This window comes from Phoenix dactylifera, chromosome 3 (assembly GCF_009389715.1).
Source record: "Phoenix dactylifera cultivar Barhee BC4 chromosome 3, palm_55x_up_171113_PBpolish2nd_filt_p, whole genome shotgun sequence".
Classification (NCBI taxonomy): Eukaryota; Viridiplantae; Streptophyta; class Magnoliopsida; order Arecales; family Arecaceae; genus Phoenix; species Phoenix dactylifera.
The window spans coordinates 9,317,893-9,389,981 of record NC_052394.1 but is presented as its reverse complement, the minus strand read 5'-3'; the positions used below and the strand labels follow the sequence as shown (position 1 = coordinate 9,389,981).

At 39.9% G+C, this 72,089-nt stretch overlaps 4 protein-coding genes across 7 annotated transcripts; all 4 read left to right on the top strand.

The window, feature by feature from the left end:
- Positions 1 to 13,684: 13,684 nt before the first annotated feature.
- LOC103703610 lies at positions 13,685 to 23,777 on the top strand. The gene is made up of 2 exons (XM_008786518.4): positions 13,685 to 14,566; positions 23,383 to 23,777. Exons 1-2 carry the CDS (start codon positions 13,867 to 13,869, stop codon positions 23,484 to 23,486), a joined length of 804 nt encoding a protein of 267 aa, XP_008784740.1. The 5' UTR covers positions 13,685 to 13,866; the 3' UTR covers positions 23,487 to 23,777.
- Positions 23,778 to 26,455: 2,678 nt separating this feature from the next.
- On the top strand, positions 26,456 to 34,964 carry LOC103703611 (mitochondrial zinc maintenance protein 1, mitochondrial-like). The gene is made up of 2 exons (XM_008786520.3): positions 26,456 to 26,807; positions 34,374 to 34,964. The coding sequence occupies exons 1-2, from the start codon at positions 26,561 to 26,563 to the stop codon at positions 34,448 to 34,450; spliced, it is 324 nt and encodes a 107-aa protein (XP_008784742.2). The 5' UTR covers positions 26,456 to 26,560; the 3' UTR covers positions 34,451 to 34,964.
- Positions 34,965 to 41,527: 6,563 nt separating this feature from the next.
- On the top strand, positions 41,528 to 54,950 carry LOC120110213 (putative E3 ubiquitin-protein ligase LIN-1). Of its 4 annotated transcripts, none has more exons than XM_039124556.1 (17): positions 41,528 to 43,422; positions 44,134 to 44,206; positions 45,261 to 45,521; positions 46,159 to 46,226; positions 46,334 to 47,509; positions 48,240 to 48,381; positions 48,957 to 49,202; positions 49,905 to 50,202; positions 50,668 to 50,789; positions 52,565 to 52,684; positions 53,088 to 53,219; positions 53,310 to 53,432; positions 53,659 to 53,769; positions 53,904 to 54,050; positions 54,129 to 54,254; positions 54,353 to 54,469; positions 54,562 to 54,950. In XM_039124556.1, the coding sequence occupies exons 1-17, from the start codon at positions 42,716 to 42,718 to the stop codon at positions 54,577 to 54,579; spliced, it is 3,987 nt and encodes a 1,328-aa protein (XP_038980484.1). In that variant the 5' UTR covers positions 41,528 to 42,715; the 3' UTR covers positions 54,580 to 54,950. The 4 variants fall into 4 exon arrangements, with proteins under 4 accessions (XP_038980484.1, XP_038980483.1, XP_038980486.1 ...); XM_039124555.1 differs by having other exon boundaries at positions 46,147 to 46,226; XM_039124558.1 differs by lacking the exon at positions 45,261 to 45,521 and having other exon boundaries at positions 41,898 to 43,422.
- A 3,509-nt stretch (positions 54,951 to 58,459) lies between these two features.
- LOC120110067 (pectinesterase inhibitor 10-like) lies at positions 58,460 to 59,047 on the top strand. Its single transcript, XM_039124011.1, has one exon. It carries the CDS (start codon positions 58,460 to 58,462, stop codon positions 59,045 to 59,047), a length of 588 nt encoding a protein of 195 aa, XP_038979939.1.
- Positions 59,048 to 72,089: the final 13,042 nt, after the last annotated feature.

Sequence of the window (72,089 nt, the reverse complement as noted above, 5' to 3'; positions counted from 1 at the left end):
ATGCTCAAACCGTCATACCCAACCTTTGCAAAGCTCTGCTTTATTTTTTATGAGAAGCTCTGTTTTAACCTTCTTTCCTATTCTATATGCCACAAGGTTTAAGTTGTTCACTACAAAAAAAAGTGGTTCATAAATCATATATGTTTTAGTATGAATTCTGGCACTTGAGGCTTAAACTCTCATGTAAGCTTTATATACCAAAATTCAAACATATCATATTGACCATAAAGTATCATAATAACCTTATAATAACCTTATAAGGTTATTATAGTGATGTATATTTCTAGGAAAATTCAGTTTGACCACCTAGTTCAAAACTAATTATAATAACCTTATAATTAACCAATCATTCATGAATCATTGTTTACAGTGTCTTTGTATTGGTTAATGCTCTTCCTTTAGTTTTTATAGCATAAGATGAAAGGGAAAATATTAATTAAATATTAAGCATAGCATATAAGTAGATAACAATCAACCAGTTCCACAAAAGCAAAGAATTCATTGGACAGGATTGGTCATAAGAAGCTTATAAGGTGAATCATAGGAAAAATGCTAGGAGGCAAAAAAAAATAATTACCTGCAAACTTGATACTGCAAGCTCTGAGGCTTTGTCCAGATTGTCTGGATATTTCTGAACAGCATAATGCAAAATAAATCACTGCTACTTTCTAAAATATGAATAGATGTCACAATATGGCGCTATTGAGCTGAAAATGGTAAGTAAAACCCTTACATTGCTCCATCCCAGCAAAAGTGCAGTCATCAAATCCCCAGTGCCCTGCAAGTTATATATCAGTAAATTTAATAGAAGCCAGATTAAATAGCATGATTGATAAACAAACAATAACAACAGGAGAAACCACTAGCAAAAACTAGGACACAACAACTACTTCTGCCAGCTGAAGTGCATGCAACACAGAAATATTGCAAGAAATGTGGTTACTTGGAACAATGATTCAGTGCAGTAAACAAAGATGTGGAGTGACAGAACAAACAGCATCCTAGATGGAACCATAAATAAAAGTCATGGGCATCCAATCATTCATAAAGCATGTGTTGAATGGACACTAACTTCTCAGTACCAATTTTCATACCTTGGCTATACAAGCAATTTCTTAAAAAAGCTTATATCTAACTGGTCAACCTTCTACCTAGAAGAATATAGGATATGACCCACTTACAGAAAAATACCTTGACCAAAAGAACCAGAAGGGACTATTAATAATAAAAACATCCCAAGTGGAATTCTGTATAGCCCACAAAATAGCAGTAAGATAAAGGATATGACCATCATCGTGACATTACACTCAAGATACTCGGGAAAGGATAATAAAATACTTATGAATCTAATATATGAAACCCAGATCATGAAATTACACTCATACTTGAAGGAAAACGAGAACAAAAGCTTTGCAAATCTACCATATGAAACCCAGATCAGACGAGATTCATTTAACTAAATTCCAAGAAAGAATGCAGCATTACAGTTCAGATCACCAAATCCCGCAAAAAGACCACCAAATAAGGCAAAAGATAGAACCATTATCACATAGAGATCTAAGGAAACTATCTCAGCAAGAATCCACAGTTCAGATGAGCAAATCGGCCAAAATAACCACCAAACGAATGGAGAAAAGAGAGAGAATCACAAGAAAGAAAGCCAACAAAAGTATCTACTCCGTACCTGCCCTGACCCCGGACGCGCCGGCCTTCTTCAAACCCTTCTTCTTGACGATGAAGCTGGCGCCGATGAATAAGCTCGAGGACAGCGCGAGGATGAGGCCCTTGATGTTGTCGGCGGACATCCCGGTGTAGGACTCCACCCAGCTCCTCCCCGACGCCGCCCCCGGCGCCATCGCGGAGAAACCCTATCGATCCGGACGCTACCTCGAGATCCCCACCGCCCGTCCCACGGCGTCGCCCATGGCGGCGGCAGCGGCAGCGGCTTGTCAGCGGGAAGGGAAAGCACCCGCGCCGCTAGATTTCGGGACGTAGGGGACGGCGCACGCGGCGGAGAGTCGGCGGCGGGGTGGATCCGTGGTTGCGGTGGGTCGTCGCCGTCGGTCGCCTCGGTCTTGTCGGAGATCTAGCGGCAGTGGGCGAAGAACTCGCGGAGAGAAGCGAGAAGACGCACAATGAGGAGGTAAGCGGAGAAAGAAAGTAGAAGGTTTGCCGGGGGGTGAATGGAAATATGATAGGGGAAGGAGAGGGGAAGAAGATCCCAAACCTGGCCAACGGAGAGGGGGAGAAGGGGAAGGAGATGCGGCGGAGGAACACGATTTGGGATCGTTCGTCGGAGGAGATTGGCTGAGATCGGTGAAAAGGGCTGAGGACGGAGAGGGTCGGTCGCCGTGAGTTAGGGATTTAGGGCTGTGGGCTATGGAGGGAGGGGGTCGATGGGGTTTTGTGGAGGGGAGTGAAGTCCGACGACGCTTATAAGCGTCGTCGTATTTTTTTCCTACACCGACGCTTAAAAGCGTCGGCGGAACCCTTTTTTACCGACGCTTTTATCAAGCGTCGGCGGTTACCGTTGCAAGAAAAAAATTTGCCGACACTTTTTTGTAGCGTCGGCAATATAGAGTCGCCAAAACCCTTTATTGTTGTAGTGATTTTCTTAGATTTTCATGATTATATGCAAAATTACCTAAAAGTGATCCTCCTTGTATATTAAGGGTACTTTGAAGACGGGAATCATGCATCCTATGACTCTCTTGATGTCTTTTTAAATGGTTTGTTCCCCCACTACTACTACAACTATAAAGTTTGGCACATTTTTTATATTTTGCTTTCGAGACTCCATCAACTATAATTCTATCAAATTCATTCCATACAGCACTAGTCCTCTTACGAGAAGAGGTTTGATCTTCACTCGGTTCACTGGTTCTAGAGGAACTAGGAACATGGGGTTAGGGATTAGTTTCTTCTCCCTCAGAAATAGGAGGAATGCCAAAATGACTTTCATCAAAAGATGACATATCTAAATTGATGAATTCAAAAAATAAAAACTAACCACAAGGAGGAATTGAGTAGAGGACCAGAGGTAGAGCCGAGATTTGTGAGCTTTCTCTTGTCCTCTCAACAAGGAGTGACCTTCTCTTTCTTTTGTACTTCTAACTTTTCAACAAGAATCTCTTCTTGTGTAGCACTTGAACACTTGTTAAATGAAAACTAAAAATTAAATTGCTAGAAGCCTAGAGCACTTGCTAAATATTGCTAGAAGAGAGAAATAGTAGTAGTAGAGAAGGAGAGAAGAGTTGGTTTGGTGTGGTGAGAATGAGGAAGGAAAGGGGTATTTATAGGACTCCAAATTCTTTTTTCCCCAAAATACCCCTCAAATTAGCCGTTTTATGACTGTTGGGAGGGGTATTTTGGGTAAAAACCAAAAATAGCCGTTATGGGTAACGGCTATTTTTTTTTTGCCAGACGGGCCGTGCCAGGCTTAGCCTGAGCGAGGTGGTTTTGGCGAATATCGATCTGAGCTCGGCGTGCCCTCAGGGTAAGAAAGGTTATGTTGCTCTGTTCTGTCGTCTCTTGTCTTATTTGTTTTGCTTCTTCTCTTCTTCTCTCTTTTTTTTATCATCACTCTTTGGTGATGACCTGACATTCGGGCTTCTCTTTTTTTCGTATTTTTAGATATTCTAGGAATGGTGACCAGTAACGCAGCTCTTTACGCTTGGTACAAGAAGAGGGCAGCCGAGGCCGGCGGGGTTCCAACCGAGCCCCAGAAGAAGGCTAGGTCCTCGACGGCCGCAGCTGCCGAAGCGAGTGCCCTCGGGACCGAAACTTTCGACCCCATCTGGAAGGAGGTTCCGCCCACTGAGCATGTGGGCTCAAGTTCTGCGAGGGCTCCTGCGGCCCTCGCTTGCCCAGTCCCTATTTCTTAGCGACCCGGTCGCCAAGTCATCCGGCTGCGGTGCACGGGCCCTGAGCCAGGCAACGGTCTCGGGGTCCCGAGCTCATCTCTACCGAGCTCGGCGAGACCCAATCTTCCGGATCCTTCGAGGGTCGAGACCCGTTTGGAAAGGAGGCCCTACTGCTCGGAGTGGGCCGTCTTCGAGGGTGACTCGGCCCTCCACGACGGCCAGATCACGCGTCAAGTATTCCGTGTCGTGCTATTTTCGGCCGATCGAGCCGAGTTTGAGGCTGCAGACTTGAACAGCCTTATTGATGGAACCTACTGCTCCGCCGTTTGGGTAAGTTAGCTTCTTGCTTTAACTTCTATATTCTTTTGGATCCTTGATCTCGATTCATTCCTTTATTTTTTCTTTACAACATCTTCATGAGATCGACATGTTGATCTTTATGGTGGCCGATTATCAAGATAAGGCTCGGAGGAGCGAAAGGGCACAGGAGGAGGCCGAGAGAAGGCTTGGCAAAGCTGAGGCCTCGCGGAGGGAGGCCCTTGCAAGGACGGAGGCCGCCGAGGTCGAGCTGCGATCGGCGATTGCGGAGCTCGAGGAGGAGAAGGCCGCGCATGCTTTGGCCAGGTCAGAGCTGCGCGCCTCTGAGGCGCATCTGGTCGAAGCCCATTTTGCGGTCGCTGGCCATCAACATGAGGCGGGGGTCGTCCGGCTGAAGATCGAGCAGCTCAAGGCTCGAGAAAAGAGGTCTTTGGAGCAAGCCCAAAATGCGGTGCAACTCTTCCGAGAGTCAGAAGAGTTCCGCGACTTGATGGAAGAAGAGGCCGTGGACGGGCTTATCCGCGGCTTCGAGGACTTCCGGTGGCAGATGCGGCAGATTTGCCCTCAATACGATCTCAGTGGTCTTCAGCCTGGCGGGGGGATCGTCGAGGGCGAGGGCGAGCCCGAGGGTCCGGCAGTGCAGCTAGAGGGACGCCTGCGAGCCCTGAGGCTGAGCAGGAAACCGTCGAGGCCGAAGCGGTCGAGCAGATCGCTTAGGGGGCTTCCCCCGGGGAAGTTGCCGGAGGCACCTCTGAAGGAGCGTCTGAAGCTGCTTTCGAGGCCGCCAACGGAGCCCTGTCCGAGGCTTGCGAAAACGGAGCGACGGAGCAACTTGTAGCGGCTCCTGCCGATCCCAGCATGATCGTCATGGTCGACCTGGAGCCCGACGCCGCGACCACCGCTGCTCTCGAGATGCCCTAGGCTTTAGCTCTTTCCTTTTTCTTTTTCTTTCCCTTTTTGTAAATGAGGTCGGCCATCACGGCCATTGTATGACCGGGCAGGTCGGCCTCTTCGTCATGTTTTGTAATTGGCCTTAGGGCTCTTATCAATGAAAAACTTTCTTTTTCATCTTCTATTGTGTGCTTGCACTTGTGCAACCAATAAGCTATTATCTTTGATCGCTTGTGTTGAGTTCCTGTTTAGTAAATTTCTCTAAGTCTTCAAGCTCGGCTAAGTCTTTAGACCTAGGTTCCGATAGAATTCGCTAAGTCGTTAGGCTCAACTCTAAGAGGGATTATGTTAAGGCTCTAGGCCTAGACTTTAGGAAAAGTCACCAAGTCCTTGAGCTCGAGCTCCGAAGAAATCCCGCTAAATCTTTTGGCTTATCCTCTGGAAAAAATTTCGCTAAGTCCTTGGGCTCGGCTTCCGAAAGATCCTTGCTGAAACTTCGAGCTCGGGCTCAATGACAGCGTAGGCCGAGACTGGGCTACCGTTGGAGCTTTCATGCTCTTTGATCTTGAACTCGGTTGAGGCGTCATCAGGCAGAACTTGAGTTCACGGCCAGTGACTTGGCATTCCCGAGCCCGGCCGGGACATCATCAGGCAGAGCTCGAGGTTGTCGTTGTGGGCCATCTCGGCCTAAGTTGGCGTTCGGACTTGGCCGGGCCTTTGTTTGGAGAAGTCTAAAGCAGGTGAAGATCGAGCTGAAGATTGGTGGTACGGAGCATTCCGAGCTTGGTCGGAAGATCGCGCGTGAGGTTGAGGGAGCTCGGGCTCGCTGTCGACCCCGCGACACTTTCCGAGGTCGAGGAAGCTTGGGCTCGCTGTCGACTCAGCGGGGCATCCCAACCTTAGTCGGAGGACCGTGCACGAGGTTGAGGGAGCTCGGGCTCGCTGTCGACCCCGCAACGCTTCCCAAGGTAGAGGAAGCTTGGGCTCACTGTCGACTCAGCGGGGCATCCCGATCTTAGTCGAGGGACCGTGCACGAGGTCGAGGGAGCTCGGGCTCGCTGTCAATTCGGCGACGTTTTTTGAGGTCGAGAGAGCTTGGGCTTGCTGTCGACTTAGCAGGGCATCCCGACCTTAGTCAGGGGACCGTGCACGAGGTCAAGGAAGCTCGGGCTTGCTGTCGACCCCGCGACGCTTCTCGAGGTTGAGGGAGCTTGGGCTCGCTGTCGACTCAACGGGGCATCCCGAGCTTGGTCGGGGTCTTTGATGGAGATCGAGATCGAGATCGATGTTAGCATGATGAAGCGTCCCAAACTGGGCTAGGGCATCCGAGCCTGGTCGGGCATCCGAGCTTGATCGGGCATCCTGAAGTCCACAAGTGGATCAACATCAGGAAGAGTATTGACTAGTTAAAGAAGAGCTGCAAATAAATTAACATAAGGGGGGAGCGTCAGCTGTATTTCCAAACATCGAAGACCCGTGGGGGCTTTATTGATAGTACATCGGAAGATTTTCGGAGTTCCAACTTCGAGGAATGAGGGTTCTTTCAAGAGACTCCAATTTGTATGCTCTGGATCGTTGGACTCGAGCAATCTGGTATGGCCCCTCCCAGTTTGGGGCAAGCTTCCCTTGCTCGGTAGGCTGAGAAGCTTCAGCTTTCCTGAGGACGAGGTCTCCCACTTTGAAGAGCTTGGTACGAAAAACTTTCTTTGCTCGGTAGCTACGAAAAACGGTCCCAAGATGTCGATCCTCCATTGGGCAAACGGCCAGGGAGCGCTGATTGAGGTCAGCGGGGCTGAGGATCAGTGCTAAATGTTGGTGTTCCGCTGACACCGATTGTACTTTTGGACGAAATCTAATGCGTCCTTTTAAAGTGTGGGCCAATAATATCCTTGGCACAAAACTTTGTGGGCCAGTGCTCGTCCTCCGAAATGGTTCCCGCAGATCCCTTCATGAACCTCCCGCATGGCATAATTTGCCTCTGACAGGCAGAGACATCTGAGGAGGGGAGAAGCGAACGACCTGCGGTAAAGCTTGCCTTCATATAGGATGTATCGGGAAGCTTGACGCTTGATTCAGCAGGCGAGCTCATCATTGGGAAGGACTTCGTTCTGCAGATAGCCGACGAATGCGTCCATCCAGCTCGGCTCGGACTCGATGTGGAGAGCCGGCTCGGGCTCCTCGATGCTGGGCACTTGGAGATACTCAAGTGCTGTGGTCTTCGGAAGATCGCTCATGCGAGAAGTCGCTAGCTTTGATAATTGGTTCACCCTTGTATTTTCTGCACTGGGTATGTGCTGGATGTTGAAGGAGCCCAATGCGGACGTAATGTCTCGCACCTTTTGGAGATATCTCTGTATTGATGGTTCTCTTGCTTCAAAGTCTCCCAGAATCTGGATCACAACCAGTTGGGAGTCGCTGAAGACCTTGAGGTTCTCGACTTTCAGCTCCCTCGCCAGCTTGAGCCCGGTGATGAGTGCTTCGTACTCCGCTTCATTGTTCGAGGTGGGAAACTTGAAGTGTAGGGCCTGCTCTACGACTACCTCATCCGGGCTAGTGAGAATGAGGCCTGCTCCACTACCCCCCGAGGTCGAGGAGCCGTCAACATGCAGGGCCTATGGTTGTCCCGTGGTTTCCTTCGTTGGCGTGAGCTCGGGATCATCCGGCAGAGTGCATTCCACAATAAAATCGGCGAGCACTTAGGCCTTGACTGCCGGCCTTGGGCGATACTCAAGGTCGAATTCTCCGAGCTCAACCGTCCACTTTGCGATCCTCCCGGTGCGATCCAACCGCTACACAATTTGTTTTATGGGCTGGTCGGTCAGTATGGCCACGGTGTGAGACTGAAAATATGGTCAGATCCATTGGGCTGAGATGACCAGCGCGTAGATTGTCTTCTCCAGCTTAAAATATCGGGTCTCAGCATCCCTAAGGACCCGGCTGGTGTAGTATATCGGTCTCTGAAGCTTATCTTCTTCTCGGACCAGGACCAAGCTTACCGCCACCGGGAAGACGGCCAGGTACAAATAGAGGGGCTCGCCTTGCTGGGGCTTTGTGAGTAATGGAGGGGAGGTAAGAAGGCATCTGAGATCTTCGAAGGCTCGCTGGCATTCCTCCGACTATAGAAAGTTCTTCGGTCGCTTAAGGACCTTAAAGAATGGAAGACACCGTTCGGCCGACTTGGAGACAAACCTTCTTAGAGCCGCGACTCGCCCCGTGAGTCGTTGTACCTCCTTGACCGTCTTTGGCGGCGTCATCTCTTGCAGTGCTCGGATCTTGTCGAGGTTCGCCTCGATTCCGCGTTGGGTTAGCATGAAACCGAGGAACTTGCCCGAGGTAACTCCGGAGGCACACTGGGCAGGGTTGAGCTTCATTTAATACTTTCTAAGGGTGGAGAATGCTTCATCGAGGTCAGCTATGTGATGCTCGGCCACCCGGCTTTTCACCAGCATGTCGTCTACATAGACTTTCGTGTTGCGGCCTATCTGATATTTAAAGACTTGGTTTACCAGCCTTTGATATGTTACTCCGGCATTCTTCAACCCGAACAACATCACTTTGTAGCAATAGAGGCCTTTGTCGGTGATGAAAGGCTGTCTTCTCCTCATTCTCGGGCGCCATTCAAATTTGATTATACCCCGAGAAGGCATCCATGAAGGTCAGCAGTTGATGTCCCGAGGTGGAGTCGACAAGCTGGTCGATACTGGGAAGAGGAAAGCTGGTCGGTGTAGTCCACGCACATACACCATTTTCCGTTAGTTTTCTTCATGATGACTACGTTGGCGAGCCAATCTGGGTAGAAGACCTCCCGGATAAAGCCGGTCTCGAGAAGTTTGTCCACCTCCTCGGCCGCTGCTTGTTGTCGCTCTGGCACAGAGCTCTGTTTTTTCTGCCTCACAGGCTTGCAAGTTGGTTTCACCTGGAGTCGGTGAACTATGACCTCGGGGTCTATCCCTGGCATGTCCGTGGGCGACCAGGTGAAGACATCCATGTTGGACTAGAGGAACTCGATTAGGTGATCTCGTTCGTGAGAGCTCAGGTCGGAGCCGACCTGCACGGTTAGCTTTGGGCAATTTTCTCTTAAGGGGATTTGGATGAGGAGCTCACCAGGTTCTACTCGTTCTTTCTGGTGCTCGTCCCGCACTTCCAGGGTTTCAATAGGCAGCGCCTGGTCCGCAACTTGGGCATGCGTCTCACTTGTCTGCTCTGCTCGGCTTGGTGCTTCAGCCGATTGCTTTGCTTTGAGGGCGGCCGTGTAGCATTGCTTGGCCGCTATCTGATCCCCACGAACCTCACCTACTCCTTGTTCAGTAGGGAACCGCACGAGCAGGTGGCATGTCAAGACTACGGCTCGAAGAGCGTTGAGTCCCGGTCGCCCGAGGATGGCGTTGTAGACTGAAGGGAGGCGGACTACAAGGAAGTCCGTCTTCACGGTGCGCTCTCGAGGGGCAAGCCTAACCGTGACAAGTAGGCTAACTACATATTCAACCGGGACTGAGTCTCTGGTGAACCCGACCAGTGGAGCATTCATTCTCCAGAGTTGGTCTTCCGTCATCCCCATTTTTTGGAAGGCATCGTAATACAAAATATTTGTTGAGCTTCCATTATCAACCAGGACACGCTTTACATTAAACTTATTTATAATCATGGAGATGACCACAGCGTCATCGTGAGCAGTCTCAACTCATTCTAGGTCCTTGTCCGAGAATGAGATAGCTTCAGAAGTGCGTGGATGCTTTAAAGGGGACCCTCTCCCGGTTGGTTCCTCAGCCAAGCTCCCTTCGGCTGGGCCTCTCCCGATGGTGTTGATGGTGCCGGCGATGGGCATGTTGTCATTTAGATTCTCGAGCGGCGCATTATTCTCTGCCGGCCTCCTTTTCTCACGCCGGTTCCGCACTAATCGGTTCCCAGGTTGCGGCGGTGAAGCGGTCAAGGTAGTCTTTAAGGGACTCTCCCTCCTTTTGCTTGATATCAAGGAGGGAGTCTGACGTTCGCCGCTGACGTCGACTGGCAGCAAAGTTGGTGGCGAACTGCCTGCCGAGCTGCTCGAAATAGAACACAGTGTTTGGCTTCAGTCTGGAGAGCCAAAGCCGAGCCATTTCTCGGAGAGTTGCTGGGAAGGCCTCGCACAACACGGCCTCCGAGGACCCTTGCAGTGCCATGAGGGACCAATAGTTTTTCAAGTGGTCGAGGGGGTCGGTAGTTCCATTGTAAGGCTCCACTTGGGGCATTTTGAACCTTGGTGGGACCGGTTCATCCTCAATCTGGCGGAAGAAAGGTGACTTGGTGGTGAACTCCAAGTCACCCTCGTGTTTTGTTTTCCGGCTGTGGAGCCTCTCAATCTGGTGCTCAAGCTTCTCGACTTTCTTGTCGAGTTCCCGGCCTTGGGGGATTGCCACGGTAGTCTGCTCCGGTGCGGGTTGACCCGGGGCTGACTCAACTTCCGAAAGTTGCGGCCTTCGATCTAGGCTCTTCCCTAGCGGTTCTCTCCGGGGAGACGCTTGGGTTGAGCTTTGGTAGCAGCATCGTTCTCCATTGTTGGCCCTCGAGGAGCCATGGAGATTTTGACCTTGGGGCGTCGATCCGTCTAGAGGGAGGACTGACTGGGCTTGAACTTGTGGAGGCGGCATAAGGAGAGCCTCCACACGCTGTAGGCCTTGGACTATTGTGGCCAAAGCTTGAATTTGCTGTACCACAACGTTGAATTGTTCCAGCTGGACTTGGGGGACTGGGTCCGCTGGAGGTCTTGGCAGCGAGTTCTAGACTGATTGTCCAGGACTTAGTGCGGGACGCTGGAAGACGTTCGAGGCTCCTTTGCTCCTTAGCTTCATGGCCGCAACTTGGGCTCTTCCTCTAGCGCCAACTGTTATTGGAAATTGGACCCGGGGGCGACCATTAGCTAAAAAGGGGAGCTCCGGCGGGCGGCGCGTCGGCGGGTTGCATCCTCCGGGGGACCTGCAAAAAGCCGGTGGTCGGGGTTTCCGGCGCCGGCCCTCCGATGCTTAAGGCCCTATTTGGGGAAGCTTTTGTAAGGCCAAAAAGCACTTTCTGGCTCTCCAAAAGTACTTTTAGATAAAAATGGTGTTTGATAAAATTTTCTGAAAGCTGTTTCAGTTTTTACGGGAAGCTGAAAACAGCTTTTGGGGAGAAGCTCCAATTTGGAGCTTTTCGAAAACGTTGTTTTCAGCTTTGTTGGGAAGCTGTTTTTTGGACCAAAATATCCTTATTTAAATCACACTTTTTTTCTCCAAAATCCTCATCTCGTCTTTTCCTCTCTCACCTATCCTCTCCCTCCCCTCTCTATCTTCTTCTTCCTCTCAACGCCACCGCCTCTGTTCCTTCTTCTTCTTCATTTTTTTTTCTTTTTTTTTGTTTTGGGAGCTCGTGGCTGCCCATGGTGGCAGCCACCATGCCGGCCACCACCCATGGCCGGCGACCCCTCTATATTTAAATAAAATAAAATAATAAATAAATAAATAAATAAAAATATTAGTAATTAGTTAACCAATTTTATCACCTAGTTAGAAAATTTGTTAGAGAGATAAATAGTCATTAGAAGAATGAAAAATTAATTTACACTAATAATTATAATATTTTATATATTTATTATTGTATTATACTATAAATATAATATTATCATAATACATTGATATGTTATGTTAAATAATTTAATATTATATTAAATTATTATTCTATAATACATAATGTTATAGTACTATATTATAATAATATTATATTACATTATATTAATATTATACTATATCATATATTTATGTATTAATACATATTATATTCTATTATGCTCTATTGTATAATCCTGGTAATATCCTTTATGGTCATTTTGTCACACAAAAGTACTTTCTCGGTTTATTTACCAAACATATGTTAAAGTGTCACAGCACTTCAGAAATATAGTTACCAAACAACAAACAGATTTTTATAAACGCTCTGCTTCAGACAGCTCTACTTCCAACAGCTCTATTTCCAAAAGTTCTACTACCAACAGCTCCCCCAAACAGGGCCTAAGTCAGAGGGGGGGCTTTTTGGAGAAAGAGAGAGAGGTTGTCTGTAAAAAAAATAATTCATATCCTTCCTGAGGGAAGAAGTTCTCCCCTTTTATAAGAGGGGTACAGAGTTACCTGAGATGTGACTGAGCGAATTAATAATTACCGTCATAATTGGGCATGATCGTGCGCATGAATGAGCTACCGTAGATGACCGAACGGGGAGGAGTGAGTCAGCGAGTTGCCGTGGATGGTCTGAGATTTTGAGTAAGCCGGAGATCCGTAAAGAGCCTGCACATTTATTGTTGAGTAAGCCGGAGATCTGCGGAGACCACGCGCATTAATTGCTGACAGTCGTTCAGGCGGAGATCACGGGATTAGATCTCGAATGAGGAGAGGAGGAGCTTGATTTCCGATGGAGTGGAGAGGTCTGCTTCAGCCTTTGATCAGGTCTCTTTTGAACTAGAGATCGGGCTCAGTTTGGCTGAAATCAGGGTCGCTAGGCTGCGCGTCTCGAGGTCGGTCGCCTTGATGTCAGGCGCCTTGAGGTCGCTGCCGCTTTGAGGTCAGGCGCGCCTTGGAGTCGGGCGCCTGTCGTCACGTGCCAGCGGTGTGCTCACGTGTTTCGGAGCGATCCATTTTTCCCCCAACATGCCCTATTAAATATCCGACCCAACCAACCCTAATAGTGCTAGTTTTATCCATCCCATTTAGAGTTAATGGCAAATATAGATCTTCATTCTAAAATCGGCAGTGGATTAGCGGTGGGTAGATGCAATCGCAATGTCTCCCTGAATCTAATATGATTCTATATGACTCTTGATGATTATGATGATAATGGACAATGAAGCATTATGGTCGATCATAAAAAGGAAACTAATAATACGGCAGACCGCGGGATACATGCTTAGTTATCTGTTTTTTTAGTTAATTGGTTTTTTAGTTTAAGAGGTATTTAAGTTTCTAAAGAATAAATTTTTTTTTTATCCTACAGTTCTTAGGTCATATATTTGTATATTTAGTGGTCTAGTGAAGGCCCGCGTAGATTATCTGAAAGCCAAGTTTCCCGTGTTGCCCCACAGGCGCCATCCAGTGAGGCACATTTATCCTGTCGGGCTGAATCATTCCATCAAACACGTCACACGTGTCTAACGCAACCCCCACACTGAGACTTATATACCACAAATACCCTTACATTTTACAAATTAGTCCATCACATCCACCGTCCTGACCCACGTCGATCTATGCCCATAAGAAGATCGAACGGATCCAACACGTCGCGCGGTCTCCTAAATTATAAAAACTTATGACTAAATAAACTGACAAATGAGAAACCCATTTACGAAGACACCACAAGTACCGTTGGGTCCCATACTTTTCATATCCGAGTTACTGTCTCAAGACCAGTTTCTTGGTCCCATCAGTTTTCTGTGAAAATCGCCGGCTCTCCTGCTGAGCAGACAACGACTCAAATATGAACTGTACGTACAAAACATGTCCGGTCAAGATTTTCCTAGGCATCGAAACCAACGGTGGATCCTTCCTATCCTTATACGAAATATAAGCGGAAACCCGTACATCGAGATATAATGAACCCGTCCTGTTCTCCTTGTCTGGTCCTTGCGGAAAACGAAAGGCTCAACCCCTCTTCCTCCTCTCCTCGCCGGATTCGTTGCAAACCTCTCCAAAACCCACCCCTATCTCTCCCCTCCTCCTTAAAAACCCTAACCCTAACCGTAACTGCTTCTTCAAGATTGCAGGGATAGAGAGAGAATGCCCGATTGTCGCCGGCGATGACGCCCCGGGCGGTGAATTCCCGGCACGCCGTGGAGTCGTGCGCCCTCCAGCTCCACGCCTGGAAGCCCTTCCAGCTCCAAAGCCGCGGCGTTGATCCCTCCTCCTCCAAGCCCTACCCCTTCCACGCCAAGAAACCCTGCCGCCCCGATCGCTCCACCGCTCCTATCCCCTCCACCGCCGCCGACTCCATTGACCTCTCCCGTCTCAGCCTCTTCGACGACCCTCCGCCCCGCCCTCGGGAGGAGAGCTTCCGGTGGCTCGCCCGGAAGCGCCGCCGCAGGGGGTCCCGGTCGGTGTCCGGTCGGAGCAGCGACCGGAGCGGCACCCGCCGACGGGGCAGCGCATCGGCGGCATACGCCACCTGCTCTGATTTTCCACTCGCGGCCGGGGGCACGGACTCCAGCGGGGAGCTGTTCTTGAACGGGGATGGGAGCTGGGGGTCGGACGTCAGCGAGGCGCGGATCTCGAGGAAGGAGAGCAGGGAGGTCGCGGGGGGAGGTGGGTTGGAGAGGGAGAGCTCCGGATTCGGATCGTTTCAGGGCGGAGGAGGGGCTGGGGCTCTGGAATCGCAGGGGAATGAGTCCGGGTATGGCAGTGAACCGGGGTACAGGGGCGATGGCGAGCTTGGCTATGACGATGAGTTTGATGAGGAGGATGAGGATGGGCGGCAGTTATTTTGGGGCGAAATGTCTGGAGGTAAGGCCTTTTGACCCATTCTCTGCTGCTTTGATTAAATTGTGACAAATTAGAGATAACTGGGTATTGTAATCTTTGAAGGAATGATTTTTTATGTTATCAAATATATTTATTGCTAGAAGATTTAAACAATCTGTTGTTTAAACCAGCAAAGATGTAAAGATCTTTTGTTTATTGTATATTCCAGAAGCTTTACAATTTTATTGCTCGGATCTTTGCATTTCTTTGGTTGATTTTAAAGCTGTTGTAGATTTCATGTGACTGATGACGAACAGTGATGTCTGCGGCGTCTGCCCAAAGCTACATGTACAAGAATCTATGATTGGAACATGCGTGATGAGCTCTTAGTAAAGAACAGTAGTGGAAAGAAGAAAGAGAAGTTAGAATTTATAAAGTTTGCCCAAAAAGATTAATACAAGAGGAGATCATCTCTTTTATTTTTAAACGTATTAACTATATCTGGTTGCCATATCAATGGGTTCACAGTTACTAGTGCAAGTGAATGCTAGGAAATCTAACACATATTCTAACCATGAGCTTACATTATGTCTCATGGGCGTGAAAAGAAGGAGATCCATTGAAACTCAAAAAAAGAGAAGGGTGCCATACTGCTATATGTACTCCCATAGTGGTCTTTAAGGCCAATCATGTTGTTTACAGTGATATATCCCATGAAAGTTCATTAAGAAAATCTATCTGGTCGAAAATCAGCATGAAAAATTCTTGCTTGACCAAAAAGAAATGATTTCTTGAATTCATCAGCTTATGCTGACTGATTTATCTTGCACAGATGTTTACATTTTCTTTTGAACCAAATTATTAATGATTGATTACTGGCATTGAGCTGCTTCAGACTTAAACGATGACTCCATGTGTCACATACACTCCTTATTTGATTTACACTCCTATCCTGGCTCAGGGCAGACACCTAAGACTAAGAATAAGTTTCAAGTGATTAAGAAATTGGGAGTATGTTGTCCTTAATTGCAGGATCTGATAAGAGTGAATTGATCTATTATGTGGCCTTCCATATGGTATGTGTCTGTTACATTGAACTAGCCATGAAATCTCTTTTTTATTATGTCTTCACACAGACCTGTTGAATTGTTAGCTTTTATGATTCACAAGCCCAATTAAAATTCTGTTTTTGTTATGTATGAAGGTCCTTAGCTTTCAGGAAGAGTCTTCGTGGACTTTGTCGAAAGTTTGAATTAATTTGATGGTCTATTTGTGACCTCCATCTATTGCATTGTTTATTAAGAAATTATTGAGGAATTTTTTCATGGTTCAATATAGCAATTGATTCCCTATTGCTTATCGCATTTTCCTATTAGACATCTTTCTAAGGAATAATGGGAGTTGAGCTCATACTATTCAATTGATTGATAATTTTTGGATATTTCAACAAAGTAGATGAAGAGGAAGAAGATGATGAATTTGCCTGATGCACATGATCTCCTGACATTAAGCCTAAATATTTTCTTTTATAAATGAATTTCTGCAAGAATTTAAGCTGTATACTTAATAAGAAGTCTTATAACCAAGTAATAGTCTTAGTTTGGCGCTTAGAAAAGAAACTAGAAAATAGAGTATTCTATCCCAATAAGAAGAAGCTTGAATAATGAATTCTTTTTAAAAAAACTACACCATTTTGATTCAGTTTTAGTTTTCATGGGGTTGGTCTTATGATACTATCCCTGCATATTTAGTTAATAGATACATTGTCACTTAAAACTTTGAACCCATGCTAATCATTAATTCATTTTCACATCTACCCTAGCCATTGATAAGCATAAAAGTTACATATTAACATAAAACTGAAAAGGTCATAGATACAACTCGAACAAAACATTGCACTAAATCACAAGCAAAATTCTAAGTTTTTGTACAAAATTTGTAAACAAGATTGTAGACTTCAAAATTGGTTTTGAAATGAGTTGTTCATGACTGAATGTACACAGAAATATGCCTTTATAAAAGCTTGCCTGTTTTAAACTTTACCTTCGATTCAAACTTTTTTTATTGCTCGCATGGATGTTGGCATTGACTGGAATCGGTGTACCATGTGGTTTTCAATTTTGCTTGCAATGGGGATGCATCTAGGTATGAATTGCAAGAATGAAAGTGATAAATGGAGTACTCGTTGTATTTCATGTTGTTGAACTAGTGAGTCACTCTATAAAAGTGACAATGCATAGTTAGGAACAGAGAACTAAGGATATTTTCTTTGTGATAGAAAGTTAAGATGGGGGGCATTTTGTTTCTTAGGTATCTATGAAGCATGGGCACATATATGACATAATAATTACATGCTGGTAAAATGGATATTGGTAAGATAGGATGCCAATGTGGTGCAGACATTACAGTAATTAATTATATATTTTTTTATATAAATATATCTACTTTATATATGACAAGTTTATTAGAAAAAAATATAGCTGTAACTGATGATGATTAGTAATGCAAAAATTGATGATCTATTTGTGTCAATAACGAAGTTATCATTCAAAACGAAAAGTACAAAAAATGCATAAAATATATAAGAAATAAGATGCAAGAAGAGATAAGCTGAAACGTATCTAAATTGTCTCCATCCTTATGCAGTCATGCAGCCAGCCTCTATCCAGTGTTAAAACAGTTTTTTTAAAGATAAAATGATACTTATGTAGTGTGTCAAACATATATTAGGTGGTAATTAAGGTGTATCCATATGGTATTGTCATTTCTCCTCTAGGGAGAACTTTTTTTGCTTTGGAGCCAGGTAAAAAAGAATTCTGATCAAGAAGAGTAATCTTTAGTTAGTAAGAAAAATGTGCTCCAAACAGTTATATTGACAGCCTCAAAGACACAGATAATATTACATTGAGAGATAAGAAATTAGAGAAGTAATTATGATGAGATGGGTGAGGCTCTAGGTGTTTGGATATGCTTGTCCCAATTAGTTTTTTGCAGGTTGTTGCTAAGGGTTGTAATAATAATTAGAGTAGATAAATCACTACGATTTTCGGTTTTGGTGTGTTGCATGATTTGCCATTACCAAGGAGACTTTAGACAATGTAGAGGTCATCAATGCTAGTGAAGATGGAATGTTGGGTGTTAAAGAGATGATAGAAATGGATGAATTTAAAGAAGCTCTCATAGACTTGAACTAGTCTCTGATAAAATTTGGAAGGACAAAAGTCTGAAGACGCCCCTGAGAAAACACATTTGTTATGATCAAGGTATTTTCCTTTATATGCTAGGTTCTCTTGCACCCAAATCTGCTCCCTATACCATGCATATTAAAGCTACTGATTCAGGAATATGAAGGTAAGAAGATGATTGTTTTTATTTGTAAAATAGAGCTGTAAGTCTGTATCTATCACGAGCCTAGTTCCACATATTGGGTGCTCTAATCTACACTTGAGGTTCATTACAGGTTTTCATTTTCTATAAAGGTGGCTTTCTACCTTACACTGAGCATCTGACCTCTTTGTTTCCATTTAGTCCAACTTTATGTCAAAGTACAATGACCATTCATAAGTTGCATTAAAGCAAATTGAAGTAGATATTATTGTGGTGTAAAATCCAATGTTATTTATGTGGTTCAAGGAAGATATGGTTTTTCTTTTTGTTCTGAAAGTAACATGCAACATAACCTGTCGTATTTATTGTCAAAGGAGATTGGAAGATCTCTCTATATATATGATGAAGTATCAAGGATCCTCTTTATTTTTGTAGCTTCTCAAGGATTTTGTTCCCATGGTAGAACAGGTGTAGCAAAAGCAGTTCGGAGTTTAACCTTACATCGCTTTTTGGCTTTCTTGATTGACCATAGCTTGGATTCTTCTCAAGTCTCAATCCCAGTGATCCAGTCTAGTTAATTGTTTAATTCCTTTTGACCATTGAGTATTTTATGGGAGTTTCTACACAAATAGCTTCAGGGTAAGCCCACCTATACATGGTTGGCCAGTTCTTGGCTGAGTTTCAAGCAGCATAAGATATCTGTATCCAGTATTTCTTTTTATTTTATTTTTGGAAACTTATGTTGAAGGTCCTGCATTTTCAGATCGCTCTGACGAGTCTCTTTCCAAAGTATGTTACTGTGGTTCTGTTTTAAACAATCTTCAGATCTTTCTTCATGATTGAAAATAATATGTTTCCATGTTGTGAGCATGTGTAAGAGATTAGGGGAGTAAGTTTCCTGAACATCATCGGTGTGTTGCCTGTACATGTACATCCAACATGCTTAAACAAGCTTTTGAACAAGAAAAGCATCATCTTAATTGGCAACAAATTTTATTTACTAAATTAACTGTTGTATCAGATTGTCCAGAAATAATAATTCCCCTGTATGACTTTGCTGAAGTGGGCCCAGTGTTTTAAGGATTGGATGGAGAATTAGCCACACAAATATCTAGGACCTGAAAAAAAAGAGGCTAGAAACTAAAATGAAAAGTAGTGACGCATAATATTATAATCTTGCCATGGTATTTGGAGGAATGAACAAGATTCTTTATTATGATGTAATCGTTAAAGATACTAAAATTCTAAAACTTCTGCAATGTGGATTTTAAAAGGACTGTGATAATTTAATGCAAAGATTTGATTTAAATGGAGCTGTCAAAGTGACCAGTTAATCACTAGCTGATGGAGAACCTTGACCATTTTGTTGGTGCTTAGATGGATTGGGTGGACGATCGGTGTGTTGGTTGGGATACATGGAAAAAGAAGAATGATGAACTCAACCCGTCCCTGGTCCCCCTCCAAAAAAAATTCCTCGTCCAAATAAAGGGAAAAGAAACAACATAAAAGAAGGAATGAGTGGAAGATATGGCAACGGGAGAAGAAACTAATATATGGCAGCCTATTTACTTCTAAATCTTTGGTTAGTATTTGCAAATATATATATATAGTAGTCTATTTACTCATCTAAACAGTCGTGGTCTTATAGACTCTACCAATAGTCTGGACGAATCTGTTGCTTCATCCAAATGTGTAAAAGATCATAGTCGCACTTAAAAGCCGAGTACTTTGAGTTAGCAACCCGAAAATTCTCACGGCCGAGGATCCTACCCCACAAATTTTGCTGGTTAATTTGATCTAAGCATCCATTAAGTGTTGTCCTTTTTCTTGAAATAGACAAGTGTATTGCATGCGCTATGTACTATTTGGACTTGAGTTGACAGATTGTTTACTAGTCATTATATTAAGTAGTCTATGATCGTTGGATTAGAGTTAGAACTTGGAAGGATGGAAGTGGAGTTTATAGTGTCACACTGCTGCTGTATAGGAACCCATAGGAACCCAAAGTCTTATATTGTTGTATGAGTTCGTCTACTTTCTGTTCAAAAGGGTTGAGGCTTCAATCATACCAATCCGAAATCAACGATGGACATTCAAAATTGAGAATTAATACCTTTGGTGATGATTTACATGATGAAAACTATTAATAAACAAAAAATCTTGAGGTTCTGAGGCCTCCTATGCATGTATGTGGTCATAACTTTAGCGTGCTAAACTATGTGAAAGGGCACAAATTGAAATCCACACCTTGATCTTGATCCACATATCATAAAGCTTGTATATACCAAAATTCACTTGATTTGAGAGGGCTTCCAGACCCTAAATCATGCAAAACATCATATCAAACCATTAAAGCAATATTTTTTTTTGAAACTTGATGCATAGGTAACTGATCTCTAAAACACATGAATTTGATATCATAATACTTTTTATGATGTAGATCATAATTAATAGCGTGAATCAAAAACTACCAAACTGTCTTGAATTAGGCGGTTCAGAATATACCGAATTAGACTGGTGGGGAATGGGGATCGTTCAGTTAGTCAATCTGGTTCGACTAGGGTTTTTATAAAGCCCTCTCCTCTCCCCTCTCTGAATCCTCACCTTTCCTCTCTCTCCCTATCTTTTGATCCTCCTCTTCATTCTCTCCTCTCCCCCTCTGTCCCAATTTTCGTCTCCCCTCTTCTCTCTTGATCCCTAGCAACTCCTTTTGCATGATGATGTTGATGATGCCAATGCCAACAGTTAGGGTTCCACGACAATGACTTCACCGCTAGGGTTAAGGTTCCATCGCTATCGATGATGTTAGAGGGAGGTACTCTTGTCCCTTTCTCTCTCTCTCTCTCTCTCTCTCTCTCTCTTGCCCCCCTCTCCTCTCTCTCCTGCCCCCTCCTCCCTCTTCCTCCTAGTTCCAGTATGCCTCAAGTTGATATGGTATGTACCGGTAGCGTATCAAACTAGTAGCCAGCTGGTATGACTTTCGGTACCAGTTCAATGAACCTTGATGTGAATCCTTCATATAACATCTCCATAATAAGATTGAGACCACAATCTTTCCAGGAGAGTAGACCAACTCCTGCTATACTATGATATTGGGTCACTTCTCCTTGCACTGACATCCAAAGTTTTTTGATGCATCAAACTTTAAGTATGCATTTGGTTCAGAACAAGAAAAGTGAACGCGAATGATTATCACTATGAGGATAGTTATTTGACCAGTAATTCCTATTTCTGTATGGCTACAATTTTAAATAACTCTAGGCTGAGTATGTTTTGTAAAAGCAAGGTCACCTTGCTTCCTTGAACTAATAACCATGCTAACCTAGCCTCCTCCATCCCTTGGGACTAACAAGGGTAGTACAAGAATATTCATCTATTGTCCACTCCCCACACCCGACGCCCACCCACCCCACCTCTTCCCCTGCCCCCACGAAAAAAAAGAAGAATGAACAGAGGAGTGGATGAGGAAATAGCTTATGACATCTCTTCTTTGGAATTGCTATGCTTGCATTAAGTTTGATCGAAATAACTAGTCCTTGCAACTCTTTTCTAAAAATTGTTTGGCAGGCATATGGCTTAATCTAAGCCTTATGGCTTTTTTTTAAAAAAAAAACAAATGCTGTCTACATCTCTCTCCCTCTCTATTTAATTGTGCCTTGAGCCCAAGTGTGACAATAGGAAAAAGAAATGTAAAGCCACCAATATTCGCTGGTGGGGGGCTCAACAATCCAGTTTGGAGAGGAACAAGAGAAGTGCACGAGCCAAAAGAGGTAGTGCGTTTATGAAGTTAAATAAATAAAAGGGACGGGTTTGAGAAACCTTGTTTTCACAGGTGCTCTCTCTCTCTCTCTCTCTGCCGTCCTCTCCATTTTCCACGTGCCTATAGATACACCAATGTTTTAGGAGTGTAACTCTTGTTGCTCAACTTTTTTCTCTGTGAGAGAGAGAGAGAGAGAGAGAGAGAGAGAGAGAGAGATGCATCTCTTGAAAATATAGATATTTATTTGGTTTTAAGTAATAGGACACTCTGTTTCTCATCTTATGTGCATTTTGCATGCTAAATACTAGTATGAGAGAAGGATCATTTAGTTATCTAAAATGCTATGCATACCTGCTGCATATGCACCGCATGTGCATCCCGCATTTCCTATATGCCCTTCTCTCCATGTAGCATTTCACAGCCACACGTGGTTTGTTTTGTATCATACAACTATGTTTAGCATTCTGGAGCTACATGTACAATCCACTCATATCACTCATATATGGGCCCATGTAGGTGAAGTGGGTTCAAGGTGATTGTTAAGTTTGATATAGGTTTCAAGTGGGCTTAATATGGTTATGCGAGTATTAATGGTGCTAAAATGTTAATTATGCTATAATTACTGCTGTCAGGTATTAGATACTAAATAAAAAGCACTAATTATTAGTTATTATTGTTATTAATATTGTTATTATCCATCCATGAAAAAATGTTACCATTATTGTTATGTTTGTTGTACCTGATGTATTAGATTTATTTTTAAATAGTTCAAAGATAGTAACCACATATTCACTTGCATATGCAGCATGCATATCGAATGCGCACCATGTGATCTCTTGACTGCATGTATACTGTAGCTGCTTTCTATTGTTGGATCATATACATGTGTATGTTCATGTGAGAAGAGGTTGGCGGGCATAAACCATGTATAAATCAAGTGTTCCCTTACATGCAACACATAGACCTGAGCGAGTCTTGAGTTTATATACCATACTAGTATACGTTGGACATGCAAAAATATACTTGATGCGTTTAATCTATTGCGCTTAAAATGACTATTAAGCGAATATCGATGTTAACATACAGATACACATTGATTAAGAAATAAGGTTATTTTTAGCATGTAAACTAATATAACATTTATATATTAATGCAACACAATTAACTGAATTGATGGATTTGTCCTAAGTAGTAGACCTACCTACATGCTTGGTGGACCGCCTTAAAAAATACTGTGACTACTGAGTCATTCATGTGATTTTGATGCCATATCTGACTAGAGCAACTACTTTGACTGTAGATGGTTTGCCTGTGAGTAGATGGGATTTTCCTATGTATGCAGGACTTCATCTTCTGTGGATATGTGTGTAGTAATGTGCTTGAATGGATAAAAAAATTATTGTTTATGAATAGACGGAAGTGATAGTGCAATGTGAACATGTTGGACCATAAAACACAGTGAGATTTGCAATATCTGCTTCTAAGATATTGTAATTGTTGTCCATCAATTTGTTAGTATGCCCAAGAAATGAACTGTAATCTTTTATGAACCCTGTATGCAAGATGGTTTCTTTCCTAGCAGATTTATATTTCCATATAAACAGGATGTAGTTTGATGTGTGGCGTAGAAAATCATGTACATGCATAGTACAATGATTGATTCTATGCTTTACAAGGCATTCTAGTTCGGTATTGCTTTCTCATCATGCAATGTTATTGCTCTGTTATTTTTTTTGAAACTTTCATTGAGTTGTCCTGCAAATTTTATCAGATACCAATCAGATGGGAATTGTAGGTGAGAATAAATTTTCAGAGCAGAAGACTCACCACAGAGGCAGGCGGAAGAAGCATGATTGGAGATCAATGGCTCCATAGAGATAATAACGAAGCATCTTATTATAATTTGCTGCATGAAATGATTAAATCGTGATTAATGTAACAGAAGTTAGTTATAGTTACCCAATGCCAAATGCAGTCATGCTGATTGTTTGGATGTAATTAAAGAACATTGTGTTTTTTTTTCATTATAATATTAGAACCCATCAGTTGCAATGCTAGTTTTAATTCAGACTCTGAAATAGTTGATATAAATGGATATTATTGCATCAATTGGTGGTGTACCTGGAATATTTTGATCAAGCAAATTCTTATCTGTGGTTTCCCTCATACTTGTGTTTCTCCTTGTTCTTGTTTCCTTCCTTGAGTACACAAATATTTGAAAAAACAGAAAAGAAAAAAAAAGGATGTGTTTTTTGCATTTTTTTTCTTCCAAATTTGACAAATGCTGACATGGTGTTTGATGGATGCAAAGAGGACGTTGTACTGTTGTTTGTATAAATATCGTGCAGAGATGCTATTTTCAAAGTTGCATCATGGCTTGTGCTCTCTCAACATACCTTGTGAGAATTCTTTTGTTCTGGTTTTGATAACCTGCTGCAGGTAACAAGGCTGTCCGCAATTTACCATGGTACTCTTATTGGTGGTTTTAGTTGTTTACCTGCCTTAATCTCTCATGTATTACACAAACTTTTATTAAATATATGTGATGTTAGATTACGGAAGGTTTATTTGCTCCTATGTAATGATTTCATACGCTCTGTCACATTGTCTAATATTATCTTGTTTCTCTGTTATGGGACGTACATCAGTGAAAAGCTGACCGATACTCGTACTTGATAAGAGGTGGTCATCCTATTTTTGAGGAAACCAAGCAATTGTTGAACGTGCAAAGTGAGATTAAGGGTGGGATTACGTTTCAAATATGAATCCTAGCCGACCTTAACAGATGCCAAGCTGGTATCCTTTATATTTCAGTACTTGAATAATATGAAATTGATTTTCCTTTTGTGATATGTATGTATGTCAATCCAATCTATCACATGTTTTTTATAATGTTTACACTTTGCATACTATTATTTTATTTCCTAATATGCTTACGAGATAAATAAGTAAATATGTACATATTTATTATGATTTGTCTGGGAACTATTATTAACCTGTATTGACCCAAAAAAATCCGTTGGATTTGCCAAAATCAATATTATGCCTGATGTGGGCCAACCCTTGTAGAATAGGATTGGGTTTGGGGTCTTTTTTTTTTGACCCAGTTCAAATATGGATTGAATTTTGGTTGTGCCTATTCCTGATCCATCGTAACCTTGCATCCCAGAGAGTATGAATTGGATCTTCGTTAGTTCGTATGATTTAATTGATCTTGATGGCTAATAATAATTGACTACTGGACCTTTGGACATGCTATACATGTGATTATGGGCTACTCCTGGAAGATAACTGCATAAAATTAATATTAGTTTAAGGGTGCAATCATATTGCAAGGAGACTCGAGAAGTGTCATCTCTAGGATCTCAGCAAAAACTCAGCATGAGAAGCCTAATCATCCACCATTGATGGATATTTGGAGATTTAAATTGATTGATGCGTAATTAATCATATGAAAAGCTAATCAGATGGCCGATTAGATGGCTTTTTATGTAGCTGATCATAGTGGACCGGAGATTTGAGATACCTTCTTTATATTTACTATGTTATCTCCAATACATTTTAGTGACAGATGCTACTAGGTGTATTTATTTAAAGGCTCTATGAAACAACCGGATTGACAGAAAAAGAAGAAGAAGAAGGGTAGATGATAGGCCCTTCATATTGATAAGTCAAATATAGAGTGGAATCAGAAGAGTTTTAATTATAATAGTACTAAAATACATGTTTCCCATATAAGAAAATCAAGTGAGGCGATTTTGAGAATCTGGAGTTCAGTCATGCTGGACTTCCCACCGAGACATTTAAGCGCACATAAATAGTATCAGAGAAAAATAACAAAAAGAGTGTGTGTACACACACACACACACATACACATTTATATATTCTATTTCTAAATTGCTTATATATAAAAAATTATATAATTTAGATATTTTTAGCCTACGTATTAAGTAGTAAAAAATTGAATGTAATATGGTATATCACTTGCAGGCATCCATGCAGAGACCAGGGATGATGGAGTGGGATATCACCTGTGCTTATCTGACTTATCATATTTGGTTAGACAAGAATGTCTGTATCTTCGAGGGAAGGAGGTCTCATCTGCTAGCTGTGGTGGACAGAGCTACTCATCATGCGACCGAGATCATCGACACTATCTTGGCAATTTCACCTAGGGAGATTAGGGACACCTGGGGTTCTTATATCACTGTCACAACGCTCAGAGTCACTTTTGTCACTTGGGAATTGCTACTCCCTCGTCACCTCAAGGTGAACTTCGATGATAGTGTGCTAGCAAGAGGAGATAGAGGTGGGATGGGATTCGTAATCCGAGGTCACAATTCTTGTTTGATTACTGTAGGAGGGCAATGCATTAGTGATACGACAGTCATAGAAGTGGAGCTCAGGGCGGCATGGGAGGGCATCACTTATGCGAGATCTGTTCTAGGGGCTAGTGAGATCACTCTGGAAGGAGATTCTGCCATGGTGATTAATTGGATTCGGGATGCTACGCAACAGGTTGCCGATCATCCTTTCTTTAGCGATATACATCAGATGGTGCGAGACTGTAACTTCTTTTAGGTTGCTTATGTATACCAGAAGGCAAACAGGGCGGCTAACTGGATGGCTTCCTTTGCTGCCCATCACTCCGGAGAGGACTTCTGGATATGGGCAGATGTTGTACTCTCTTTTTTAGGCCACATTTTGTATTTTGATTCGGTTGTATTCATATTACATTAATGTGAGCGTCTGTTTTACCCAAAAAAAAAAAAAAAAAAAATCAACAACAACAACAATACATTAGCTAAACGGGTGCAATCGGGTCAGCGCCAAGCGACTACCGGATCGGATTCATTCTCTTGTTCTGTGTCCGCACGTGAAACGGGAGATATCCCATAAGCTTTTGGGGATATGCGCTCAGGGAGTGGGCGAGGCAGCGAAAGAAAGAGATGGGTGGAGGAGTGGAGGCGCTGGGGGCGTACCGGGCGCTGCTGCGGGCGACACGGAAGACGTTCGCCGGCGACACGCTGATGCTGTCGGAGTCGGCTGTGGAGATTCGGCGGAGATTCGAGGAGAACCGCGGCGTGACGGCGGAGGCCGAGGTCAAGCGACTCCTCGACGAGGCGCGTCAGGCCTCCCACTTCATCACCCACATGATCGTCCAAGCCAAGCACAGCTCCACTACTGGAGGTTATGGTAAAATATCGAGTTTTCTTCTCGTTGCTCGTGCTTTGAAGCTGCTAGCTCTGATTTCAGGCTATTTTTTTTTCAAACGTTTGCAACTATTCCTTCCATCGAATTGGATATGGTGGTTAAAAAAATCGTATTTTTAGAGCTGGAGCCTGGATGGATTTCAAGCTGAGAAGATTGGGTCTAGGGCTAGGAGAGAATTCTCAAATTATTCATTATTTTCCTGGTGGCTGCTTAAATGTTCCAACTGTTCGACAATTGTCAAAATATTCATCAATTATGTATGAACTTATGAGTTTTAAGAACTTGTTGCCACAGAAGTTTAACATTGATACTGGATATGATAGTCAACCATTTATCTTACCATGCTTTGTGACATTGTGACGGGTTAAACGTTTTAAGATGCATAGGTTTTTGGAGTTTAAAAGAAAATTCAGCTGGCAAAAGCGAATAAGATTCTTAAGATGTAAGGGATTTCAATATTATAGCTGAATATTTTAGGATGCAATGATTCTAAAGATGGTACTTTGATGCCCTATCGTTGTTCCACAATTTTGATGTTTGTAGAGGATCATGGCTGTTATTGGCATAACAATCAGAATGGCTATTCTTTACTGAATTATATGCTTGTTAAGCATTTGGGATGAGAAGGGCCAAGATGTATAGGGTCATCAAGCTAAATATAAAAGGCCAAGAAGTCCATGGGATGATATATTTCGATACATTTGTGGAAAAGACCAAACATAGCAATAGGAGGAGATCTCATCATCGTTCATCACGTCTGTTTAGTTAGTAAAATGGGTTGAGTCATGGGATAGTCTGAATTCTGTGACAGTCCTATATTGTGACTGGAGGTAATCTAAAGTAGTCATGATTTCATGATGTCTTAGGTCAGGAAATTCTTGGGTTGAGTTTAATGTAGTTTATTATTTTCTTTGTTTGAATCTAAGGATTTAATCAGGAATTGCTTGAACTTTAAAGTCAACCTTTTTTCTCTTTTAAGTCTTTTCGCATTAGCAAGACCTAAGAGGGGACAATGCCACACTCTATGTGGTGACTTATGGAAAATGCCAGCTGGCAAAGATAGCATCAGTACTACCAAAGCTAACTTTACTATCAGGTATTCCTTAAAGTTTATTTAAGTTAATCCTTGCTCTTTAAAACAAATAATGGAATTGGATCACTGATTTGTATCTTAACCGACAACAGTTTGTTTTCTATTTTGCTATTTCTCTGCATTAGTTTAACAAAATTAACCAAGTTAAATCTTCAGCACAGCTGCAGTTTGTCCCTAGTGCAGTTTGCACCTTAATTTTTCAATATAAATATCTTCAGATAAGCTACAGAATACAGAATATGTTAAAGTTCTTATTTGAACCCTTCAAGAAAATTCTTGCTTCATCTTGCCCTTGTTTTGCAATTTTGCTTAATGAGCAACTTCTAAGTTGATTTTCTGTATCATATAAGATCTGAAAGCACACATTTAGTAATTAAAATCTTTTTTTATGTGGCGTTGTGTTTCCTGAGGCCTTTAATGATAATGCTGTTTGCGAATAAACATATAAAAATACCATACAGGTCATGCAGATTTTCACAAGGCTCTTTTGTTGGACCAAACAACTATCCATGTTTTATTTCTTAAGGAAGCATTATCTGCTTAGATTAGCTGTCAAGTTCATATGTTTTGACATCTTGGTGCATGGGACTGCTCCAATGTCCAATGGAGGGATCCCAATGTGACTGGTTACGCTTGTGTATTGCCATTTTGCTACATTTGGGCTTGCTTGACTAATTATATTCTTTTCATCGCACCATATGCATCAACATATGTCAAAATACATTACGCCATTCTCAAAAAAAAAGCCTGTTCTGCAATTTATCTGAGAAATTGAAGATAATTGACACAGTCAAAACAGCCTAGCCATCACATGTGATGCAAAATTCTCTTATTCATATTCCTTGCACTGTTGTTGCTAGCAGCAGATCAACGCTTGACTGTAACTTTAGTATGGCATCTACTACTGCCCTGAATTATGAAGATATGGCAATGCTTTCCAGAATGTGATTTAGAGGATCCTTTAATTGCCTTTCCCATACAGTTTAACATCTCATCTCTTTTGCTAGTCTAATCTTTGATGTTTTTTTAACTTCTTCTATTGTATTGAATGGTCCATGAGATTCTTGTCAACATTATGTGATCATTGTGTAGACTGGATAATCTATAAACCTGTTTTTTTGGTGCATAAGTATTATAGAATAGCCATTTAAACCACAAGAAGAGCCAAATTGAATATGTTGCAATCGTGCAATTGTGATCATTGTAGTTGTAGAGCAGAGGGAGCTGAGTATTGAATGTCTAGGGAAAGCTTCGTCCTTATGCGTCATTTGTGCTGTAAATCAGCCATTTTTTTGTCATGAAAGGTTGATGACATCACATCATTAGCATTCTGAATTGTAGCTCCAAATAATTATCTTGGGGAGCTTGTTAACTCATTACAAGTTGTCCTTTTGTTGTCAATTGCTTTCTTTCATGTTTGCTCCACTTTTCTAGGGTTTAAACCTTATCAAGCCTATCATTGCTCCCATTTGTGTGCTCCTTTAAGGCAAGCAATATGCTGCCACATTCTTCATGAAGTGCAACGTAAGCTAACTCTTGGATTTACAACCATGTTATTGCTCCCTACTCAGTTCAATAAGCACAATTTTTATGAATCAAGAGGATCTCAACGTAACAATTGTTTCCAGAGCTACTGTAGAAGGAATGTTTGACGTGGTGTGCAGTTATCCGCAAGCACTTATTTAGCATTACATTGAGTTGAGAAACCTATTATTTGGTTGCTTATTTGCTTGATGACAATTTTGATCATTCAATTAAAGAAGTGATTGTTTTATAATAAGTATACTCAAAGGTAATATAATTATTAAAACAATGAGTTCAGGGATTATTTGTTACATGCATAAAGTCATGCATATATACAAGGAGATTGAATTGTTATCTTGTATTTTTTTAACTTTTGCACTACTAGATTGAGTTTTAGGAAGAAGAAGAGAATAATTTTGACTTTAGGTGAAGAGATGCAACTTGAATGAATTTTTACATTGTTTATTAGACCTAAACTAAGAGAAACAATAATTTAAAAAGGAAAAATGTTCAAGTATCTCCAAAGAAGGGTTTTTTTACCCTCAAAATTAAGATATTGTCATAGATTTGCATAATCAACCGTGTATGTGTGCCACTGGTGTATGATCTTGAACTATTGCTTTTTTAAAATTAATTTTGTGGCATCACATGAATCCTCGATGGTTGCCATCGCAACATTGACTCCTGAACTGTTGGTGTATGTGGCATGGCTCCTCATTTTTCTAATCAATCAAAACATGCTGCAATGAGGACCTCTATACTGTATCCACATAAACCATCTTGGTTTTGCTTGTTGAAGTGAGTCAAATTGTATATCTTTATTTGATATGGTCTAATATTTCAAACTGAAACTTATATTCATGTAAGGATGGAATGTACATATATAATCCAAAAAGGTAGCCCAATGCATGAGGCTCCTGTCTTGCAAGGTCTGGAAAGGGTTAAATGTATGCAACCTTACCCTGTGTGTGGAGATGTTGTTTCCGTATTTCGAACCCATGATCTTTAGGTCACGATGGAGCAATCTTGCCGCACCCCGAACCTGTTACCTAGGTCGACCACGTGCAGGGGCGGCCCAAGCCTTAGGCGACCGAAGCGGTCGCCTAAAGCCTCAGCCCAAAGGAAGGCCTCTGGGAGTCTCCTACGAGCCAACATAGCTGCCTACGAACCGAGTCGAAGTTGGAACTCGGAAGCCTACGAGCTGCTCCAACATGGCAGCATAGCTACCTGCTGCCTACGAGGCTACGATCCAGACATCTTAGCCCGTCCTCTATCCTCCTGCCGGCTGCCGTCCATAGCCCATAGGACCACCATAGCCCGTCTTCTCCATCCGCTGTAGTCACCAGAATCCCAGTCTTCCCAGATAACCAGAGTCCAGGGCCCTCTAAAGTTCTAAACTCTTCTTCTTCAATCTTCGGTTCTTCCTTCCTGTTCCTGCTACCTAGTTCCTCGGTTCACAGTTCACTTCCTCCTCCTCCATCCTCCTTAGTTCTTCACTTCTTCCATCCTTCGCCCGTTCGCCGTCCTCTCCAGCCTCTAGGTGGCAGGTGCTCTTCAGATATTTCCCTGTAAAGACTTCAGTACATGCTTTCCTCATTGTGCTACAATAACCCAAGTTCCTTGATTAACTTGTTTCATGTTTATGAAGTTCAAGGTTTTTTGTTTTTTTTTGTTTGAATTTCATATGCATGTACTGGTGGTATCGGAATGCCTGTTGGACTTTTTTGAAGCTTGTTATATGTTATAGTCATGCATAAAGTCATGCATATATACAAGGAGATTGAATTGTTATCTTGTATTTTTTTAACTTTTGCACTATTCGATTGAGTTTTGGAAAGAAGAAGAGAATAATTTCAACTTTAGGTGAAGAGATGCAACTTGAATGAATTTTTACATTGTTTATTAGACCTAAACTAAGAGAAACAATAATTTAAAAGGGAAAAATGTTCAAGTATCTCCAAAGAAGGGGTTTTTTTAACCTCAAAATTAAGATATTGTTATAGATTTGCATAATCAACCGTGTATGTGTGCCACTGGTGTATGATCTTGAACTATTGCTTTTTTAGAATTATTTTGTGGCATCACATGAATCCTCGATGGTTGCCATCGCAACATTGGCTCCTGAACCGTTGGTGTATGTGGCCTGGCTCCTCATTTTTCTAAAATCAAAACATGCTGCAATGAGGACATCTATACTATATCCACATAAACCATCTTGGTTTTGCTTGTTGAAGTGAGTCAAATTGTATATCTTTATTTGATATGGCCTAATATTTCAAACTGAAACTTATATCCATGTAAGGATGGAATGTACATATATAATACCCAAAAGGTAGCCCAATGATGAGGCTCCTGTCATTGCAGGATCTGGAAAGGGTTAGATGTATGCAATCTTACTCTGTGTGTGGAGATGTTGTTTCCGTATTTCAAACCCATGATCTTTAGGTCACGATGGAGCAATCTTGCCGCACCCCGAACCTGTTACCTAGGTCGACCACGTGACAGGGTGATGTAAACCCTAGAGTGATGCCCTAGAGATCATGTAAGATCTATAAAATATTACAAAATCTCCAATAATACTAGAATAATCATATCAATCATAAAATTCAACCATATTAATCTAACTATATAAATCCTATCATTATCAAATAGTAAAGTTTGTTTAGCATAAAAATTCAAATGTTCACCTGATATCAGAAAATCAACTAACTAATAACTTTGATGCTCAAACTCTACGCTCAACCCATCTGAAACTACACATCTTGTGGTTTTTAAAAAAAATACAGTAGATAGATATGAGTTTTTCAGCCCGGTAAGAATCTCCAACCGTCACATCAATAAAATAAAATAAATTAATATGAGTTTTTAGATATTGTTATGGTATTTGATTCAAAACAACATATACATATTATCATCAAGAATCCATCTTATCAAAAGAAATATTTATATCACAAATACCAACAAATTAAATTGTTTATTCAGCAAGGGTTCATATGCCTTAAAATCCGTCTCTCATTAACTTAATTCCAGATTCAATAATAATTTATTTTTCGATTTTGGGCTAACCAAGATCATGCCTCAGTCCATGATTGATAAATATAAATTCCATGCGTAAGCCTATGAAGGCTATCCTATGCATAAGCTCGTAGAGGCTATCCCACGCATAAGTTCGTGGTAGCTATCTCATATGTAAACCCATGGAGATTATTCCACATATAAGCCTGTGGAGGCTATCCAATGCATAAGCTCGTAGAAGCTATCCACATAACGAGGTTAGTCCAAACTACTTCTTATGCATCTGATTATTGCATATTGTTCTTGTCAAAGTGATTCCAATTTGTCAATGTGTTCCTTACAATTTCAAGATAACTAGAATCATAATTGATATAGTCATATTTTCAATAGCTGATACCCACATATAATAAACACATAAATATACTCATGCCAAACATCATATAAAATGATATCATCTCGTGCAAAATTGAATTCATAGATACAAATCCAATGATATAAATCCAACAATACAAATTCAATAGTACAAATCTATACATAACATATACTGGTGATCATGTATAAGGATTTTTACCTCTATTGACAACAAACTTAACACACTTAAGTACTAGCCCACATCTTGATTTATGAACTGGGATGTCAGAATCCTACTCAATATCTTTTTATCCAAAAGATTATTCTCCTACAGAACCAAGTGCAATATTAAAATAAAAACCATAAAATCAACTATCTAAAACCTTCTATTGGGGTTTATCAGGGGTCCACCATTGAGTCCCCTGAATCTTTTCCATCAAACTCTTGGATTAGTTAGAGAGAGAGGAGAGTGAGAGGAAGAGAGAAGAGAGAGAACTCTCGCTCCTTTCTCAAAATAGGAGAAAGTTCTCTCCCTCTTTCTCAAACAAAGGAAGGCATGTAAGTCTTGGCTAGGTGACGACAACAACATAGGGCGGTGCTCGACAGTGGTGGGCCAGTGGAGAGAAGACAAAAGAAAAATGAGAATAGGTGTTGAACCAAATCAAAATTTGGCCTAGATCATGGCCGACTCAATGGTCGACTACCATACCTCATCATACAACCTTAGAGGAATTAGGGGGGCGGGGGATAGTGATGGTCTCGGCAATGAGCGGGGATCACTGACGATGAAAGATACAAGAGGAAAAACAGGGGAGCCTTTATTCAATAAGATTCTGGCGACTTGCCGGTTCACATCAGCCGGCAACAGCAGCACTGGAATTGGGAAAAGGAGGAGAAGGTATAAGGATGATTACCTCGATCTTGCGAGGTCTCAAAGATCCGAGCTTGGGGAAGGCTTAACGAAAAGAAAACACACGGAAATGGTGGAAACAACGATGATTGCTCGAGGATTCAATGATGGAGTTCGCAGGAGGAAGAGGAAACCTTTTTATAGAGGAGATCCTAGGAATTTAGTCGAGACCCGGCATGTCATAGGTCTCCCATCTCCGCTGGACTCAGGAGAGAAGAAGACTCCCAGTAGGAGTCTCCTCTACGCCCTGCACGTGCGATGCATGCATGTGTCCAACCGAGTTGGGCTGACCCGATCCAACCGGGTTATCAATTTGGTTCATAACAAACCTTATTGTTGTGCCAAGGCTCACTCTCTCGTGCATATATAATACCAATTATTTGAAAATTAGTATGTGCCGTCGAAGATATAGGTGGATACTGTGCCTCCTGCCATGGTAATGTCTTGAAATTCTTCAGCAAAATTGTCATATTTTGTAAGGAAAAAAATTTAATTTTTCATTCATTTTGACCTATTTAGTGTCTTTCTTTATGTCCTGTCCATATTTATATGCGTAGTTGCTTCAAACTATTACCAACATTGTTTAATGTTGCTCGACCTCTCCAGCTATAAACTTATTTCCTTTTTGGGTAATTATCTACATTTTCTACTGCAGTTGTGAAGCCTGGTAAAGAGCATGCTGGAGCAACACTAGAGATTCCTTCTGAAGAGATTCTCTCTAAGTTGACATGAGCAAAATTTAGCTAATTAGAATGTCAAAGGCAACAACCATCAATATCGCAGGTTAAGCATCAGATCAGTTGATATATTGAATAAGTGTTTCATCTGAATTATATTTGCCTGAGGAAACCAGCAGGAATATTTTATTCTTCTAGTTGAACTTTACACTTCAACTGTTTATCTAACAGAACTAACAAGGGCAGAAGAAAGTAAAACTTGCTATTGGGACTACTTTTTCATTTGTAAGTTGTAGAAGTTCAGGGGTAAAGGCTCATAATCTGGTGGATCTATATTTTCCTAAGAGGTTCAGAAGGAAGCTAAGTGGCTGTTATTTTTATTTTTTAATTGAGTCTTTGCTCTTTCTATCTTGAAGCTTATGTAGAAATTAGCTTATCTGATACGGTTGCTGCATTTACTTCTGCAATGAGACGAGCAGACCATCATAATATACTGCTTGTGTCTCACTGTAAATGGATTTGCATATTGCTCTGTCCTTCAATGCAGTAGCAGACTTCATGTTTGTTCACTAATTCTTTTTTTTTTTTTTTTGCGATGCCAAATTTGGCTTGCCTTCTGTAATATGGCTCTTGTTCATCTTTTTCATAAGAACTCTCTTCACGGCTTTGTCCTCAGCCATTTCCCATTTGCCATCATTTACTAACCTTTTCTTGTGAAATTAGGGATGGGGTAGTCAAAGTTACTAATAAATGAACAGAAGAAAAATAAATTATCTGCCTCAGTATAATGCTTGCCTTTTCCAGCTTATTTAATTGGACTTATTGATTTTATTTTCTTATTTATATGCTTTGCAGAGATGATCATGTAATTATTCCAAACAAATATCACAAGGACTTATTTCTTTCACATTTATTTGTGCACAGTTCCATTCAAAGTTTTGAGATTACAGCTCAAAGTACTTGTCAATTCAACCATCAATAAATTCATACAACATTGCAGCCACACCCCTCTTTACTTATGCCAAGGTTCTAAGTACCAACCTGTGTTGGGCGGCAGGGGGTGTACTGTACTGACGTGGTTTGATACTAGTACAATACAGAGGCTTGGTATGCCTTGATACTGAGAAAATATAGGTGTTGTGCCAGCTCTTGTAGTGTGCCTCATGTCTATGGGGGTATACCCAAAAATCAGTCATTTGTATGGTGCTGGATGCTAAGACTTAACTCAAAACCTTGATTGGTTTTATGCAAAGAAATAAGTAAATAAACCTAAATAAGATTGAGATGTGCAGTCTAGCTAATTTAGCATCTCAAAGAGAGTCTAATTGAAGCCCCATCAAGACGAGTCGAAATGGATTCAAAATCCAGATCTATTAAGAAACCTGATTTTAGTCCTTAAAAAGATCAGTTTTCTATATAAACTTTACTTTGATGATTAGATCAACAATACATGATTTCTGATATTTTGATCTTAGAATATTATGAACTAGAATACTTTCAAAGAGATTATTAAATTTATGATTATTATAATCAAGGTTCCCTGAATCAGTATCGGGGGACCACTGGCCGACGATCGGTTCAATGCCAGTATACTGGTATGTACCGTATTGAGTTGAGGTGCACTGGAACTAGGGGGAGGGAAAGAGAGTGGGCAGGAGGAGAGGGAGGGGGAGGCATACCTCGTTGTTGCAAAACCCTAACCCCAGTCAACATCATCGTCATAGTGTCGTCATCATGGAATCGTCAAAGGTGGCAGAGTATTGAGAGAGAGGGGTGAGGGGAGAGGAAGCTCCTGTGAGTAGAATCAAGAGAGAGAGAGAGAGAGAGAGAGGTCTACCTCATCGTTGCGGAACCCTAACCCTACCCAGTGTTATCATTTGGAGTCCGTGGCGGCGGCGGAGCATTGAGAGAGAAGGGTGAGGGAAGAGGAAGCTCCTAAGAGTAGAATGGGGAGGGGAGAATTGAGAGATCGGAAGAGAGAGAATGAAGAATAGAGAGGGAGAGGATTTGGAGGCATTTATATATTAAAAAAGGTACTAGATCGATTGGCCAAGCCGTCTCGGTGACCGTTCAATCTAGTTCAATATTCCCTGAACTGCCCAGTTTGGGACGATTTGGTGATCCTTGATTATAATGAATGAATGCTTAACTTAGTATTGAAGACAATTAGAACTTGTCAGACATCAAGAACAATGAAGACAGAATCATGTCTAGTTCAGTATTCCCTGGACTACCCGGTTTGGGATGGTTTGGTGATCTTTGATTATAATGAATGAATGCTTAACTTACTGTTAGTATTGATGACAATTAGAACTTGTCAGACATCAAGAACAATGAAGACAAAATCGTGTATAGTTTTGCAGCTCTAGGCCAAAGCTATTTTTCATATGAGCAGCTTTTTGTTAATATATACAAGAGATTCATTGCTCTTCACTAATCGAACTTTGGAATAAGATATATCAGTCAGTATTAGTTGTAACGGTTCCCACTTTGGTTAGAGGTCAGCTTTAAAAAACTAGCTCAGATTAGTGATTAGAATTTACAAAATAGTTCCAATATGTATTGTTGACTTTTATATCCTAGTTAGCTGCTCTATGTGCAAATCTAATGCTGTTACTGGAAGAAAGATTAACACACCAGTCTCCAGTGTCAATTTCTAGTCCACCAATAATAGGGTAAAACTGTTCCTGCACCCTTCAATTTATAAATAGGAAATGATTCTACTGCTACAAAAATTGAGGGCTAAAGATTATTGATTGAAAAGATTTTCTGAGAATTGGCAAATAGCAAACAACTCAAAAGACCTAAAAAGATTATGACATGATGAGATGGATGACGGAGATATTATACACAAACCCACAGAGAAGAGATTATGAGATAACTTTGAAATGTATACTCTCAGAAGGAAAGTTAGAGACTTAAATTACTATAATTAGGTTTTTTAAATAAAAAAAATGTGAAAGAGCTTGTAATTAAGAAAAGATTGAGAGAATAGGCTAGCGAACAAGGAGATCAGATTTTTAAAGAACAGTCAAGGGCTCAACCTTTCTATTTGCTTTATTGATCCTTCTGATTCGAATCATTTTTGTTCCAGCAATTTTCTCCCCATCATCTTTGTTAATTCAAGTCAGTAACATTATCACATTGTTCCAGCTTTAGCTTTTTCACATTGCATTTTGTTATGTTCCAATTATAGAAATGTCTCCCTTTCATCATATTCAAACTACCAATGAAAACTCCTCTTCTGTGTTTGAGTTTGACTCTTCGGTTTATAATTTATGCCTCATATATTAACATATATAGTTCCCTGATAGGACTTCATCATCTTTCTTGTCTTTTCCAAATTTACGGCAACTTTGGAGGGGTGTCCCAAATTCTACGCTGTTTTCCTACATGCCACTGGCTCTCTAGCTGTTCTGTCAGGTCAATTAGTACAGGTAGATTAAATTTCATAATAAATTTCAGCTGTACATTTAAGCGTGGTCCATGTTCAGAACAGCAATGCTTTTTATGCTTCCATACTAAATGGGATATATTTGATTATGGTACCATTTCTGGCTTCCTTTAGGTGTGAAATTTTAGACTGCAACGATCTATTTCATCGTGCCACCACTGACACAGTTTTAGATTGTATGAAAGAAGGGCAGAATGTGGTGCAGTGAAATCCTTTAGTCTCCAAACCAGAAGCGGGATGTTGAAATGGTGAAAACTCAGAGGCCATTAATTTGACTGTAAATAAGAGGCCATTAAATTACTGTTAAGGTGACAAGAAAGAAAGAAAATTGTCAGGCTTATAAATGAGGATGGTACTCCCCTTAACTATGATATAGATTAGGGGTGTGGTCAGTCATTGTGAATCAGAAAATTGGTATAAGATGTTCACGGAATGAGGTCTAGGTCCTCATCATGCTCAGTCTCTATGGAATCTTCATTATTGAGAACAGCTGCTACCTAGATTTGAGTAGCTTGTCTTTATTGTATTGCATTTTTTCCTTTCTTCTGAATAAGCCTTTCAACCTCCTTAAGCCAAGCAATTTGGCTGACTGCCTGAGGAAATTAACTTTGTTTTTTTATTAGGCAAGGGTCACGAGTCTTTGTATAGAGAGGACTTTCTTATTTCAAGTTGGTGGACGTGAGTCTTAATTGTATTGTCGTAGTACGACCTACAGAAAAAGGATAGAGGCTTTCTTAGAGGCTGGTTGCCTCTTCTGCTGATATTATTGTTTAGATGCTGGACCTTCTCTCCCGTGGTGGACTCCACAACCATGTGCTATCAATCTTTTTTCTTCTTCCTTTATGCATTTTCTACAAAGCAAAATGGACAAGCTTCATTCAATCTTATATAAAGCAGGTATATTTTTCTTATTCTTTTAAACAAATGACATTTTAAATACCAAATTCAGTTTTTTTTGTTTTTCTATATCTAAATTTATCTATCGCACAGAAACCGAACAATTTCCTTTTTATTATCATCTTCTCTCGATTTAACCATAACATAACCATCCAGCTTTGTCCATCTATTTGGCATGTCGTATGAATACTCATTTGCCAATAATTCTTAATGATGGCTACTTCAAATGATAATTTTCTAGATGGGACGAGGCTCAAAGTTTCAATTTCTTTTAATAACTTGCATATACCTTACCCTTTAATACTTCGACTTCTCAAACTTTTCATTTAATTGTTACTCTTCTTGTGAAACAAATTCTGCTCCTTAAGATTAACTAGATATTTTTTATATTGCACTAATATAACTCCTAAATTTGTTACTAGAGGTTTTGGATTTGAGTCTTTGGTGGTGCATCCAAGTATTTGAGACTGGATAATTATAGTACGGTTGGGTTTCTGAAAAAAAAAAGAAATCGTAATTTCGTTACCAGAGACACAACGACATCGAGAATGTTGCATTGCTTAAGGCAACATTTTCCCAGAGCCATCCTTTTTCTGTCATGTGGGATGTAAATACTGAGCATCCTGATGGGAAATACTGAAATTGTGTTTCCGCAAGCTATACTTCTGCTCATGAGGTGGGTCATTTGTTGTGCCTGAGGTCAAAATTCTCATAATCTTGGATCTTTGCTTGGACACGGCCACACGGGGGAGCTGTTCTCTGAGAAGCAATAATGGAGTGTTTTTTGAACCATTTTGAGGAATGAATTTTATTCTGGACCATGTCAAGAAACTTTCTGGTCCTGTCAGAGGGTTGCAATCTTGAGAAAGCAGCATTGGATGACATATGTTGCCATAGCTGGTTCTGGCCCAAAGCCGAGTTGGTTGCAAAGAATATTTGCAGTTCTGAGGCTCATGGATAAGAACTTTGGCATGACTATGGAGCATCCACTCTCAAGTGCTGGTTGGATTGCCCATGCAAGATAAGTTGGCTCATGGAGATAGATATAAGCTCTAATATTTTCTGATAAATAATAAAAATGATTAGTGCTTATATTACCTTAATCTAGATCATAAGCTCTTAACTGCAGCTCAAGGGAACCTGGTGAAAAAGACATTTTCTTGATTCTACATTGGTGCTTTCAAATCATTCAGTCTTGATGCAATTCCCTTGTATGATATCGTCTCCAAATAAAGTTGCTGCCAAATTAGCTTTTAGCTCGTTGGAGATCTGGAACATAGGAGCAAAACCTACATGAGTTCTGTATTATACTTTTTCATATGGTTTACAAATTGTCATTAAGCATGCATCTTCTTCCATATAGAACAGTGGAGGTTAATAATGCCGATCCCAACGACATCTAATCAGATGCCTTAATGAAAGTGATACAGGTCAGCTTCCAATCCAAACTGTATCATTCATAGCCGACACCACCACTTTAGTCAAAAGTGGTTCATATTTTTAAGTGTTAAATATCTGCACCTTCTCTGAAAGGACTATTAATTTTTCTGAGCACTACTAGATTCTTATAGGTTGGATCTTGGAATGTTATGGCCATAGGGAAGGGAATGGGCTGTCACTGATGCAGAATGTGATGGTTACTGTGCCAAAAAAGTTAGGTAATGGGGCTCGGCATATCCTTATTATCACACCCTGCGTACTTCTTGTTGTAAGCCACCTTGTGTTATAAGATGACAAACCCAGTACTAAAAAGATTGTGGCCATTCTGGAGTCCTCTCTTAGATAGGACCAAATGGCCAGGTTGTGAACTACTTGTTATCTTTTATTATGTAAGATTGGAAGTTATCTTCAATTATGACTTTCTTTAGGAGATAATTTCTTATCATGGTAACTCCTCTGATGATTACCAACTGTTTCTTACATAAATAACTCGATTTCGGATGGTTGTTCTTGCAAATAACCATGCTATATCATGATAAATTTTTCTAGAAAGTTAATTTCAGCAGCAGATCATCCACATGTAGCTTCTTGTGTGACCAACAAATGGCCAGATATAACTTATAAGCCTTCCAAGTATCACAATAGAAACAATTAACTAAATTTTGATAAGTCTATTATTTTTTATCATTTATTGTAGTTGATTAATAGCTGTTTAATTCTCCTCCCTCTCTCTCTCCCTCTCTCTAATTCGTGCATAGCTCACGGGAATGTGGTAGGTTTCAGCGTACAGACATCTGTTTCATGATGACGATGACATACTGGGTGACTGTCAGATCGCACCATAAAATGATCAGGTATCCAAATTTTTTTAAGTTGGCATGGTTTTGCAGCCGCACGGCAACCCAATAATATGATAACGATACGTGAAAACTGAAAAGCATGGTTTTCTTTCTTTTTACCATAGGAAAAAAAGGCAGAGGGAGTCATCTGGTTATAAATTTTCTAGATTTATTGATTTTCTATTGAAACAAATAAATAAAAGCTATTTTTTTAGAAAGATAAGTTTTCTAAGTACTTTTCCATGCAATCAAATACTCTCTAAAGGGAAACAGTATGTAGGGAATTAAAGAGTAACTGATCTAAAAGCAGGGAGTGGATATGTGAAAGAAGAAAATGAGATTGATGCCAAGCAAATTTGCGCATCTCGAATTTTCTAATCTATTAAATTTTCAATGTCAGTCCAAGAGAAACCACAGAAATATGATCCTGATGTTATGTCCATAGCCACCATTGTGCTATTGTCGCATGTTTTCACTTAGAACGAAAAATCTTAGATGAAAAATTGTATTTTAAAGTAAAATCTTAGATTGCTTCAGAATTATTATTGCGCGACGGCAATCATATCAGTCCAAGAAAAACAACAGAAATAAGGGTCCGTGATGTTACATCCATGCCCATTTGTGCTATTATCGGGCTCTTTCAAACAGTCTTCTAAACTGAAGAGGTTTACATCTTAAGCTTAGATGAAAATTTTAATTTAAGTAAAATCTTAGATTTGCAATAGCATTATTATTGTATGACCATCATCATGTGCCGTATTCCTGTTTATTCATTTAATATGACAGTAATTTATTGAACCTACTAACTCTCAAAATAACCTGGTGAAATATATGGTAACAACAAGAAAACCCAAGAGTCTTAGTTCCAAATCAAACATGCCTCTTCATTTCCTCACCTATATGAAGTTGGATGAGGAATTTTGAGCTGCCATTGATAATGGCTTTTGCATTAAAAGGCTCATCTGTTGCAACAGTAATAGCAAAAAAAAACCTAATAGAATCTCTCAGGGATTACTTTCTGCTGCATAGAACTCCCCAGTCAATAAGTGATTACAATTAAGCAAGCCAGAATATGCTCAAATTTTAACATTAAATATTATAAAGTACATAAAGAAAGAAATTTGTCCATGACATTAAAATTTTAGAATAATGTCTCCGTGTATAACGTGAGTAGCACGATGATAAGAAGAACAAAAGTATAAATGAGCCATGATAAATAACTTCCTTGAACAGTAAAAAATTAAAGAAAACGTAGCAGGGTCAAAGTTGACAGGTAATCAATCAATGAAATATGAGAACAGATGGGGGAAAACATAATTATGAAATAATTAGGAAAGATGAGAGCTGGAAAACAGATATCCACATGATTAGAAAATAATTTCATAGGGGCAGTCGTGTCTTTCCATCCAAATCTCCTTCAGAGAAGGAAAAGAAAAAAATATACAAAGTCCCCTCCCTTTCTTGGAGGGAAGAAGGCAGCCAAGCAACGGTCACATTTTTGGTGTGTTAGCCTTGTGAAGGCGCGGGCCTCATCAGTTTTGGATTTTGTCTGCAGGCAGTCACGAGCGAATGTTCCATCCCACATTCCATTCCCTTTCCCAACACCTCTCTCTCTCTCTCTCTCTCTCATATCTTTTCTCCAAACTTGATTCAATATCCCAATTCTCCAACAGTTGTAGCTCCCAAGTCCATGGCTTCTGCCTCCAAGTCTTCACTCTCTTCCATCACCCATTCCCATCTCGACAACAGACTAGACTTAGACTCCATTCTGTCCATAGTATCATTGGTTAATCTCCACATTCGCCGCTTCCTCTCCGACCCTGCTGCTAGGAAGTCTCTCCAGCTCATATGCAACTCAAGTCTTACCATATCCGACCATGGTTGCTTTGAATTCTCCGAGCAATCAGTCCTTTCGAACCTATACTGGGGAATTGAGAACATTGAGCTTGCAATCCAGTCCAATTGCCAAGAAGAAAGGAATTCTTGGCTTGCGAAATCCGAGCAGATGTTACAGGTACCAGCATCTCTAGAGGAGGATGGGAGCACGGCTGGAATCGAGAACCGATACATAGTTTGTTGCTCCTACTTCTACCTCTCATTGGTTCAGAAGCTTAGGGGGGATGGGTGGCAGATGACCATGCACTTCCTCCAGTCAGTGTTAGTCTTCCCTCAGCTGGTTCGAAGAGAGCTTGCACCGGTCTTGTGGCGAAGACTTTTTGGCTCTCTGATGACAATTGAAGATACCGAGGAAGCGGTGGATGAGGCGGCGAAGCAGCAGGGGAGAAGGTACAAGGATTGGTTGATGTACTTTCAGGTGGTTTCATATGGGGAGACTCCTCCACAGATTAAGGGATGCTCGTTGGTCGATACCTGTAGCAGGGAAGCAGAGAATCAACAGTGAGTAATTCAATTTACTATAACATTCCATAGACTGAAAACTGGAGTCTGGTTTTTAGGTACCAGCTTGGGCTTAAATGTAGATAAATCTCACATTTCATTATAATGGTTAGGATTTAAAATGGCAAGTTATGATTCCTACTGACATAACATGGCACCATGGGCATGTTCATACCCACTAAGCAGCTTTAAGTTTCTTGAGGAAAAGTTGTTTAAAGGAGAAGAAAAATTTTCCCTCAAAAGTTCTCTTTCTTTTCTGAACTTTCTCGAATGCTGCCAAATTGTTAAAACTTGTAGCTGCATTAAAATTCTCATGGCAGCAAATCCCACAACTCAAGATATTCTTGCAGTACTGGCACCAAGCAGGCAAATGTACTATATGTACCTCATGAGGAGATTCAACAGTTGATTCACCACATGCATAACTATAGTTACAGAATTTCCTCTACTATTGGTGTTATATAGTGCAGAAGATCCTAGAATTTGATTGCTACTTAGAAACCCCTAGAAAAAAAATTACAATCATGAACTGAAGACTGAAAGCATGAAATCCAATACTCACAATGTATGTTTTTCTCAGTTCAGCTTTTGAGTTGCCTCTGATAACATCTTGCAAGCAGAATATCTGGGCACTGAAAATGGTGGAACGAGATTTAGAGAAGCTAACTACTCCCTGCTGGTTCTTATCCTTGATCACTGTTCTTGAAACAGGTACACAAATTTTGCAAGCACGAAATGGTTTAACTACCTTGAACAAGCACCTACCTGGGCAAGTTTTCAGATGGTAAGTATGAATGTTTTTGAATAATGCAGTATTGAAATCAGACGAATTGACAAATAGACTGCTAATTTGCGAACAATGATTTCTGAAAAGAAAGGAAGATAGATAAGAACTTTAAGGTTACCATAGTGTATTAAGTGAAGAACATAATACATGAATTTATTAAAAAAATGTTGGCGTTCATCTTCCTTACTTGCCTTCAGGAATGTCAATCTTATGGTCCTAGAAATTAGCACCTTGGGGCCAGTTCAAAGGACTCATATCACGCATGGAGGAGGAAAATGGCATAAATCCTAGATGGTATACAGCTGGTGTTAGAGATTTTCTAGGGTCATAAGCTGTGGAAACCAGATCACATGCTTATTTTGATCATGCAGTCAGAAGTTTATACTTTAAGTATCTATCACTCCATACTAAACGGCAGAAGATCCACTCCAGAAAATGCATTTCTAATTTTGTTTTTCGTTTCACTATTTATTTATATGAAATAACCAGAGGATTTGATGCTAGTTTCCAAAAGAAAATTGTTCGCAATGAGAAATGCTGTCTTCAGGAAGAAGGCATGATCTAACCTTGAACATGGTATATGGCAGTCTGACACTTACCCCAAACTACAAAGTCAAAGTATACCGTTAAAATTCTTCTGGCACCATATGAAAGGCTGCCATATACTCTGTTTAAGGTTCTGTAGCCTCTTCCAAGAAGGTGGCTATACTAACTTTTCCTTTATTTTCACTGTTCTAGCTACAATTATCAGTCGGGGAAGCTAGTTGGCTGCATATCCATATACATAAATGTCATGTACTAGTTTTTTTGTTAAAAAATGATTTCACATGCAAGCTGCACTGGAAAATAAATTTTTTTGACATGTCCAGTTGATGGAAAATAACAAAGAACTCTATGTCACCCTTAAGTTTGTCTGATATCCTAATCCTCTTGTTTCAATTTAGCAAACTAATAAACACAGCCAACTGAAAATTTACTTTATAAACAATTTACGCATGCAAAAATTGCCGAAAGCACCTTATCACTACTTCTGAATTTGTTTTTCATGCAGGCTCAGATGGTATATCAACCTAAAGAAATTATAGATATAAAAAAAAATAAAGCCTCCACGGCCAATTCAAAGGAAAGTGAAGATTTTACCAAACCCAAAAATGTAAACTCTCTTGTGACAAATCTGGATAAGAGTTTTCATGAAGAAATTAAGGAAAGCTTTGACATCAGATGCCTCCAAGAGATGCTAGAAGAGTCTCAGTCAGATTCACCAGTTTCCTTTTATTCACACGTTGATTCTACAGAAACAAGTGATTCAGAGGTAACACATACAGACATCCAGATACACATATACAGACATTGTAATGTAATTTGCATGATTTTTATCTTTGAACTGTAAAAATAATAGTAAGATAACTGGGGCCTAAACTGCTAGGTTATTAAGGTAGGTTTTGCAAGCTGCGAGTTGCTTGATCTTAAACAACACAGCCGATAAGATAAAATTTGTCCTGCCTGCTGATCTTCTAGCATTCACAGAAGTCATTCCTTTGTGTAAAGTTGGCTTATTAAGGACCAGTAAACTAATTCAGAATGGACAATTTGAGAGCTGTTCGTGTGAGGTTCTCAAATTTTGATGGATAAAACAACTTGATCCGTAGAACCAGACTCAAAATTAGATGAGATAAGGCCTGCTATTCAATATATATTTTTCAGTAATTATAACTCACTTGCATGTGGAGTCAATACAACAGTGATGTAAATACACATCTTTGTGGCAAAGATTAGATTCTAGGATCCAATGATAAATTTCATTACTAAAATTACAATAAAAAACCAACCTTGCTATCATCGGACAAGGACTTATTCTAAAAATAAAAGAAAATTGAAAAGAATAGCATATTTTCCAGATCTGTTATTTTTTAATGATTACAATTCATCTGAATCAGATGAGAATGCAGGGTAAAGAAAGTCCAGAAAAGATTCTGTCAACAGATGCAGATCTTTCAGCATCCAATCATGGTGAAAGGTATGTCCATACCCTATTATATAGCAACTATCATCAGCTATTACTGTAACAAGTTCCTAATGAAAAAACTATGATACAATCATATTGTGTTCTTATGATCATTATAGGAACTACCAACCTGGTTATTCATCTCCTCAGTGTCTAGAGTTATATGCTCCTGATTCTCCAAGCTATTCAATGAATCTGGAAGTCTGCGAAGCAAATGCAAATTGTCTATTATCTAGCAGATCACATAGTTCACTTAATGATTTAAGATTTTCAATCTTGGATCGGAGAGATGGGGAGACATGCCCATTTTCCTATTGTTCTGTAGAAGATGGGACACCTTCAGGAAGTTCACCACCGCAAGACTTAAGATGCTTTAGCAATTTCTCATCTAAATTTAGAAGGAAATATAGCATATCTGAAGCGGTTCCTCGAGGAAGTTTTGCAAGGAGGAAAATAAACTTTTCAAACAATGAGAAAGACCGGAGTGATGAAAGCTCGAGTTATAGGAAAGATAATCACATGGAACTGCTGGAAAGATTTGAAAAGGCATTTTCAACTCTATGTTTCTCGGAAGGTCCAGGAAAATATGAAGATGATGATTTGGAAGTTACAACTATAGGGGAAATATTCAACACTAAGAAGAAGGTTAAATATAGCTCAGTAAAGCAAGGAATCCTTGACCAATTACTGGACATCATTTCAACTTCTAAAACGGAGAAAGTCATTAGGGAATCAGTATCTATGCTCTTACTTCTAATATCAGAAGACAAAGCAGTTATAGAAGACATTAAGAAAAAGGATTTACTTCTGAATTATTTGGCCAATGCATTGAAGAGAAATGTGCAAGAGGCTGCTATTCTTATCTATTTGCTAAATCCATCACCTACAGAGATAAAAGGTCTAGAGCTTCTACCAGCATTAGTTGAGGTTGCTTGCAACTCAAATGGTCAGAAGGGGTATTTGTCACTTACTATAACACCAACATCAGCATCAATAGCCATGATTGAAGTATTAGTAACTGCCTTTGACTATGTAACAAATAACATGCACTTGGGAGCTATTAGTTCTCCTCAGATTCTCTCTAAGCTTGTAAAAGTTGCCATGAACAAGAATTTAGAAGAAGGTGTGGCTTTGGCAGCGATTCTTGTTAGGTGCATGCGTCTGAACGGGAATTGCAAAAAGTTTTTGTCACAAGTCACTCCTGTGGATTCATTCCTCTATCTTCTTAGAAGAAATGAGAAACATGCCAAATATGCTGCACTTGAATATTTCCATGAGATTCTTCGCATGCCCAGGTATTTTCATATGTTTTGAATTGCTTATTTCAATAGCTAATCTCAATTCACTTGTGTCCATATGTTTTTGTATTTCATAGATGGGATATGTTATCTATATGATTCAGGTTTAGCTTTTGACTATTTCAACTCTTCTTGAGGCTTATTCATTTTTTCGAAAAATAAATCATCAACCAGAAACAGAAATAGCTGTCTCAGATAATCTAAAGAATGACAATATTAAACATAGTACACATTTAGAATACTGCAATTTTTGTATATAAAATATTTAATACAAGTTAGCAGCATAATATAACTAATCAAATTCATATAAAGGTAGATATGCGAATAGGATGGTTCTGGGATATGGATTTCCAAAACTTTCAGTGAATCATAAATCCAAAACCATCCAATTCTACATTAATTGTGATTGCTTCTCTGCATGTCTCAATGACAACAAAAATTTATAACTACATACAAAAAACTAAATGTTACAATGCAAGACATAAAAGAGTGGGGTGAATATTAGATGCTCTAGCAATATACAGCTGGCTTTAGACCATTATGGTTTCCTTCTGTTTTATCTGGAAACTGTTTTTGTTCCTCATATCTTAGCCAAATAATGAGCCGCAGGACTCAACCCAGTAAAAATTAACCTTTTGAGTTTAAAATACAAAAACAAAACAGAGTACACATCTATAATTAATTGACATTAATGAACTTGTTAAGTACTAGTATCCTAATGTTTCAGGTCATCAGCCATTCATTTGCTCCATCAGATACGACAGCACAGAAGCTTCAGCATTATGCACACGTTAATGGCGTGTATCCAACAAGCTGAACCTGAATATCGACTTTTGGCAGCAAATCTTCTGGTTCAATTGGACATGCTGGTATAGTTTATTCAGTGGTATACTTCAAAGCATTCAGTTAAACATATGAAGATATATACATCATTGAAATGCAATTTCCATCAACAGATTGTAGACTATAATTTTCTATTGTCAGTTCACTAGAAATCTAACCTCTCATGGTTACTTGAGACTTCTTTGCAATAAACAATGAAAATCTTGGCCTTCTGCAGATCAAATTCTAAACATTTTTCCACCTTGTAGATATCCATGCATTTTGATCAGAGTGAAATATTTTGAAAATTTTATCTGTAAACTAATTAGGCAGTTCTCAGCCATTATAATGATCATGAAGGATTTGTGATTCATTGAATCATTTTCATGTTGTCTCAGACAGTGAACCACTGCGAAGTGCCTCTTCCACAATTTATACCCACAATTTATATGATATCTTATCAAATTAATATTCTGAACATATAATAGAACTATATCATTTTTTTTTAAATGAAAACATTATAATTGTCTACATGATTCAAGAACGAGAAAAGTTTTCTTTTCTAGGAATAGAAAAAATGTTAGAAGCAGGAATTGACATTAAAGAAACAAATCTATCGCAGGAACATTCAAGTGGTAACAGTGCATTCAGAGAAGAGGCAATTGAAATCCTATTAGAGTCAGTTGCATCAGAAGAAAATTGCAGCACACAGATACTGGCAGCATTTATTTTTTCAAACCTTGGAGGGACTTATTCTTGGACAGGGGAACCATATACAGCAGCATGGCTAGTAAAAAGGGCAGGTTTGGCATCAGTACATCATAGGAATATGATCAGAAAAGTTGACTGGTTTGATCCCTGTCTACAGGTACTAGTCAAACAGTTTTCATCCATCCTATTTACAACTAGAACCAACCATCACATTGTAGCGTTAACGTCAAGGTCGGCGGAACCGTCCCAAACCGTACCGAGCACAGACCGAGATGGTTCCGGAGACGAAAATGAGACTGGCACCAGAGGGAGAGAAGACGAAGGAAAAAGAGGAAAAGAGAGAGAGAGCGGGGGGGGGGGGGGGGGGGGAGGGAGGGAGAGGGAGAGGAAGGTCGAGGCTGGCCGGCGAGCCACCATGCAGGAAAGGGAGCCGTGGAAGAAGAGCTCGCTCTGGCCCCTGTTTCGAACGAAATAGGGGACTGGAGCGGAGCCTTCTTATGCAGCTTCCCGGCGGCTCTCCGGCCTCCACCTCCTTCGCGGGGCAGCTCTCTGGCCTCCGCCTCCTCCGTGCAGTTGCTCTCTGGCCCTCCACTGGCTCTCCGTCAGCTTCTCTCGGCCTCCCCCCCCCTCTCTCTCTCTTTTTCTCTCTCGTTCTCTCTTCCTCGCCTCTTCTACTATATCGGTACAGGCCCGGAGCAGCCTGTATCGACTTGTGCCACCGGGCAATTGGTACGGTGCCTAGTACTGGTTTTGCCGACCCTGGTTAACGTACATAATGTGTTGCTTCAATTTGGTGATGCATTAAACTGAAATAGAACATATATGTCTATTTTTGATATAGTAGACGATATTCATGCAGGACTCCGAAACAAATGCATGGAGTGCCAAAACTGCAAAAGATGTCATCAAATTTGGTTGTTCCATCTTTAATGCTTTGGCAAGGGGAGTTCAGAGCAAGATAAAGAGTGTTTCACATGGCTGTCTTATATGCATTGCATGGCTTGGAAGTGAAATGGCAGTTATGGGTCCAAGTAGCCTCAGATATTATGCCTGTGAGATTTTGTTAAGTGAAATAGCACACTTCCTCCATCCAGGGTCAGAGCTCGATGAGCGAATTCTAGCATGTCTTTGTGTGTACAATTACACATCTGGTAAAGGTAATGCAGTTTTTGACAGTTACAGTCCCTCATGCACAGAGTAGTAGCAAAGTCTCAATAACTCAATTCTACACTGAAAATGCTTCTGATTAAAAACAAATAGTTCTAGACTATTATAGTTATGATTTACATACTTCCTCAAAGGTAAAAAGCTAGCAGCATATTACCACCTAAGAGATACATAACCCCAACCACCCCCACTCCTCCCCCCCCCCCCCCCCCACCCCCAAACTATTATTACTATGGTTTTGCATACATTTACTAAGAAAATAGGAACCTTGAGGTGATAAGAACAACTTAACCCATCAAAAATACCTTCAAAAACCTTATACATCTAACTTTGATTCCTTTAAAATTTTAACATGCCACAGTGGTGATTTCAAGAGTTCATGCGTTCTGTTTAGATTAAGCGTATTGTTTTCCATATTGAAACTGTAACCTTTGCTGGATTTTCTCTATATGCAGGAAAGCAGAAATTAATGAACTTCTCAGAAGGTTTACAAGAATCACTTAGACGTCTCTCAGGTTACACATGGATGGCTGAGGAATTACTAAAAGTTACAGATTATTTTCTTCCCACCAAACCAGTGAGTGCAGTTGTTAGTTTTTAAAATTGTTACATATATGTGGAAAAGTGAGATTATAACTCTTAACATTGGTAGTGCAAACTTAATAAACACTGCAAGATAACCATTACATAGTAGTAATGGCTGCATATGATGTGTTACAACAGTCTGATAACTACATTTGAAATTGTGGCCTATGTTTTAACTTCATATACATGCAAGAAACTACTTGAAAGTGAAACAAATTCATTTAAAGTTTTATCCTTGGAACTAACAGAAATTAAGGATGTATAAGGTCCTTTAAGCAAGTAAATCAAAAACATCAACTGTTGCCAAGAGGTTCTAGTCCTCTCACATCAACCGCATTTCTATCTTCTTGAAACACATTAGACTTCTCAGCTTTCATGTAGATATGGAGAATTAGAAATATTTTGAAACAGAAAACTGAAAATTCTTTTATATGGTCTTCTATAAGTGACAATTCCCAGCAAACTCTAGTACTTGAAAAATCCCACACAGTTGTTCAAGAAAGCCAAATAAACGCCTTAAATATATAATGCCTCAGATAAAGCATAACAATTGTTTAAATTAATAAGGGTACTTATAAGAATCTACCTTTCCGATCTAGTTGTTGGCATAATACTTAGAACTGCCAACAGAATCACGAGAATGTAAAAGAAATTAGAATGTTTATAGTATGAAAGGCTAAATAATTGAAGATATCCTAATATAGTGTCATCTAAATATACCTTTAACTTATTATTATATTATAATTTGATATATGAAAATACAGTTACCTCGAATTATGAATGATGGACACAACATGATAGGCAATTCCCAGTTAATTCAAGCAGGGCAAAAGTAACAGGAAAAAAGCACTTTTTGAGATTGATAGTTTGGTTAGATAAAGGATAGCTAACTCCGAGGGGGGAAAAAAATCTTGAATTAACTGTTCCAGATGAAAGATGTTAGCTTATTGCAGAACAGCCTACTCAGATTAGCCGGTTCTAGATCCCATAATGAGGTCAAAGAACTTTTGATTTAATTCACCATTCTTGCAATGCCAAGCTTTATTAGAACTTGAAAGCATTACAGTACCTCTGAATTGAAATCACAGAAATCTGAATATCACATATTTTTAAAACATGCTGAACTTCAAATTTAGATTACCTTTATGACATCAGTTATTTTGTTAATATCAGCTTCAAGCCTTCAAATGTCCAATGGATGCCAATAATAAGAATACAAAGAAATTATGCGATTCTTGTTAAAGATATTTCTATCATAAATATAGATAACACTGGAAGGCTCTTACTGCAAAAGCAATACATAAGTCACTCTACTTCTGAAAAAATAACGGTGCATTAGCACTAGCAAGGCATTAACTAAACACCTGCTCAGATGCCAACATAGTAACAGAAATATATAATGAAGGAACTCTTAGATAATATTTGCGCAAAGATTGTACATATAAGTGTGATTTCCATGCTTTGTAGTTACTATAACACTATTAGCAGCAGACCCTTACTAATGTCCTCCGAAGCACAGATCAATCTGTCAATTAGCATGAAATCCTTACAACATGTTTTTTATGTTAAATATATTTTGATGAATGAAAGTAAATAGTCTTGTTTCACATTTTAAGGGTCTACAATTATGCTTGCATATTTCCTCTTCATCTTACTGTTACTTTAATTCTCAAATTAAGATTCATTGGCTTTTTTACTACTCTGTAATAAGAATATATGACATTGACTCACTAGTGCACATCATCCATCTAATGATGGCAATTGCAGCATGTGTCATGTGCACATACACAAACTCTGGAAGTAGGCCATGTTGGAAGCGGAGCTGCAACTGCTCTTATTTTCTACAAAGGACAGCTTTGTGCTGGATACTCAGATGGCTCGATTAAAGTAAGGATATATTTGAGACAGAATGTTATGTAGCTATCATTTTTGACAAGTTCAGAGTTACTTTGCAATATCACATATTCCCAAATACTATAAAGATGGAAAAAGAATTGTGCTGTATGCAGCTCTAGCCAAGATGAAAGATTTGATCAGAAGCAGACATTTGATCTTATTGCTATTAAAAAATGTTATCTTGTAACAAAAATGGAAAAAGAAATGCAAAGTCATCATGTCAAAATGATGACAGATTATATCAAGTATGTTACCAGCCGGACATATTTTTTATTATGCCAGAAATATTTGCTACTTGTCAAAATAATATGCGAAAATTTCATCTGTCATTATATGTCAACTTATAATGCCTATCAAAATATGAAACTCTAATATATTTGATGAATCAAATCAGGTCTGGGACATCAAGGGACAAAGAACAATGCTCGTATGGGAGGCCAAGGACCACAAAAGGCCCGTAACCTGCTTAACACTTTTTGAACCAGGGGATAGCCTTTTAAGTGGATCCTCTGACAAAACTGTTAGGGTAACTGATCCCATCATAGCAACAGACTAAGGATTCATTATTAAAAAATAATAAAAGAACAAGTAATAAAAAGCTCTTTTTCATTTACAGGTCTGGAAAATGCTACAAAGGAAGTTAGAATGTGTTGAAGTTATAGAGATGAAGGATCCCATTCAAAAAGTAGAAAGTTGTGGTGACAAAATTCTTGTAATTACACAGAGCCATGGTCTCAAGGTAAAGGTCAGCCTATTCTAGTTGCGACTAAAGTGTACACTTTGTACTACAGGGTTCAGATTCTGTAATCAATACATTCAAGATTCAGGATTAGCTAGGGTGACATCCATAAGCATAGAAGCTCTTTTTTTCCTTGTTTGTCACCTTTGGATAATTGTTCAGCGTGCTTCACTCTATCAGGACTGAGAAATGCAATTTGACATCATGTTAGAGCAATATTTTATAGGTCTGCCATGAATCAAGAAGCATCGAGACTACATGCAAGAAAAAGCATGTTAAATGCCTAACAGTTGTCCAGGGAAAAGTTTACCTTGGTTGCACAGATTCAAGTATACAGGTTGGTTTGATGTTTGGACTTCATATGAATTCATGAATATTTCATAGCATATAAGAATCGTTTCATTATATTCATCCAAGCCTTTTTTCATCAGAAGATCCAACCATTTAAAGTGTAACTGAAATTTCCTTCAGGAAGTAGATATAATGGCAAACTATAAAACAGAGATCAGACCGCCTACAAAAAGCTGGAGAATGCAAAACCAAGCGATAAACTCTATTCTGGTCTATAAAGGATGGGTTTACCATGCAGGTGTTGCTGTTGAAGGATCGAGTATAAAGGTACGTATTTTAATATTTAACATAGGAACAATTAAAAGGATCAAAGCAATCAACTTATTTAATCTGAGAAAAACTCAGGAGTGGAGAAAGTGCTGCCGACCTCAAATTTCAATAGCGATGGAAAGGGGAACAAATGTGCAAGCCATGTCAGTAGTGGAGGACTTCATTTACTTGAACTGCAGCTCATCGCCAAGTATTATTCAGGTGATTGTCAAGCCTATTTATTGAAATTTTCTTAATATGAATCTTGTCATATACTTGCAATTTGGTTGGTTATAATTGGATGAGGTAATGTGCAACAGATTTGGTTGAGAGGAATGCAACAGAAAGTAGGTAGATTAGCAGCAGGTAGCAAGATAACAAGCCTCCTGACAGCAAATGATATTATCTTTTGTGGTAGTGAAAATGGGTTGATCAAGGTGCGTTAAGCAAGCTAATTAGCATTGTAAAATTAAACCTCCAAATAGCGTATCTTGCTAATATTCTTACCCTAATTACACATGGATGACAGGGCTGGATTCCTCTCTAAATACACTGGAACAATGAATGTGGGAGCTACAGGTTGTAAATTTTTCAATACAACTAGGCAGAGAGAATGTAGAAAGGATAGGATATTGTGAGTTAATTCAGTTCACAAGACATAAATAGAGTATTTCATGACCAGCAATGCGAATGAGTGTAAGTGAAAAAAAAGTTGCAGGGTTGCTTTGTTGTTGATGAATAATGGGCATGCATTTCTTAAGCTTCAACTGTATGTGTATTAAAGCTGAAGATTGAAAATGCAGTTGCTTATATGTGTATCAAGGATGGATATTGAAATAGAATGGTTTGGCAACTAGACAAGATAAAACTTATCTATCATGCCTCTGCTTGTTGAGCGAGGAAATTTTTTTCATTCAACGAGGCCACTGGAATGATGATATCAACCTTGACATGCTCCCCCTGGGTATACTTAAACCTAGCTTGTGAATACTGTTTTAACAGGCTATGTAACAAAAATCAACTCCACTGGTTTTGATTTGAATGGTTAATACCAGTTACATAAGCATTGTTCTTTTTTGTTACTTTTATCTTCAATCCAGTGACAGAATATGTGAACTGAGAAAAGCTATAACTCTGTTAAACCATTACTGTATGTCAGAAAAAGGAAAATGAAAAGGATGAAAAAAAGGCAAAAGAAGTCTCGAGTTTTCTACCAAACATGGGACCAAGCAATGTGAGTTAAGTTTCTTACCAATAACAGATTGGTAATGCTTCCTAGCAAGAAAGAGAAAAAAAACTAAATGTTATTGGAAAAGTATTGAGAGATAAGAACGATAAACTCTTAAAAAGAGGGAAGAAGGACAGGGAAGAAGAACCTTGTCAGGTACACCAGAAGGACATAAAAGTGATTTTAAAGCCTCTCTTTTGACAGTTGGACAAACTCTCCTTTTGCACATAAAAATGAATCATATGACCAAAATAATCCAAAAGGATTTTTTACAGCACATGTTTCTTTTTGCCTAGTAGTTCTTCTCACCAAGAAAAGAAATAAAGCAGACGTAGGAATTTTCCTTGGAACAGAGGATAAATTAAATACCTTCATGCTCAGGTAGCATAAAGAGATGGCTCAGCTGGCTCATCATGCAATTAAATTACGTCTTGGATACTGAGGTACCCTTCGTAGCTTTTTATTTGCAAAGAAGGGCCGTTCAGAAACTATTCTTCTTCTTGTGCTTCTTCTTCATCCACTTTTTGATTTGCTTCAGTAGCTTCTTTCCCTATAAAGAAAAGAGTCAAAAAACAGAGAAAAAATTTGTTTAATATCAGTGAATAATAATGCTAAAGTGATGAACCAGGTAACACAATGAAAGCTGCAACGTGTATCTCCTTGACATTCGCAGACTACTGCAGGAGTGTGCCTCTTATCAGACCACACATGTTTATAGAAAAGCAAATGGTATAGCTGATTGAGTTGCCTCCTATACGGCTCATCATCTGAAGGCTTCATATGGATGGAGCATGACATAGTGCTGGGTTCTTTATTTGCCATGTTGTTTACTAATTTTGTTGGCCGCATCCACATTCGTAGGATGTGAGCCGCCGTTGTACTAAAAAAAAAAAAAAGCTGCAAGTGTATCTATATGCTTTAACAATGAGCTAAAGCTAATAAGCAGAATAAACCATCACAATGCAAAGCGTGGACCTTATTGTTCGAAAAATAACAAATCCATTTACATGCTCCATAAATAGTACCCTTGAAGACATGCAAAATAATCTGTTTTGCTATAAAATCATCATGGACTCGAGCATCTCATCCTCTGTTATCCATGAGAAAAATGTTGGAAAAATTATGACTAAATCATAGTTCTTGAGCCAACAGCAAGTTATATCCAAAATACTTCCTGCCTAAGATGAAAGCTGCTAGTTTTCAAATACGAGCTTATAAATGGATGACTATTTTTATCCTCAGTGTAAAATATCTTGGCCAAAGACTTATGCAACGTACGTATTACACAAACTATTAGGCCTGAAGTGAGAGGGGACTGTCAAGCTCTTGGCTTATTACCTGACGTAAAAAAGTTGAACCTCTGCATGACACATATCTGGCCCAATTCTCCAATATGCCCTGAAAAAACCCGGTGGAAACTATTAGGCTCTAGGGCCTTATTGGATCCTGTTGATCTGAATGTTAACTAAATCTCATCATATGTAGCACCTGCACAATGCTTCGTCCTATCAATATCATTTAAACCATGTCACTTGTGGCACTTCACAGGTCAAATTTGTATCAAGCTGATTCCATCTTTCTTGGGGGAAAAAAATCTATTCTAATAACTCTGATATGTTTTTCACTTTCAATAACTTCTGTTACATTGGAAATTGATAAGATTCTATTGCACACGTGCCTTAAGATTATAGATCTGTGTTCCAATCTCCATCTTTGATCCAATCTACCCTGGATTTCTGCTGCCAAAATCTATTGTGTTGAAGAAGTATATGGTACTAAGAGATGAGTGATCCAAGTGATTCAACTCTTCTGATATAAGCCTACCTCATCAAACTCTGTATTAAAGTATAAAAATTAGTTTTTCTATAACCATATTAATAGGGAGAGAGACTACTTGGAAGATATTATTTGAATTTTTTGGTTGTACATTTCTCCAGCACATAATTATTGTGGGACTAAATACATGTTTGCATCAGCTCTCACATACTTCTCCGCTTATATCTTAGTATTCTCGCCAGGCTAAAGATTTAAATATAATCAAATCTAATTATAAACACCAAATGGGCCCAGAGTTATCCCCAAGTCTATAAGGACCATTGGTCAGGTCTTCTTTAATATCATTTACAATGATCCAGAATCTTGTCCAAAAAGGCTATATGGAAAATATTATTTGTATTCCTTAACCTTGTATAAGTATCTAAGATTTTTATAATATATAACTGATATTAGACTAAATACATGCCGGCATAAATCCTCACAATTATGCAGTTATGTATTTTCAAAAATCTGAAAGGCAAAGACCTTCAAGGTATGTGGAAAAGGATGCGAAGCTACACGGGGCAAATGCCAACTCCATCTTCTGTGGACAATGCATCAACCTACACGGGGCAAGTATGCACTCCATCATCTGGAATAATAGAGGTAATTATATGACCTCAACCACCACCCAATCAATATTAAATCTTTCTCAAATCCTCGCCAGACCATCATGATTGTTACACCATGCGAACTTTGGCCCGGAGCAACACACCTCAACAAGACCATTCCTCTGGAGAAACTCTCTGATTTCATTTGATTCCAAATCATCAACAAATGGCAATCCTTAAGATGGCACAAATTAAAATCATCTGCGAGGAATGTTTGAACTGTGGAATCCTTAAGATAGCAGAAATTAATTCGTTCCACATATTTCTCCCAGTGATTCCAGAAGTGCTTGTGTAGATTGCCACCAAACCCATACATCACTCGGTTGGAAGCTGTTGCAAAATCCGCAGCATCAATTCATCATCTGCTCCTCGTCGGAGCAACTCAAGCCCATCCTCTTCGTGATGCAGCTCACTCACATGCATCACGCAGAAAAGAACCCCTGTACCTGTTCTTGCCTCGGCAAAAGCACCAATCTTCCTCGATTCTTAACCATAATTTTCCTTTCCATCGCTTCCTGTTGTCATCCTAGTATGACAGGACGTAACAGGCCCACTACGTCTCCTTCACGAGAAGCTCACCTCCTCCCTGGAACCTACGCCTTCCATCCTCCCCCTTTCCATATCGTACGCCAACTCTTCCCCCCTTTATTGCACTTACCACCTTCTCGCCACACACCACATATAGCTCCCACCTGTAAAGCCCAAACCCTACCCCCAACCCACCTATAAAGTTGACCCCCTCAGTACTCTCTTTCTTCATCCACTCACAAACCATGGCCACCCTACCCCTCTCCCCTCTCCTTTTCTTCGTCACCATCTCATCTCACCTCGCCTCCTCAACTGCCGCCAGCGCCCACTACCTCGAGGCTGCATGCAACGTGACGCGGCACCGCGCCCTCTGCATGCGCTCTCTCGAATCCTTCTCCCACTCAGCAGCCTGGAAGCAGAAGAACCCATGCTGGTGGGCGCGCGGGGCGGTCGCCGTCACGCTGACCGAGGCCAACGACGTCGGCCGCTACCTCGCAAAGATGAAGCATGGCGGAAGGACGCGAGGGGGGAGGGCCGGGAGGGCGATGGCGGACTGCGTCGAGTGCTTCGGGGATGCAGTGGCGGAGCTCCGCAGCTCTCTCGGGGAGCTCCGGCGGCTGGAGAGGGGGACGTTCGAGTACCAGATGAGTAACGTGGAGACCTGGGTCAGCGCAGCGCTCACCAACCAGGATACTTGTCTTGATGGGTTTGGTGGGTACAAGGGGAAGGAGGTGGGGGAGGTGAAGGCTAAGGTCCTGAATGCTACGTATCTCACTAGCAATGCATTGGCTCTGGTTAATAACCTGGCGTCTTCTGGAGCCTGGAGGAATTAGCTAATGATATCTTAAGAACTACTATATATCTTGATCAAGAGGATATACTAGCCTTTATGCTTATGCGTGATTTATAAAGGTGTATCATGTTGTATATTGTTATCATTTACCTTGTCATGACAGCTATATATACAAAGGTGCAGTCGTTGGATGCTGGGAATATATGGTTCTGAGGAGAATAGTGATGCTGTGATCTACGTTACGTTTTAATTGGAGAATTAAGATATATATATGGTAATTGTGCTAATGTGACCGATATTAGAGACATGTTAGTTTGGCATGTATGTCTATATGCAGCTTTGACAAGGTGAAGACGTATTGAAGTGTCCACCTAGCTCAGAGTCTTCCAAGCAAGAGGATCGCCCTTGAGTGACTCTGACACTAGCAAGGATCAGATCATTGACATGAAAAACCCCATGCGTTAATGAATATTTTTTTTTTTACTTTTGAGCTACGTTCGTGATTCGTAGATCAATGTTTTAACTTGCGTTCAGGTGAAGGTTTCATGATTTAGATTTATCGATGCCTGAAAACAAGATTTTCGTGCTACGCGTTGTATTTGGAAGAAATATGATAAATTAAAGATTTTCCAATTAAAAAAAAAAAGGAAAGATATCTTGTGCCATAAGAGATCAAAACTTTGCTCAATTTATCTCGCTAAATTAACACAGTAGAATTAACAATCTAACAAAAGAAATTTTAGATTGATGCATCATATTTTGTAGCGCATGGAATGAATGAACCGGGACTTTGTTTGATACATTAGGTCAAATCTTCCTTTTCTTTCTGCATAATTAATGAATATCTTAGATAAGGTCCATTTGATAGGAGCTCAAGTTTGTACACAAGTAGGGTGGGAATTTAACTATGCATGCCATGCAAAAGTTTATGCAAAACTTAATTGATTGTGATGAAGTGGTGCTGTAATCACTAATCTAAGTCATAATGATAAGTAAATAATTTTTTTTTTTGAATTCTTGGATATTGTTAAGCATTTACCTCTCTTCATTTATACCCTTCATCTAGTATATGTACATGAACTCTTTAACTTCTCATCAATGCTAAGCGTACATACTAGGACCACTACAGCAAATGTTGGTTTTGCCGACTGACATTTTCCGACGCTTTGGGTTAGCGTTGGAAAAGCGAAACAAACAACGACGCTCTAAAGCGTCGTTATAAGTTTAAGAAACAACGACGCTTATAAGCGTCGTTAGAAAACTTAAAACCCCAACCCCTCGCTCGATCGGCCCCCTCTCCTCATTTCCTATCTGCGAGCCCTAGATCGGCCCCCTCTCCTCATTTCCTATCTGCGAGCGCACCGACTTCCCCGCTGCCATCGACCTCTCCTTCTGAGGTAAGGCAGCTCCTTCTCCTCCTCCTCCTCCTCCTCCACCTCAAACTAATCTCATCTCCATCCCTAGCCCCGATCGGCGATCGAAGACTCCGCTACTCCGCCGCCGTCGACCTTGCCGTCGTCTGAGGTAAGCCTCCTACTCCTCCTTCTCTTCCTTCTCCTCCTCCTCTTTGTTTTCTTCTTGTCTTTAACTCTCTTCCGGCCCCGTCTCCTCATCCTCTGCCGGTCGATGCCCTAGCTGTGCGCCGACAGCTCATCTCCATCCCGAGCGAGCCCTAGCTACTCCGTCGTCGTCGACATCGCCGTCGTCTAAGGTAAGTGATCCTCATACTCTCCGTCTTGATCCTCATACATATTTTCCTGTTATTGGGGTTAGGCAAAACAATGAACAATGGAAGATAGAGCGCTGAGCAGTAGATGAGAAAGCAAAGGGATTTTGGATGGTAGACTAGTAGTATTTCTAGACCAGAGCACTTTCTATGGCTATCCATGGCTGCTATATGTCATGGGTCATTCTTTTGATGGGGATTTTAACCTGTTATGCTCTTGAAGGGCTACTTTATGTTATTTGCATTTAAGTTTCATCTTGTTTTATGATTGCTATTCTATAAATGATGGTCGCCTCTTTAAATAATGAATTTGATTCTCTAATTTGTGATATTAAGAGTTGGTGGGTAGTCGTCGTTTCTTTAAGGTTACAATATTAAAATGACTTGTTAAAATATTGTTTTATAAATTTGTTAAGTTAATTAGAAAATTTGAAGGAGAAATATATGTCTTTGCAAAAAAATTAATATTTAAATTTAGTTAAATTTATATATTATCTTTTATATTTTGATATTTCTCTCTCTGTTTTTTTCTAGTTGAGTCTCAGTTATATATATACATATATTCTGTTTTGTCTTAGCTAGCTAGGTACAAATCTGAATCTGATGCTTGTATTCTTGTTCATGCAACATCAGTAGTGATGGCTATGAAAAAAATAGTTATATTTATATTGGTGAATTTCGAATTGTTTGGTTTGATGTTTTGTTTTCATCGGGCATGGAACTAGAGGCGTATGCTTTAAATTAACCCTTATTGCATATCTGGCACTTGTGGTATGAAGATAACGAAATTTTAAATTGATAGCCGAATCCAATATCTTTGATAAAAGTCATCTGATATTACATTAAAAATATTAATATATTCATTATGAGCTCAGATCCATCAGTCCAGGTTTGAAGGAGCGATTCAGTTCTTTACATCCTAGATATATATCAATAATAGTAATATATTTCAATGATTAAACAGATCCGAACTTAATAAACAAAAGGAAAGATTTTGTTCTAAGTCATGGGTTCAACAGTTTAAGCAACTAATGTTAGATTTTGTAGTAGTTTCTTCTCCGATCATCTCAAGGAGAGCATTTAGGACTATTATCATGAGGAATAATTCAGATGTTGTATCTCCTAATGAACTTGCGAGAAGAAACTTTGATAAAAATAAATGATCTTTATGATGCCATCTAAATCTAACGTTTGAATTTTATATGGTGAAAGTTACATTGCGATAATCTCAACTAATTGACATCTAGCCAAATTACATTTTCTAAAATATATTAATCTCAAATGCCTATAATAAACAACAAAGAGTATGTACCTTCATACTGATTAGATGGAGTCACTTGGTATAATTATATTGTAGCATTTAATGTTGGAAAATTATACAACAAAGGCATTTTCCATTCTGTTTTTTTTTTAAAACATTTTGCTAAATTCAGAAATGAAAGTAACTTTTATAATAATTTATAAAGAACTATCTCCTAATTTGCACATTTTGGAATTAGAAGTGCTACCCCTGGTTGACCATCATTTTTCTTGTCCTAGTTATTTCTTTTTACTGCTAATGTTAAAGATGTCAGTCTGTATGGTATTTTCAAGTTGAGAAAATTGGTATGTTATATATGGGTGTATTGGGTATTTGCTTGTAATACAATATACAATACGATATGATTTCCATTGACTAATTTTGTTTACGCTAACTCTTGATGTAATTGAATCTACCCCATTGGAGTATTTCTTTGTGTAGATTTGACATAGCTTGCTTATTTCTTTTATATTCTTCTAAAAACACTGTCAGCAGATGAGGAGTAAATTGGCAAAACTAGAAGTGAATAAAACTTTGAATTGAGGATCATTAAGAGGTGAGACCATTGGTTTGGGAAAGATTATTGTGAAAGAAATGATTAAATGGTGAATGCCCTTCTATGAAGTGTGCAACTTGATAGTTACTTTAGATTGAAGATGTCATGTCCATGAACAATAAGACTAATACTTCCAGTCTTCTGCACTTTTCTACGCAGGATACTTGCTGTGAGATGGGATGATTGAACAATCTAGTTACATCTAGCATAGAACAAACATAACAATTCATGTCTTGTTCTCTTTAAGAGAATTGAGAGTGTGTGTATTGGATGCATTAGGATAGTTTTGGATATGGATGCTTTCAGATATTAATACAACCTTGCTTAGAGGATATGTGGCAAGAACTTGGAAATATGTGCATGCGCTTGCATACAGAATCCAATGCATGTGCCTGTGTAGAGAGCGAGGAACACTAGTCTCTTCCAGTGCAAAATCAATGATGAATATTTTGAACAGAGTATCCTTTGTTGATATGCAACATTAAGGAAAAAATACCCAGAAATAATAAATCATTTGTTTTTATTGAATTTTGGCTCAGGCATGTCTTAATATGCTCATAATCTTTTGTGTAACCAAAATCTGTATGCACTGTTATCCATTTTAACATGATAGAATTATTGATATCATATGTTTTCTGACCAATGATGCGTGGGTAATTGTTCTTAAAGACACATACTTTTTGGGTTTTGGATATTTTCAATGTTGTAGTTCATGATCAATATTGTGGATCCTCAAATTCAGCTGCCAATAATCTATTATGTTTAGATCTATGTATTTGTACACATGTTAAATTCATAAATGGGGTACCACAAATGTATGTTTTTACATTCTTATTTTTACATAAAATTTGGCAGAAAATCCTATTCAAGTATTCTTAAACTAGAAAAGTTCATTTTTGGCTTTGCCGGACCATTACTTGCCTACTATTATGACTATGCTAATAACAATTTTACATGTGAATTAGCTTGTATTAATCTGTGCACCCATTAGCAGTATCTTGGCATCATTGAGCTAAATGTGTGCGTTCCTTTGTGTATGGGACCATTATGGTCTAGTAAAGTTTTAGATGGACAAATTCTGCAAAAATAAAAAAAAGTGACCTGTTTTGGCAATATACAAATAGACTAGGTTTTTGTGCAAACACGTTGTTTAAATTGGTGATTCATACCCTAATTTTGTATTGGTGATTCATACCCTAATTTCGTTTATTATTTTTTTATATTACTTGCAGTTCAATCAGTATTTTAATAGAATGGACAAAAGTTGGATAAATAAGTCGAGATCCAGTGCCGAATATTTGAATGGAGTTCAGAATTTCGTTAAATTTGCTTCTGAGAAATCTGAAATGAATGGGAATATTTTTTGTCCATGTCAAAAATGTGTAAATTGTTATGCTATCGCTCCACAAATTGTTGAAGAACATTTGGTATGGAATAGTTTTCTGAAGGGTTATACAGAATGGATATTTCATGGAGAGTCTAAATTGTCGTCTTCATCTAACCAACCCTTAGTTATAGAACACACTGCTAGTATTGGATCTAGTAACACAGACAGAAATCCTGTTGTAGAAGATGATATGAGGGGCTTACTCAGAGATGCTCTTGAACATAATATTAGAAATTTAACAGATTTTAATGTAGAGCAAGAAGGAGCTCCAATAGGTGATGAGCATACCGTTACTGAATCTATACATGTTGAGGAACCTATATACTCTGAAGATAACACAACTCGGTATCATAACTTGCTGAAAGATTGTGATAAAGAACTATATCCGGGTTGTAAGAAATTTACGAAGATTTCTTTTATGGTGCATTTATTTCATTTGAAATATTTGAATGGATGGTCTGGAAAGTCTTTTACTATGCTTCTTCAATTATTAAAAGATGCATTTCCAGAAGGTGTTATTTTGCCGTCAACTTCTTATGAAGCCAAAAAACTAGTAAAAGACTTAAATCTTGGATATGAGAAGATTCATAGTTGTCCAAATGATTGTATTTTATATCGTGGTGATAATATTAATGAAGATTCGTGCCGAACATGTGGGTCTTCACGATGGAAAAAACAAAATGAAGACGGGCATGATTTGTTGAATGAAGTGGATGCTACACAGTCTAAAAAAAATTCCGGCTAAAGTTTTGAGGTATTTTCCTCTCATACCTAGATTGAAAAGGATGTATGCATCATCAAAGACGGCTTCCTTAATGAGATGGCATGATGAAGGACGTACAAGGGATGGAATGTTAAGACATCCAGCGGATAGTTTAGCATGGAAAGCATTTGATGATAGGCATCACGAATTTGCTTCTGATGTTCGCAGTGTAAGGCTGGGTTTGGCAACGGATGGATTTAATCCATTTCGAACGATGAGTTCTACATACAGCACTTGGCCAGTTGTTTTGGTTCCATATAATTTGCCACCATGGATGTGTATGAATCAGTCTTCACTCATTCTGTCAATGGTTATTCCCGGTGATAAGAGCCCAGGTAATGATATAGATATTTTTCTGCAGCCTTTAATAGATGAATTGAAAAAGCTGTGGCAGGGTGTTGATGCATTTGATGCTTTCACTGGCCGAACATTCAAATTGCGTGCAGCTCTTATCTGGACAATCAATGATTTTCCTGCATATGCTAATGTATCCGGTTGGAGCACTAAGGGGCGTATTGCATGCCCTTCTTGTGGAGATTTAACTCATTCATATTGGTTAAAACATGGAGGAAAATTCTGTTATATGGGTCATCGAAGATGGTTAGAAGCAAATCATCCATTTCGACATCAGAATAATCAGTTTGATGGTACCATATAGTTGCGATCTGCACCTATTCCACCAACTGGAACTGAAGTTCTTAAACAAACTCATGGCACTAACTATATACCTGGTAAGGCATTCAACAGTTCAAAGAAGCGGGGAAGGGGGGATGCTGGCAGCTCAGTGACACAGGTTTTTGAGGACGCTGACAACTTCGAGAATGATGACAGTATTTATGAACAGGAAAATGACGATGGCACAAACTCGGTATCTACACAGAAGCAGTTATGGAAAAAAGGAGCATTTTCTTTGAATTACCTTATTGGGAGTATAATCTTCTTCGACATAATCTTGATGTCATGCATATAGAAAAGAATGTTTGTGATAATTTGATTGGAACAATGTTAAATCTTGAAGGAAAGACTAAAGACAACTTGAAAGCGCGTCTTGATTTGAAAGACATGGGCATAAGACAAGAGCTTCATCCGAAAGAACAACCCAATGATAAATATTTTATACCTCCTGCATGTTACACAATGTCTACTCCAGAGAAAGATCTTTTTCTAACGGTTTTGAAAAATATGAAGGTTCCAGATGGGTATGCATCGAATATTTCAAGATGCGTTAATCTTAAAGAGCGAAAACTTACGAATCTTAAAAGTCACGATGGCCATATTTTGATGCAAGATATCTTCCCATTGGCTTTAAGATCATCAACACAGAAACAAGTTCTTGCAATTGTGACTCAGTTATCATCCTTCTTTAAGGCATTATGTTCCAAAGTTCTAGATCCCAAGGAGCTTGATCAATTGGAGTCTAATGTTGCACTAACACTGTGCCATATGGAGAAGATCTTTCCTCCTGGGTTTTTTACTATTATGGTTCATCTACTCATTCACTTAGCGGCGGAAGCTAAACTTGGTGGACCGGTTCACTACCGATGGATGTATCCTATTGAGAGGTGATATTCTAAACTCTAATGTCCATATTTATTATTAATATGAATATATATCCTATTATCTTCCTCGATGTTGATGTTGAGCATTAAAATTTGCTGTTGAAGGTATCTTGTGCGCTTAAAGGAATATGTACGCAATCGAGCCATCCCGAGGGATCGATTGCGGAGGGATATATTGCTGATGAGTGTTTGACATTCTGCTCGAGATACCTTGAAGGAGTTGAAACTGCTTTTAATCGACCACAAAGGAATTACGATATTATACATAATGCAGAGGAGTACAAGTTCTCAAAAGCATCGGCAATTGAGCAATTGCCGACGCTTAAAAGCGTCGGGGAAAGCTTAATACCGACGACGCTTTAAAGCGTCGGTAAATCAGGAATTGCCAACGCAAAAAAGCGTCGGGGAAACGCTTTTTTGCGGTAAAGCCATGTTTCTGCCATGTTTTTGACGACGCTATATAAGCGTCGGTAAAGCCATGTTTTTGCCGACGCTTGAGTAAAGCGTCGGCAAAAACTTTTGCCACTCTCGTATATCCGACGCTTTGCCAACGCTTGGCTTTGCGTCGGGGGTATTTTAGCCGACGCTAATTAGCGTCGCAAAGCTCCACGAAAGCGTCGGGTAAAGTCCTTTTTCCTGTAGTGGACACATTTTGTTTTGATATATGTATGTATGTATACGTACGTACGTACGTCCTTATAAAAAATAAAATAACTACAAAAATAAGAGAGAAAGATGAAAATCAAAAGTAAAAAAAAAAAAGAAGAGGGAGATGAAGCAAGAAAGGCAAGGAAGCTAAAAAACCAAGCCAAAATGCATTGTCAAGGATTAGGAATGGAATCTGGTGAGGCTCCAGTCCAAAGCCAAAATATGCCTTACCCGGATCAAGCCTAAGCTGGCTATAGATCAAAGCTTACGACGGTGCCGAGAACGAAGACAAGGGCATCCATGCTCTCCATTGAAAGCAAGCGAGTTTACCTTCGTCCACTGGTAGGACTAGGGCATCATGATCTTATAAACCATAAGGTGGAGGGGGGAGAGAGAGGGCGGGCCAGCTAGACCATTGGGCCAAGGCACTAGATGTGGGGGGAGAGAGAGGACTGAGAGGAAAGAAAGAGAGGAGGTTGCTGAGAGGGGTTTGTGATGGTATCTTACGGATCATCAAAGTATTTACAGCGAAAGATAAGAATATTTGTTCATGATATTACCACACAAAAAAGTATGCATAAGGGTTAAATTAATTTGTACTTTCCAATAGTGATGAATTGAATGCAGATTTTTACATATTTGGGAGATACCGAGGTCGCAAAAGTATACAATCCTCTAAGAATTACTATCCTAAAACCACTTCAGTGCATGCACCTATCTTCTAGAGCTCCAATGGGCTCTAAGTCTCTAGAAACTAAGGTCAAGGTGATGCACTATTGGAGATGCTTGTCCCACAAACTTTTTTTTTTTTTCCCTTCTTGATGGAAAAGAAGACCCTCTTTTTTCTTTTCTTGATGGAGAAGACCTTCGGCCCTTCTCTTTCTGCCCCCAACACACACTCTCTATGGCCTCTTGGTATTGTACTAGGAATATGGGTGCCTCCTTTTTTATAGAAGAAGATGCCATGCCTCTTCTCTGAGACCTAGAAGTAATCGGCATGTAGGAGGTAAGAGAGAGGCATGTCACCTTTCCTTCTAGGCCACCCCTCTCTCTGGAGTCCCACGCAGACTCTTAGTCCATGCCAAGGAGGGAAAAGGGGCATTGGCCCTAATGAGGGCGCCCCTTCCAAATGAGGCACAGGTAGGTGCCTTTGGTAGTGCACCAAAAGAGTAGGGGCACCAGCCCATTCAGTTGGCTTCCACTCAGGTCCAACTCGAGTGCCTTTGACTCAACCAAACCAAGTCTGGCTTAGACCAATCAATATGACCGGACTAATTTGTTAGCCCAATCTCTTGTCCAATATAATCTAGATCTTTTTTGGTCCAATGAATGAGAGAATCTTCAATTAGATCTATCTTAATTGAACTATTGGATCTTTCTTGGTCCAATAAATGAGAGAATCTTAATGGATCTATCTTAAATATTCATTGCATTACTGGGATAGGTCAATTCAGATTCCCATTTATCAAAGATATGCCCCTTCAGGTTTGCTTATACATTTGCTGCATAGTCCAACATAGGAATACGAAGTACACATCGCATTATTGAACCTCTTGGTTAGTAGAACAAAATCAATTGGTCTCTCTATCCCTGCACCAGCCATATCCTGCAATTAAGTCTTCTATCAATCTGATGTCCGTATAACATAAGGCACTGTTAGACCTTTAGTCAAAATAATTAGTAAAATAATTATTTTCAAAATCTTTTCAAGTTGCTACGTGGACCTCAAGACTTGTATATCTAAGTATGTTTCTATTTTAATATGAATGTTATGCCAATTTGATGGTTTGCATATTGGACAGCCTGACCCTTGCTCGTATTAGAATCTATTAGACCACCATGCTCCATTTCAAGAACAAAGTCCAAGATGTCATGGTCAACACACGAGTTTTGGCCACAAATATACCAACCTCCATAATATAGAAAAGTGTCTTGTCCTTCGGGTTAAGGAACTTTTTGTAAGCTCATGCACCTGGTTCATACCTTAACCCCTGCCAGTGCTTTGTGAGTTAGGCTGCAAATAGGTCAGGTTGACCCGTGACCCGACCCAGTTAGACCTGACTTGACCCATTTTAGAGGACCCGTGGGTTTGGGTCGAGTTCCAAAATTGGACCCATTCTATTTTTTGGGTCAGGTCTGGGTCAACCTAATTTGGACCCGACCCGGACCAGACACGACCCACTTTTTTTGGGTCAATTTTGGATCGTTTACCCAACGACCCATCCGACCGACCCGAACTCGAATTATGCATTTAGACCCGCGGCCCACAGGCCGCAGTAGCAACCTATAGGAAAAATCGCTCTGTCAATCGGTTTTTCATGAGGAGTCCTCAGGCTCATAACTCATTCACTGCTTGAAGCTCAGGCTCGCTAGAATCATAAGCCCATTCGCTCTCTTTAGAAGGGGATCCATCGCCCCATCCGTAAATCACTATAAGCCCATCCATCACTCCATCGCTCCTAACTCCTGAGTCCCAATTCTTCATTCTCCTGAGAGCTGAGGCAGAGGAACCCTAGAGAAAAACTTTCCTTTCCGGATTGATCTCCCCCTTCATGCTCGTCCAAAATCGTAGAGCCTCGCTGATTATTCTGGTGCTCTGCACACCCATCTTCCATGGACTCGGGAGGGGAAAAAGAAAGAAAAAGAGGTTCGGGTTTGTGCACTTGGAACGACGTAGTTAGGGTTTTATTGCCTTCCCTTTCGCCCTCTTTTCTTTGTTTGCGCCTCGCCATCCCATCTTCTCCTCCTCTCTTCATTGGACCTGAGATTCTAGGATTGAGATGGCTTACACACTGTTGGCATTCGAAAAGCAGCAAGGGTATGGAGTTTGGGTTAAACCTCAAGTTCTTGGAAGTGGATGCAATGGTGAATGCAATTCAAAAAGAACTGAAAAGATTAGGTTTTGATTAGTAGTTGAGTTGGAGTGTATCGGTTGAATTCTCTTCTCTTCTTCGCAACCTCAAGGAAGCATCATGGGAGGTCATGAGTGAATATTAAGGGCTCGTTTGGTTCGCGGGAAGCATTTTTCCTCCTAGAAATATGATTCCTGTAAAACAAATTTTCAGGAAGAGAGTACTTTTGGCATGTTTGATTGACCATAGAAAAGTGACAAATTTCCAAAGTGCTTATGTTTGGTTGGCCATCCACTTTCCTAGAAAAGTTATGTATAATTCCTATTATGCCCTTAATAAAAATTAGGTCTTTAATGCCTCTTTAATGTTTCTTTTTAGGAAAAAGTAAAAATAGAGTGATTTCCGCCTCATGGAAAAGTAACTTTCCCATGTTTCTTATGGAAAAAACTTTCCTATGAAATGTGGGAATCATATTCCCATGGGAATACAACTTTCTCGTCTCTCTCCTTTGAAAAATCTAACCAAACAAGAGGTATTCTCATTACTTTCCCATTGACCACACTTTCCCCCTTTCTTTTCCTGCGAACCAAACAAGCCCTAAGGTGTAGAGAGGGTTTTGGAGTTTTGCTTTATGACTCTGGCTAGGGAAGATCATTCTCTCTCTCTCTCTCTCAATCAATCTATCTCTATTTTAAAGGAAAAATTATTGGTTGGGAAAAAGCTTTTGTGCTTAGCCAGTAAGACTTCTCGTGAGATAAACTCCAATAAGAACTATAGAAAAAATAAAATACATTACAAAATTCTCTGTAAAATTCTTTGAATCCCAATCTAAACATTCTTAAGTCGATTTCAAGACCCAACTTGGAGCTCACCCAACCCGATAGGCTTCAGATCGGTCCAAAACCATTTCTAGCCCTATAAAGGACACTCATCTCTCATAGAGAACACAATTACAACGTAAAGCAGCTTAGCCACTTGAATTAATGGACCAATCCAACTTATCAACTAACCTCAGGTTCCAACATCAGTTGGCTTGTTTATCCCATTCTTAATTCAAAATTTGAAACATGGAATACCTGGAGGCCATTGACGTACAACCCATTTCACCCTATATTTAAAACATGCTAGATTAGATGCCTTGCCCTTATGCCTCTGAGCTCCCTAGCTAGTGCTGGATGGGGTCGATGGACTTCTCTCCACCTCTACGAACTACCATAATTCTCTTCAAAGTATGGACCATCCCATATTCCATAGCCATGAGCTGATCATCCATGATCCAATCAACATCCATCGCCTCCACAATCATGAACTAAACACTAGTGCCCCTCACCTCTGCAGCCATGACCTAACCTTTGGAGAAATAAACACTTTGCCTCTATGCCCATAATTCCATTGCTAAATTTCCACGCCTGCATGCCCGCGAACCAACCACTTATTGATATCTCATGCCTCCATAACTACGACCCAACCACTTACCTCTTAGCCTTCACACAATCGCAATGTCCCATCACTCTAATGACTTTCATCAGCCTCACTCATCTTAACGGTGGTCTGGACCCCTGCCAAGCCACCACTCAATGAAGCAAGAATCTCTACCATATCGTAGGCATTCTCTAGCGACAGCTTGAAGCTACTCAGCTGATCAACCTTCCTTAGGTTTTCAGATCCAATCGAATTTATAGGTATAGAAAAAAGCCCTATCAATTATAGATTTTTTTTTTGACCATCTTTCAATTGTTAAAACGAGATATACTGCTAGCACCATTTGTTCCATTTATCAATCCATTTGCTGGGGACTATTGCTTGCTGTAGCTTCATCAGCAGGACTTTGCTAGCTCTATAGCTAGATCTTGCCACTAAAAGTGCTGGTCAAGAGCGTCATTGGCTTCCTCACCGATGTCGGCCTCTTTGTCACTATCGACCATGAACTCTAGCCTCCACCAGCCCAGAAAAGAGGAGAGAAAAAGAGAGGGAGAGGAAAGAAAGGAGAAGAGGAGAAATGCTAAGAATGAGATGGAGAGGTAAGGGGAGTTCCATGATTGTGCAAAGCAAAGGAAACCCAACTTGGTAACCTCTATGATGCATGTTTGTCATGCGGAGAGGTACGCATGTTTAGATGAAAAGCACATCGCTTATGCAACAACTCAGGACCTCACCCAAAATGACTAGCCGGAAGGTATTATTTAGGTTCATTGTGGGACTAAATACACGTCCGCACGGATCCTCACATATTTCCTCCGTTTAAGCCCTAACGTACTCGTCAGGCTAAGGATTCAAAATCATTCAAATCT

Excerpts from the sequence above, each read along its gene's own strand:
- LOC103703611 (XM_008786520.3), top strand. The coding sequence starts at position 26,561 with ATGGGTGGAGGAGTGGAGGCGCTGGGGGCGTACCGGGCGCTGCTGCGG. Across the intron at positions 26,808-34,373 it reads CTCCACTACTGGAGGTTATG|TTGTGAAGCCTGGTAAAGAG; the intron begins GTAAAATATCGA and ends TTTCTACTGCAG.
- LOC103703610 (XM_008786518.4), top strand. The coding sequence starts at position 13,867 with ATGACGCCCCGGGCGGTGAATTCCCGGCACGCCGTGGAGTCGTGCGCC. Across the intron at positions 14,567-23,382 it reads TTGGGGCGAAATGTCTGGAG|ATACCAATCAGATGGGAATT; the intron begins GTAAGGCCTTTT and ends AAATTTTATCAG.
- LOC120110213 (XM_039124555.1), top strand. The coding sequence starts at position 42,716 with ATGGCTTCTGCCTCCAAGTCTTCACTCTCTTCCATCACCCATTCCCAT. Across the intron at positions 44,207-45,260 it reads CCTGGGCAAGTTTTCAGATG|GCTCAGATGGTATATCAACC; the intron begins GTAAGTATGAAT and ends TTTTTCATGCAG. Across the intron at positions 53,433-53,658 it reads CACAGAGCCATGGTCTCAAG|GTCTGCCATGAATCAAGAAG; the intron begins GTAAAGGTCAGC and ends AATATTTTATAG.
- LOC120110067 (XM_039124011.1), top strand. The coding sequence starts at position 58,460 with ATGGCCACCCTACCCCTCTCCCCTCTCCTTTTCTTCGTCACCATCTCA.